Here is a 57,559-nt window from a genome sequence, read left to right as displayed (position 1 = left end):
TCAATGACTGGGGACACTTAAGCACTACTCCAGTATACCTAACAGCAATCAAGTGTGCAGTATCTGACCCAAAGGAACTGACACTGGGCTTTGAGGCATCACCATAATATACATACCATTTAATAACCCCCTACACTACTAACAGGTTAAGCCCCTACTTTATACCTCTCTTTCAGGCAAGCCAGCCTTTTTCAGTGACAGGCTGGGACAATGAACTGACTCACTCCTCCCTGCACCTCTTAAGGGGTCTTACCTTACCCGTCATGCCCAGGAGGGGCCAGGTAGGTGACACAAACAGGGCACGGCCTCCCCAGAGCCAGCTGCAGCAGGGCAGGCAGGCAGCCCCCGGGGGTGGGTGGACTCAGGGAAACCAGGTGCCCCTCAGCAGCTCTGAAACCAAGGGGAATTCTGGAATCTAAGTCCTAGCACCTTCCCTGCCTCACCAGAGCTCCCAGGGAACAGCCAAGCTAATAGAAGGAGGTAGATCTACCTATTTCATAGAGCTGGAAGGGACCTTGAGAGGTCAAGTCCAGCCCCCTGCACTCAGTGGGACATATCACCATCCCTGCAGATCTTTTCTCTTTGCCCCAGACCCTTAAGTAGCCCCCTGAAGGAGTGAACCTACAACCCTGAGTTTACAAGGCTTGAACCACCAAGCTCTCTCGCCCCATCAGTCCAGGGTCTTGGCTGTTTGGCACAAGGAGATGGGTCGCAGCTGATCTCAGCCCGGTTCAGCAGCGCCCTCCTTTTTACCTGCTGTGGGATGGTGGGGGGAGGAGTGAGTGTGAGGGGGCATTGGGAAAGGGGGGGTTCAGGGGCGGAGCCTCAGGGGAAGGGGCGGAGCCAGGATGGAGAATCAGGGAAGAGGCAGTAGAGGGGGAAGAGCCTCAAGGGAAAGGGCGTGGCCAAGGAAAGGATGATGCTGGGCGGAGCCTCAGGAGAAGGGGCAGTATGAGCCTGGGGCCTCAGAGGGAAATGAGTGGGAATCAGGGAACGGGGCAGAGTCCAGGAGGCAGGAGTGGGGTGAGGGCAAGTCCTCAGGAAAAGGGATGGGGCCAGGGCGGGAACCAGGGGAGGGGCAAAGCTGAGAGGAAGGGGCAGTACAGGGAAAGTGTGCTGTGGGGGTCGGGCTTCAGGAAAGGGGCGGGGCCTAGGGAAGGGGTGGTGTGAGGGTGGGGGCTCCCAGAGAAGGCGCAGGAGGGCATGGGTGGGGGCATGGTTGGAGCATCGGTGCCCATGCACACATTTCGGGAGCTTCCTCAACCCCTGATAAAATACCCCGCTGGCTCAGCTGCCCCGCTGCAGTGTTACCTACAGCCCAGGAGGGGCTCGCCCATTCGTGCAGGTAACCCACCTAGCCCACAGGCAATGTTCCCGCTAACCTTTTCCACCCATGTGCAGAATAAGTTTAGTCTGTGTGGATGTGCACCACCCAGAGAAACAAACCTTGCTCTGGGCGCTGCGCTGCGCAGCCGGGTGGCTCTGGGATCTCTTCTGGGAGGCTGCCCAGGTGCCCAGTGCGTGGGAATGCTGCCTCCGGCGGTAGCTAGGTTGACGGAAGAATTTTTTCTGCCAGCCCAGCGCTGCCCATGTGGCAGATCAGGCTGGCACAGCGCCACCTCTCGGACCAACGTCAGTGCCCAGGGCTGGTCCCCGGGGGCCCCACCAGGCCTGGGGAATCTATGTCATTGACCCACAAGGGTGGCAGTCACGGGAGAGCCCATCACCAGCCAGAGAGAGGGGACGTTCGTGACGGGGGAGACAGGAGACGGGAAGGTCTGGGGGGGGGGCGGCGGAAGGAGGATTCCGCCCCCCAGCGCGAGGGGGCACACGCCCGGAACACAGCGCGCACAGGGCGTGAGAGGCACACGCGGAGTGGCCTGAGCTCTGCTGCGAGGGGGGTTCGCTCCCGTGAGCCACATGAAGCAGCTGTGCGTCTGGCCATGGGCGCGTGCCAAGAGGAAATCCGGAGGTCAGAGAGACTGGGGTTGAGTTTCCCCGTCAGCGGGGTGAATTCCTCCCTTGCTATTCCTCCCCACGCCCCGGTGCAGCGCTAGGGGTGCTCTGCAGGGCAGGGGGCTCTGACGAGGGTCACTGTCCCCTCACCGTAGGTGTGGACACCAGGGTGGCAATAGGGGGCGCTGCGCTGCAGGGAGCGGTGTGGGGGACCCCGCGGGGGGCGCTCTCCCCTACCAGTCAGTGCTGAGTCCCAGTGCAACGCTAGGGGGCGCCTCCACAGCCCTGTGCCCCTTCCTCCCAGGCCCCAGTGACGAGTGGGATTTGGGGATCCCCCTGAGGCAGGGGGAGCTTCCTGCCCACTTGGTGCCCCCTGGGCAAGACCCTGTGGCATCCAGGGCCTGTGACAAGGACCCAAAGGGGGCGGGGTGGGGGGGCGTGTGTCCCTGGAGGCTGAGCAGTGGGGGAGGGGTGTGCGGAGCCCAGATGTGGCGGCCCTGGACAATAGCCGAGCGGGAAGGGACAGATGGGGCGGCGCACACAATGCGGGAGCCGTTTAGCATTCAGGAGCCGTGCTCGGCCGCCTTCCCTCCTCCCCTGGCGCTATTGAGCCCAGCCAAAGGCTGTAGCAACGCCTGGAGGGATGAAAGGGCCCATCTGCTCCCAGCTCTCCCCGATCCCAGTCTCTGTGCACCGCGGGGCTCAGTCACTGTGATCTGAGTCGCCCCCTCTCCCCTGCTCCTACACCCATTGCAGGGCAGACACAGGAATCCAGGGGGTTTTCCCTCGGAGGCCTTTCCAGAGAAGGACATGGATCTAGTCTGTCTTGTCTTCTCCTGGCCCCGCAGCCCTGCACCCCAAGGCCTATCCCCCAAGGAATCCAGGGCCACTTTGCCTCTCCGCAGCTTCCCTGGTGCTCCCTGGGAACTGGCATTCTTCTGCAGCGGGGCGCATGAGTGCTGGACAGGCCTTGCAGCTGGAGGGCTGGGCTTGTCACAGGTGAGGCACTGGCTTCCCACCAGTGAAAACACTGGGGACTGGAGCTGAGGCCCTTCCACAAGCCCTTGTGTAGCCACCTGCTAAAATGCAGGGCTCCCCCAGTCCTGCTAAGGAATTAACAGTCACCCCTTGCTTCCTCTTAGCTCTAGCCACCAGCCCAGGCTCCAGGTCATTGGTGGGAACAGAACCCAGGTATCTGGATTCCCAGCCTCCCCCCACAACTGGAGAAAGAACTAGGAGTCTTCCCCCTAAGCCCCACCACTTCAGCCATGAGAGAACCATGACCTTGCCAGGCTGGGTAGAGAACCCAGGAGTCCTGGCTGCCAGCCCCCCACCAACCACTAGAGCACCTTACTCCTCTCGCAGAGCTGGGGAGAGAACCCAGGAGTCCTGATCCTCGCTCTATCTACCCCAGGACCAGCAGAAGCCAGAGCCCCATGGCTCTGGATGGCTATCCGGATTGGTTGGGAGGAGCGGGATGGTAGTATTGTACACTCCATACAGCTCACAGAGCTGTGGGGGGCAGGCAGCGTGGCACACCCCTAGCAGCTCTCAGGGCTGCTGGCTCCAGCCCCACCCCTTCTTCCTGGGACCCTGCCCCTTCTGGGAGCACAGAGCCAGGCTCCCCCACCTTGCCCAAGCCCAGCAAGTCTATCGGGCCTCATACACCACCAGACTCTACTCCCTTCCTAGACCCAAAAACAAGAACCCAGGAGTTCTGGGCCTAAATAACCCAGATTCGTAGAATATTAGTGCTGGAAGGGACCTTGGGAGGTCATCAAGTCCAGTCCCCTGCAGTCACAGCAGCAAGAGGCACTATTACATCATCCCTGACAGGTGTTTGTCTAACCTGCTCTTAAATATCTCCAGGGCTCATTTTATATTGTTATTTGTGTTGGAAATATTTGTACTGTAAAAATGATAAGCAAAAGAAATGGTAGTTTTCAATTCACCTTTACAACGACTGTAATGTGATCTTTTTATTGTGAAGGTGCTGCTTACGAATGTAGATTTTTTGCTAAGTAGCTCCACTCAGAAATAATGTGAAACTTTCAAGCTCTCACATCCACTCAGTCCTACTTTCTGTTCAGCCAATTGGTTAAAGCAGTGGTTCTGAGCCTGGGGTGCAGGATGCCCTTTCTGGGGGTGCGAGACAGGCCAGATTTTTGTAGAAGGTAAATCATCGAAAACACAAGTTAAACACAGGGCCGTAAGTATAACTACTTTGTTTCATCAAACCTATGTATTTATTAACATTATACATTTTTAACAATTACTGTAATATACAAACAAAATTATTTTCAAGTTTTTAAGCTAATTCTAGAGAAATTATCTTGCTACACAATACAAGGCACCGCCACGTTGTGGGGTATTTCTTGATCAGATGATGACGTGGCAATGCAGCGGCTTTGTTTGAATTCAGTTAGCTGCTAACGGTTAGCTTGTCCGTTACCGTTTACTTCCACAGCAAAACTCCGCAACATCTCTGGGTAATTCTTGTGCGTTTTTGTGTGCCTACTGTACTATGATCTGTAGTGAGTAATAACATAAAACTATTCACATGTATTTAATATGCATTTAAAGTGTATAGCCCCCCCATCTCCATTCTTGGTTTTTTGATAAGAGGTGCAAGAACATATTTTGAGAACCAAAGGGGTGCAGTCTGCGGTAAAGGTTAAGGACCATTGGGTTAGAGAAATATGTGTGTTTACTTTTATGCCAGATCTTATTTACAAGATATTTATGTGCCAGGTATACTAAACTTTCAAATGCCCCTTCGAGCTTCAGCTGTCATTCCAGGGGACATGCTGCAAAGCTGATGATGGTCCTTACAAAAATAATGTGTTAACTAAATTTGTGCCTGAACTGCTTGAGGGAGAGCTGTATGTCTGCTGCTCTGTTTAACATATCTTTCATGTTATAGCCCCCTTGGCTGATGATCCAGCATGTTTAAGGGCATTTCCGTCACAGATTTGACAAAACACAATGTGAGAGTTCCAAGGATTGCTCCAGCTCTCAACCTCAGGGTTAGGAATCTGAAGGGCCACCCAAAAAACGGGGTGTGAAATATGCTGTCTGAAGTCGTAAAAGAGCGATGCTCCGACGCGGAAACTACCAATCCCGAACCAACAGAAAAGAAAATCAACCGTCTGCTGGTGGTATTTGACTCGGATGATGAAAACGAACATGCATCAGTTTGCTCTGCTTTGGACTGTCAATGTGCAGAACTTGTCATCAGCCTGGATGCATGTCCTCTGGAACGAAGGTCTAACCATGAAGAAACGTACGAATTCTTAGAGCATCTGGCACATAACAATCTTGCAACTCCGGCTACCATGGTGCGAGCAAATGCTTGTTCCCACTTTCAGGTGACACTGTAAATAAGAAATGAGCAGCATTATCTGTTGCAAATGTAAACAAAATTGTTTGTCCAAATAACTGGCTGTACAAGAAGTAGGACTGAGTGGACTTGTGAGCTCCAAATTTTTATATTGTTTTATTTTTTAATGAAATTATTTTTATGCGCAGTTTTACATTTGGAAATTCAACTTTCATGACTAGATTGCTCTACAGTACTTGTATTGGGGGACTTGACAGATACTAATTTTGTTGTTTACAGTGCAAATACTTGTAATCAAACATAAAAGTGAGCCGTATACCCTTTGTATTTTGTGTTCTGATTGAAATCCATGTATTTGAAAATGTCTGAAAACATCAAAAATATTTAAATAAATGGCATTCTATTATTGTTTAACAGAACGATGAATCACAATTCATGTTTCCATTGTTTGGCAGTCCTAACACAAACCTGGCCTTCTAAAATCTAGCAAGCCCTGGCAGACAGCTGTAAATTTTTTCCCCGTGGAAGGGGTCCCATATTTTATTTTTCCAAGCCTTTCATGGTGGAGGATCAGGCTTTTTCCAAAAAGTTGCTCTTACACATGTGGATGCTAGAAGGGAGTGATCACCTCATAAGTTATTTTGTTAGTCTTTAAAGTGCTGCTGTTTTGTTTTGTGAGGAAACAGGGAGGTAGAATTGCTCAGTGGGTTGATCATTAGCCTGCTAAACCCAGGGTTGTGAGCTCAATCCTTGAGGGGACTATTTAGGGGGCTGGGGCAAATAGATTTGCAAAAAAATCTGTCAGGGATGGTGCTTACCCCTACCAAGAGGGCAGGGGAGTGGATTCAATGACTCCTCAAGCTGCTTTCCAGTTCTATGACATATGTATCTGCACATATTATAGACTAACACAACTACCTCTCTGTTACTGGTATGGTAATCATCAGGGTCCTTATGAGAGCAAGGACAGGAGTCAGGCTTTGCAGGGGATGTATATTGGCCACTCCAGACAATGGATGGATGTTATTTCAGGGTGAGGTGTACCTGCCTTAAGATGTTGGCTTTCACTGTGGTGGGGTCCCTTGGCCTGCTTGTTTTGGTTTTGAATAGTGGAAACATTTCCACGATGGCTGCGTCTACACTGGCCCCTCCCTTTCGAGAGGAGCATCTTAATGAAGGAGTTCAGAAGATGCTAATGAGGTGCTGCCATGAATATGCAGTGCCTCATTAGCAGAATGGTGGCCAGAAACGATTGGAACTCTATTAGGTTTTAGAAAGAAGAGGCTTTCGGAGTCGGGGGGTCCTTTCGAAAGGCCCCATCTACACAGGCAGCGTGCGTTCTGAAAACGGCACTTTCGAATCACGCGCGGCCGCCATTATGCTAATGAGGCGCTGCATATTCACGGGAGCACCTCGTTAGCATCTTTTGAACTCCCTCATTAACATGCCCCTTTGGAGAGGAAGGGGCGGGTGTAGATGCAGCCGTCACCTTTGGTAGCCCAGATGATATCGGAGCCCCCACAGTGAAGAAAGAGCCATGGGAGGCAGTGGCTAGACACACAGACAGACACGCCCGAAGAAGAGCTCTGTGACACTTGGAAGCTTTTCTCTCTCTCCTGGGTAGAAGCTACTCCCATAGGTGGGGCGGATTGCTCCATACTTTGACAGACGGAGAGATAGGGATGTGTGTAAGGACAGGTGGGTGCGGGGCATAGATAGATAGATGTCGACAGGGATGGATAGATGGATTGAGGTGGATGGGGCGGACAGGTGAATAGGAAGAGAGAGAAGGCTAGATGGGGGTGTACTGGCGTGCACTGCTGGGGTGGACTGGGGTGCGAGCGCACAGATGGGGTGCAGGAAGTGATTGACTAATGGGTGGATGGAGAGATGGGCTGGATAGGGATGGAGAGGTGGGCGGGGGCTCTGGGGACACACACGGTGTAGGAGGGATGGATGGGGAGTGTGGGGAGGGTTGAATCGATGGGGTGTGTGGGGACAGGTGTTGTGTGGGGAGGGTTAGATGGGGGAACACAGTGTATAGAGGGCAGGGACCGATGGGGTGTGGGGAGGGATGGATGGAGGCACAGGGTGTGGGGGGCACAGATCTATGGGGGTGTGGGGTGGGATGGTTGGGTGGGGGTATGTGGAGACAGACGGGGTGTGGGGGACGGACCGTGGGGACGGGGGGCGGGCCCGTGGGAGGGCGTGTCCCGGACAGACAGGTGCGGGGGCGGGGCAGCCCACGCCGCCGTTCGCCCCTCTCCTGCCCCGCCCCGCCCCAGCGGCTCTGCCCCCCGCGGCCGGGCGGGGCGGGGCTCCCCCGACGTCAGGGCCGAGCCGAGCCGAGCCGGGCTGGGCTGCGATGCTGCTCCGGGGACCGGCCGCTCGCCGGAGGCTTTAGCGCTTCACCCCGCGGCTCCGGCCCCGCTCAGCCCGGGGTCCCCGGCCGCCCCGCTCCCTTGCGCTGCGCCCTCCGAGCCCGGCCGCCGGGGCCCCTCCTGCCCGGGGGGAGGGGGCTGGTATCGCCCCCCCGAGCCCGGCCGCTCCCGCTGCCCTCCTTTGTCAGCTGCAGAGGGCGCGCCTCCCCCGGGCCGACACCCCCCGCCCCCTCCCCGGTCCTCCTCCCCCCGGCCCCCCGCTTGGGCCCCCCCCTTTTGCCTCAGCCCCCCCGCACCCCTGCCGCTGCCCCAGTGCACCCCCCCACCCCGTCCATCCCTCCCCCCCGTGCTCCCGCCCCGGCACTCCCTCCCCCCGCCCCCGCTCGGCCACTCCCTGCCCCCCCCCCCGGGCCCCCCTCCGCCCCGTGCTCCCGCCCCGGCAACCCCTTCCCCCCTCCCGGGCACCCCCCTGCCCCTCCCCCCGCACCCCTGCCGCTGCCCCAGTGCACCCCCCACCCCGTGCATCCCTCCCCCCCCGCGCCCGTGCATCCTCCCCCCGCCCCCCCCCGCGAGGCGGCCGATCCGGGCAGGGCTGGGAGATCCGCCGGAGGATGAAGATGATGGCAGGCGGCTCGGTGCACCAGAACGGCATCTTCTCGGCCTCCCACCCGCAGCCCCAGCCGCCGCCGCCCCCCCACATGGACTCCGACCCCCCCGACTCCAGGAAGAGGCCCCTGGAGACCCCCACCGAGGCCATCAGCACCAAGCGGAGCAACACGGGAGGTGAGCTGGCGGGGGGGGGGTGCACCACCCTACTTCTCACTGCGGGGAGCCTGCCTGTGCTGCGGGGGGGGGGCTCCCCTGGAACGTCAACCTCCCATCCCCCACCTCGCAAGGCCGGGGGTTGTGTGCACCACCCCTTCCCCCCAGGGGTGTCCCATCTCCCTCCAACCAACGCTCCTGGACAGAGCCCCCTGATGGGGAACCCACTTCTCCATCCAGCCCCCCCATGGGGAACCTGCTTCTCCATCCTGCCCCTCCAAGCATGCCCATTTCCCCTGTATCCCACCCCCACACATAGGTGGGGAACCCTCCTTTCTCCATCCAGCACATCCAGATGAGGAGCCCACTTCTCCATCCTGCCCCCCAAGGATGCCCATTTCCCCTGTATCCTGCGCCCCACATATAGATGGGGAACCCCCTTTTCCATCCTGCTCCTCCAAGGATGCCTATTTCCCCTGTATCCCACCCCTACACACAGATGGGGAACCCCCTGTTCTCCCTCCAGCCCCCCCAGATGGGGAACCCCCTGTTCTCCATCCAACTCCCCCAAGGATGCTTATTTTCCCTGTATCCCGCCCCCACACACAGATGGGGAACCCCCTTCCCCATCCAGCCTCCCCAGATGGGGACCCCCCTTTTCCATTCTGCCCCCCCAAGGATAGAGATTTCCCCTGCATACCCCCACCCACCTAGCATGTCACCCCCATTGCCAGATTCCCCATGTGGGACTGACCCCCCCCAGAGTCCTAGCATTAAAACATAACCATCCAACTCCCCTGGCCATCAACCTGCGGGGGATGGGTGACAACTCCACCCTCCCCTCCCTCTTCCCTCTGCCCCCCCCCCCCACCAAAAAAAAAAATCGTAGGCGCTCTATCTCTATCCAGCTGCAGTGTCAAAATGGAGGCGAGCCGAACTGGCCATTTGATAGCAGCTCGGCGGGGGGAGGCGGGTGGGGGTGGCAGCGCTGAGGATGTGGAGGGGGCAGAGGGCAGGAAGGAACCAAAGTGGATGCAGGCCGAGGGACAGAGGCCGGGGCGGGGGGGGGGGCGTTGGAAAGATGCTGCTGACTGGGGGGTGGAAAGGGGGGAGTCTCAGCAAACAATGTGCATCCCTCCGGCCCCTCGCGCCTTGCAATGGGCCCAGATGCTGGAGCTGTGCCCAGCCCCCGCCCCCCAGCAGGGCCCAGCCCGAGCCCAACGGGCCCTTTCCCCAAAGCCGCCCGGATCCCGGGCCCACGAGTCACACGTTTCCCGCAAGCGGCTGGGCTTGAACAAGGGCCGGTGCTGATACGGCAGCTCTGGCTGGGAGCTGTGCGTGTCTTTGTTGCAGGGGCAGGTGTGCGGACGGGGGTGTATTCAGAGCCCCCCGCCCCTCCCCCGCGCCCATCGTAACCCTCATGAGGTAATTAACGTTTGGAGCCGTTTGCATTTGGCCTTTCGGCGAGGAGTGATAAATATTGCAGCTGAACGCAGATTCCTCGGGGGAATCGGCCCGGCGGATGATCATTGCTAGGCTGATGGGGCTAATGTACTGGCAGAGAGGAGATCCCCACAGATGGGGCTTGAAGGACAGTGATAAAAGGCCGGACAGCAGGACAGAAGGATCAGGGCTCTGTGGGAAGGGCTGGAAGGCCTGGCTGTGGGGCTGGGGGAGGAATGGGGCCCGGCCGTGGGGCTGAGGGAGAAGACAGCTGGGGGCTGGTACCCGGATATTTGCCCGTTGGGTTTTGGGTCCATTGTGGGCTGGTGGCTTTGTGGCGGCCCAGTTCTATAGCTGCGGGTGGGTGTGTGGGGTAAGGCGGGGGGCGGTTGGATCCCCACGGTGCCGAGGTTGGGAGGGGCTCTGTGATTGGGGGCTGTGATGGAGAGCGGGGTCGGGTTGTTGGAATCCGGCCTGCGTGGGCAAAAGGGGGCCGGTTGCCAAGGTAATGCGCAAGAGCGAAGCTGGGGGAGGGATCCCAGCCCAGCAGCCAGGGCAGCTCCGGCTTCAAGCCAGCTGGTGGGGCGGGAGGCTGTGTGGGGAGTCCTGGGCCTGAGGGGGAATAGATCGGGGAGTGGGTTGGGGTTTAGAGTGGTAGAGCCCTACCTGGTTTGGGGAGAGGGGTCTGCCACAAACCCAGGCTGGGAGCCTGGGCATTCGGGGGGGCAGGAGGCTGGGAGCAGGGGTAGGGTGGGGGGCTGGGAGCCCTGAGGGCTGAGGCTGGCCGCTGGGGGGCACAGGGATGGGGGCAGGGGACTGAGAGCCTGGGAGTTGGTTGGGCAGGAGGCTGTGAGTAGGGGTAGGGTGGGGGGGACTGTGGCTGAAGCTTGGGGTGGGCAGAGGCGCAGGACAGGGCAGGGGCCTGGGAGCCCCTTGTTGGAAAACCCCTTCCTGTCCACCGGGCTCCTCAAACTCCTGCTTGGGGGATCCCCTGCCTCCTGTGAGACCCAGGCGTCTAACTTGGGGGGTTGGGCAGCTATCTGCCAGGAAATGCCTGAGCTGGGACTGAGGCATGTGGGTTAGAGAGCCCTCAGCCCCCAGGCGGCACTATCAGCTGGTGGGGTCCTGTCCCCACCTCTTGGGAACACTAGTGTCAAGGATGGGGGCTGCCAGGGTTCAGGGGCTCCATGGCCCAGCTCTGAGCACCCCTCTGTGGAGCCTGCATGATCCCTTCCTTAAAGGGGCAGCAGCGAGTAATCTGCAGCCCCAGCCCTGGGACCCAGCCATAGCAAACTGGAGCTCACTGGAGCCTCCCTGGGGAACAAACTGGCAGGTGACCCTTCAGGCTGGGGGAGACCCTCCCACACAAACTTGTGTGCCCGACCCAGAGCGCAGGAGCTGAATCAGAGGTTGTGAGTGACCCTACAATAACAAACCAGGGCTTGTGCCACAGGACTGGGAGAGATCATCAGGTGGTAAATTGGAGTTTATGGGTGACCCTACAGTGACAAACCTGTGGGTGCTCCTCCAGGAACCCCACAATTGCAAGGCAGAGCCCAGCATGGCAGTGGGTGGGGGATAAAAGCCTTACTACTGCTGCAGCCAGTAGCAGAATCCTCCTAAGGACAGACCCCAGGGTGGGAGGGCAGTGTCTGCTGCAGAGTCTAACAGTTGGATGCTGTTTTGCTGTCCGTCCTGCACACAGCCAGGGACTGGTTACAAGGGGGTTCAGAAGGAGAGCTCCCTACAGGAACCCTACAGCAACACCCCAGTGTCTAGGAGCGACCCTACAATAACAAAAATGGGCTTAGGGGACATGGACTGTCACACTTCTGTCTGGACATGGATGTGGGGAACAGAAGAGCTAGAGGCTGCGGGTCAGGAGTGGGGGGCAGCAGCAGAGCTGGGGGGAGCCCGGGGCTGGGGCAGCAAGGGGCTGTGGGTTGGGAGTGGGGGGGGGCACTGACAAAGCTGGGGTGGGGGCAGGTTACATTGTGGAAGCTTTCGGGGACTCATTATAAACAATCAGCTCAAAGTCACAGGTTCCTGCAGCACCTGCAGTGGATAACACAGGACCACGGTGCTGCAGCTGGGGTCCCTGGCCCCATATGGGGGCCTTCTGCTGTTGACATGGGCACCCCAAGAGCCTGAGTGTCTCCTGGGCAGACCTGTCTGTTACTCTGCGAGGTGGTGAGCTGGCATCTGAGAATGGCACGTTTGTTTTACTCGTGACTCCAGCTTGGCATTCAGAGGTGGCTGGTTGATGCCCAGCCCTCAGGCTTTGCACCCCGGCTTTGCTCTCTTTACTGGGGCCCGCACCTCTGAGGAGGACCTGGCTGGCGGTCAAGAGGCTGTGTCTTTGTCGGTCTGTCCTAGTGGAGAGCAGGAAGGGAGGGGGACCTCCCAGTGAGGATTTGTGGGGCCCTGATCTCGGTCGCTGTGTGTCTGCGCGGCGCCCATCCTGACGGGGCCCTGATCTCAGTCACTGACCAGGCCTGAACTGTAGTCACTCCTGTATTAGACATAATTTTGTGCTGAAAGCCCACCCTGCCTCCCTGCGCTCGTGGAAGCAGAATGTGGTGTCTTTGCCTAAGACCTTTTGGGAGTGGGGCTGAAAAATATCTGGGGCAGTTGGTCAACAGCACAGGGAATAGGACCTTGGAGCCCTGAGCCCCAGACCTGCGGCTCTAGCCACTGGCTGCCACTCCCCTCTCAGCCCCGGGAACAGAACGCAGGGCAGTTCTGTCCTGGGATGTACCTCCTGCCCTCGGAGCACTGTGGGGCTGTGCCCTAAAGGGACATTGGCCTTAGTCTGTCTCCCCTGCCCCTATCCTGCCCCTGGGGCTAAGCATTAGCATTCTTCAAGCCTCTCTGCTGAGTGTTGGCCCTGAGACCCACTAGCGGCCCCCAGAGGCCAGAGATGGTGCGTTACCCTCCATGGCACAACCCCGACCAGGAGCAGGGTTCCCGGTCAGCTGAGCATTTGGGCGGCCGCCCAGGAGAGATTCAGGGGCCGCCCAGCTGATTAGCAGAGCGCCTGCGGCGTGGGTTTCTACTGGTGGTGCACATCCCCACATGCCTCGGTGTACACAGCAAAATTTATTCTGCCCATGGATGGGAAAAAGTTAAAGGGGACTTTGATTGGGGCCCCGAAGCCCTTGTGAAGGGGGGTCCCGGTTCAAATCTCCCAGGGATCCGGGTCCCCTGGAGGCAGAGGCGGGGCCAGGCCTGATCCTGGTCCATGGCTCGTGTTCTGGTGGAAGCAGTTGCTCCACGAGGATCAGCTTGGAATCCATTGCCTCCTGTAACGACTTAACTGGCTTAATCTACCTCGGAGGTGCCCCTTTAAGTGGATTGGGGCTGGGAAGCCTCTCGGCCAAGCCGGCTCTGCTGCAGCTCGGGGAGGCTGGAGCTGGAGAGGTGCCAGCGTCTCAGGGCGGGGCAGACACCTCGCTGGGCGTTGGGCAATACAGGCTTTGCACCTGCAGCCCCCTCCGTGGGCCCTCAAGTCCTAGCTCTGAGGGGTGTCCTGCAGAGAGGGTGGCATGCCACAGCAGGGGCAGGGCTGGAGGCTTGGAGCGTGAGGGCCAGTCACGACCCCGTGACTGTGTGGGGCTGCATGGGAGGGCCAGGCCATGCTCCTGCTACTTGCAAGCGGCAGGACTAGGAGGCCCCTCGTGGAGAAGGGGGTGAAATTGGGGCAGTGGAGCTGACAGCTAGCAAGGGCCCTGGAGAGGGCAGGGGAGGTGCTGTGCCCTGGAAGGGGCGGGGCCAGTGGCAGAAGGGGCGGGGCCTAGAGCAGTCCACACTCCCTCCTGCAGAGCCATGACTGAGCAGCGTTTCCAAGGGGCCCAGAGCGCTGCCTGCCATTGCTGCCCAAGTAGCAGCAGCAGAGGAGGGGGCTCCAGCCCCTTTGAAATGCCAGGTCCCTGTGCAGCTGCCCCCTGCCCCCTCTGCCCGTCAGTGGGCCTGAATGCAGGGTGACCTCACACTAGGGGTGTCTGTGATAGAGCCCAGCTCAGGAAGAGGAGGTGAACAGGGGAGTATCCGAAACACGACCCCTGCTAGTAACGAGGGACTTTAACTACCCAGCTTTCTTCTGGGAAAGGATTCGTGAAAAGATCGATTGCCTGATTGCCGGGAACCCAAGGCGCAAGAGCAGCAGCAGAAGGACCATCGCTGCCCCAAAAGCACGTTGGAAAGCATCATCCCAACACGACCTATAAAATGAAGGGGTCTAAGATAGCTTGGAGCCATGATGGTGACATCTCTGAAGCCAGCCGCTCAATGCACAGCGAGAGCCGAGAAAGCAAACAGAACGTTAGGAACTGTTGGCAAAAGGCTAGAGAAGAAGACAGAGAATATTTTAGTGCTGCTATAAAAATCTGCGGCACGCCCACACCTTGAACACCGCCTGCGGAGCTGGTCGCCCATCTCGGAAAGAACTGGAAATGATGCAGAGACGGGCCACAGAAATATGAAAGAGCTGGAACAGCTTCCCGGGGAGGAGAGCGTTGTAAGACTCAGACTGTGCAGGCTGGAAGAGAGATGCCTAAGAGGGGATAAAGCCGAGGTCTATAACATTGGAGACTGGAAATTCGAGAGGATCCGGAGAAGAGCCACAAGAATGATTAAGGGTCTAGAGAACATGAGCTGCGACTGAAAGAACTGGGCTTGTTTAGTTTAGAAAAGAGAAGGCTGAGGGGGACATGACGGCAGTCGACAAGTACCTAAAAGAGCATCACGAGGAGGAGGAGGGAATAAAATTGTTCCCCTTGGCCTCTGAGGACAGGACAAGGAGCAATGGGCTTAAACTGCAGCCAGGGAGGTTTAGGTTGGACATTAGGAAAAACTTCCTCACTGCCAGGGTGGTGAAGCACTGGAATAAATTGCCTGGGGAGGTTGTGGAATCTCCATCCCCGGTGATAAATATAAATATCGCCAGTGATGGAGATTCCACAACCTCCCTATAGGCGATGTTTAAGAGCAGGTTTGACAGACATCGATCAGGGACGGTGTAGACTGGGGGTTAGCAGTCTGTGGCTCCGGAGCCACGTGTGGCTCTTCAAGGAGTCATTTGCAGCTCTGGACGCTTACGCTGCTGACTCATTTTGCAGCTCCCTGCCCTGCCTCCACTGAAACAGTAGAACTAAATGTAACTGGTTTGACGGCCGGCAGGGCTGCGGGGAGAGGGGTTAAGCCTGGGGGTGGGGAACAGGTTTGTAGAATGGGGGTAAAGAGTGCGGATGGGGGGTGGGTTTGGGGGCTGAGGGGGGTGGTGCCTGGGAATTGGGGGTCTGGGGGGGGCAGGTGCATGGCAGGTTGATGCAAACGTTGCTCCTTCCTCCTGAAGAGCCTATCCCCAGGTGCAGCCTTTTCCTTGTCCCATTTGCTTTCCAGCCCGGGGGTGAAAGAAACTTAAACTTTCTAGTAAATCATTGCGCGCTGTTTGTAAAACAGGGGCGATGGAAAGTCCGGGTTGGCGTCCTTGACGAGGGGCCGCTCTTGTATTCGCCTGCATTGTGGCTCTGGAAGGGCTGATTTTGTAACTGTATTTGAAAGTCCGGCTCTTTGCACTATTTTGGGCGCAGACCCCTGGTCGAGACGGTGCTTGGTCCTGCCGTGAGGGCAGGAGACTGGACTCCAGGACCTCTCGTGTTTTGATGGCTCTACTGGCCTGGCCAAACCGTGGGTATCCCCCCCTGCTATTGTCGGGGGAGCAATCTGCTACTCAGTCTCTGTGGTGGGGAGAGAGGCCTGGGTGGCCTTGTGGCCATGCCTCCCCTCCCACTGGTGATCAGCTTCACGCCGTGGATTTAACCGCAGCAGTGGCACATATAACCAGCGTCCACGCTTGTCCCGTGCTTCCTGTGCTAGGGGGTGAGCTAGATAACAACCTGCTACTGCCGCCAGTTACGGAGCGACTCTCTCAACCCAAGGGGCAGAGGGCTGTGTGTTGTGGTCCCTGAATCTGAATCCAACTGAGGGCTTGGAGAGGGAGCAGCGGGCATTGTGCTAGCTGGGTAAGGAGGAAATCGTTTAACGAGGAGCTGGGGTGACGGGTTTGCAGGCAGCGCCGTGGGAGCAGCCCGTTCTGTATGGAACATCAGAACCGGGAGCTGCGGCACTGGACAACGGCTGTAGCTGTGTGATGGGACTGACAGGCCTCATTAATGAGCAGCGCACTGGGCTGGCCACTCTGGGACTTCCTATTGTCCTAGGCTTTGGAGCTCAGCAAGGTGGGGCCCTGGGACGGTGCTAGCCAATTGGGTTGTGTGGGCAGATAGCTGCGCCCTCATTGGGTCCTGAGCAGCCAATTGTAGCGTTCTGTGATGTCAAGTAGCAGAAGTGGCAGATCTCTGCGTACTGATTGGCTGTTCAGATGCCTCATACAAAACTGCACCCATCTAATGTACAAGATATCACACTCAGCGTGCACATATGCAATATACTCAACGCACACCGTAAGTATTCAGTACACACCCAGACAGTCACACACTCAATACACACAACACACACAGGCCATCATGTGCAATTTACACTCAATGCACAGTGTGCTTTCAACAAACACATACACAACCACGTACACAACACACAGTGTACATTCAACACATGTATATACAACCACGTACACAACACACGCACACGCACTTCCACGCAATACAGACTCAAGACACGCAGCACGTGTTCAACATGCATGCATGTAAAATCACACGCCCCACACGTACATGACACGCACGTGCCTCCCCATGCAAGGTACTCCATACACACAATGCGTTCGCCTGCAATGTACGCTCAGTACGCACGCAGTACACGCGCATACAATCATGTGCAATATGCACACGGCACTCATGCAGTGAGGCCCACAGGTGGCAGGTCAGTTGTACCAGGTCCTGTAGTTTTAAAGGGGCCTGGAGCACTGGCCTCTTCGAAGTGCTGCAGCACTGTGATCCGGGCAGCATTAAGGGCTGACTGCCCCAGGCCCCTCCGCTTCCGCCCTTGGATCTGCCCCTTCCAGGGCACAGAGCTGGGCTGTCCTCCCACCTTGCCCCAGGGCCCATTGCTGTGAGCTCCTGCTGCGTGCAATATACACTCACATGCCGTGTGCACTCACAACACCAACATACGCACGGCGCACACAGACAGCATCCACTCAATACCTACACACACCCCTGTACTGAAGACACACACCTAATATCCACACGGGCTGTAATTTTCCTTTGGGATTTTGATGGCCGGATCCCAGCACCATTAACCTTGAGCTAGGAGACGAAGGCTGCTGCGGAGACTGGGGATGGGAGCTCAAATCCCTAAGCTGCTTTGCAGAACTTGACTGCTGGCTTCAGTGATGCCCTGTGCCCCAGTGCGGGGGGGATGGGTTTCAGTCTATGTCAGAAGTGACAACCAGAAGGGAGCTCATGTCCAGAGCAGGATCAAGGGACATTCAGACTGGAGATAAGATGCACGCTTCTGCCAGGCAGGGAACTAACTGGTGTAACAGCAGAACCAGAGCCAGTGGGGTTTCTGCATTGCTTGGAGGTCGGGCGTCTTTCTAAAATCTCTGTGCAAACTTGACCACCAGACGTGGGCTCAGTGCAGGGTTCGCTGGCAGGTTTTCTGGCCTCCTTAGTGCCGGAGGGTGGATGAGATGATTTAAATCAGAGGAAAGGAGAGAACTGAGAAGGGACATGATAACAGTTTTCAAGTACCTAAAAGGTTGTTACGGTAAAACTCATTCATATCCGGCATTCTATCATCCAGAACTCTCAAAGAACCGACGTTTTAACCATATGTTAAAATTTAGTTACATTTTCCTTAAGTACAGTACAGTGAAAGTAAATAGAAATAAATACAGTGTATGTTTACAGTGTTCAATACGACTGCTCTTGGTAAATGAAGTACTCTGCCTACGTTTTTGTTTGTTCCTTAATATCTAATCTTGTTTTTCTTTAGTGTTTTACATTGCTAGGTCTACCTCTCTACTATTTAAATATCCAGCAACCTCCCAGTCGCAGGGCTGCTGGGTATGAAAGAGTTTACTGTAAAAGGAGTGGGGAGGAAAATGTATTCTCCTTAACCTCTGAGGATAGGACAAGAAACAATGGGCTTAAACTGCAGCAAGGGAGGTTTAGGTTGGACACTAGGAAAAAACTTCCTCGCTGTCAAGGTGGCAAAGTACTGGAATAAATTGCCTGGGGAGATTGTAGAATCTCTGTCGTTGGAGATATTTAAGAGCTGGTTAGACAAACACCTGTCAGGGATGGGATAGAGGGTGCTTGGTCCTGCCGTGAATGCAGGGGACTGGGCTTGATGACCTCTTGAGGTCCCTTCCGGTCCTGTGAGTCTCTGATTCGCAGCCAGGGGCACGTGTACCCTGAGGGGTACACAGAGGCCTTCTAGGTGACACACGAACTCCTCTAGACCTTGGTCTGGTTTTACAACAGGCAACATAAAAACATTAGTGAAATCAGTGCTAAAATTTCAGCTTGACAATGGCTGATGTATACTGCTCTGTGTACTGGCCACTGAAATGTGGGTACACTATTTATATTCCAATCAATGGGTTTTATAAAGATATGGGAAAAGGGAGAAAGTCAGCACTTTTCAGTAACAGTGGCCTGTGACACGTCGGTATTTTTATGTCTGATTTTTGTAAGCCCGTCGTTTGTAAGTATCTGGGGGATACACAGAACAAACCAGACACCTGAAAGGGGTACAGCTGTCTGGAAAGGCTGAGAGCCACTAATCAGGATAGTCCCCGATGGCCTTCAAACCTGTAATTACAGCACCAGCAGCCATGTGGGCACCAATGCATCGTTCGTACCCACATGCTGACGCGGTGAGTGTACAGCTGTGTGCGTAAACACATCCCACCACATGCACGTGCATAGCACACGCAAGCTGCCCGGGGTTGCCAAGAACAGAGTCATTTCCGTGCGTGGCCCCTCGGTCATTCAGCCCAGCCCAGCTGCCTCATGGAGGCTGGCTCTGCTGCTATTTTGGAGAGGAACATGTGGGGTGGAGTTTAAAAAAAAAAGCCACAAATGGAGCTGCTCCAGCAGAAATGTTGCTGAGCGCGGTGTCAAGGCTGGGGCTGTGCCCAGCGCTGTTTGGGAGAGAGGCGTTCCCGCGGGAGCAGGTGCAGGGCAGGGCTGCTGGGCCAATCAGGGGACTGGCCTAGCCTACAGCACAGCCACAGCGGGGGTCTGATTGCTCTCTAGAAATATACTGGGGGAAGAGGGGAGTTGGTCTTGTTGACGTAAAAGGTCCCTTTCTGTCTGGTGTCCGAAGGTCCTAGTAGCTAAGAGTCTGGGGTAGCGCGTGCCCAGGTGCTAGGGTGATGGGCGTCAAGGAAAGAACTGAGTGGTGGCTGAAGTGGTGGCTGCCGGATGCGGGGAGCAACACAGACCCCGACCGCTGACCTTGCTGGGGTCAGGGACTCTCGTTCTTTCTCCCATCCTGGAGCGGACAAGATCAGAGCGGAAGCATAGTGCTTAGCGAGACAGTGCGACCTGTTGGGCTGGCGTGTGGGTGACCTGGGTTCTCCTTGCAAGCTGGCTGGGAGACCTTAGACAAGCTCCTGCTCCGTCCGGGCCTCAGGTTCCCCGTCTGTACAAAGATGGTGCCGAGCTCCTCTGTAGAGCACTTTGAGGTCGCCTGATGGAGGCGCCTCGGATCTTTGCTCCATCGCTGGGAGCATCCCCACGGCCACCCTCCTGCTTGTGATGTGTTTCTACCGCCCTGGTTGCAATGGCTGCTCTCTGGCCCAAACGCAACGTGCTGGCTGATTGCAGGGGCATCGTGTCTGGCAGGAATGGCCGGGTGCTGCAACGGCCCATTGCCAGCTCCGTTAACATCAGTTCTAACCCCGGGTCCGCCACTGTGAGCCGTGTTGAGCGGTGTGATTGACAGCTGTCATGTCTAGCGCATTCTTTCTGCTGGGGGGGCGGGGAGGGAGGGGGATCCTGGGATAAGGCCCTGTAGTGGTTTGATTGCACCTGTCTACGCAACGCCCCAGCTATGTTTTTTCTTCTTAGCAGGGCAAGAGGCCCCAGGAGACCTCTTCTTGGGCCAGGACCCAACAAGGCTGAGCACTTTACAAACCCTAAAGAGGGCTGGGAGGCGAGACTCACAGGTTCAGGCCTCAGCTCTGGGAGGAAAGTGGGTCTAATGGTTAGAGCAGGGGGGCTGGGGCTCAGGACTCCTGGCTTCTCTCCCCAGCCCTGGGAGGAGAGGGGAGTCTTGTGGCTGGAGCGGGGAGTAGGGGCATCTGGGGCCTCCGCTCTGCTCTGACAGGACAGGTACTGCCCTGTGCCTCAGCTTTCATTGCTGTGAAATGGGGGTGGTGGCACTGTTGCTTCTTGGGAGAGTATTTCAAAGTGGACAGATGAAAAGGCAGGTTAAGACCTAAGCACTGCAGCATTATTACTCTGTTACACCCCAGCATTATTACTCCAGTACTCCCCAGCAACGGCCTGCGACCTTTCAGGAGCTCTTCAGTGGGCAGGTTGGGAAAAGTGTGGGGGAGCCCCAGAGAAGGTGTCTAGCCCCACAGAGCTTCAGCTGAGGCCGGATCTCTCCCCCACCCGGCCATTGCTAATGGGCTGCTTCTCTCTCCCTTCCCCTCCAGAAGAGGGTGAATATTTCCTCAAGGTCCTGATCCCCAGCTATGCGGCCGGCTCCATCATTGGGAAAGGGGGCCAGACCATCGTGCAGCTGCAGAAGGAGACGGGTGCTACCATCAAGCTCTCCAAGTCGAAGGACTTCTACCCAGGTGAGGCTGGGCGAGGGGGTCTCGGGAAGCCCTGCAGATCCGCGGTGAGGGAGCAGAGGCCCATGACTTTCCCATGCTGGGGTGGCTGGACAGGAGGCTGGATAGGAGGAGTTGCGGTTCTCTTTGATGCCTGGGCTCCGGACCCCTGAGATGCAACATGGAGGAGACAGGCCTGGGGGCTGGGGTAGGTCTATGCCATTGGGGCACTGAGCCCATGCGTGGCTTTGAGAGGCCCAGGGGAAATGCCCCTTTGTGCATAACAGCCCGTTGCAGGTCGTACCTCTCGGAGACAAAGCTGCCGGTGCCACTAGCGAGGCAAGAGCTGCGTCCGGCCAAGCAGCAGCTCTGGAAAGGCCTCGGGGTGCCGGGGGGATGAGCTGTGCGTGAGCTCACAAACAGCCATTGTCCGACTGCAGAGGTCACGGCTCTGGCTCGAGAAGGGGGAAGCTCAGCCCTCTTGTAGCAATGGGCTCAGGCACTGGGCAGGCCCTGGCGGTGTCCCTGGGGCAGCTCAACCGTCTCAGGCAGCATGGATGTTGGGTGTGCAAGTGGGAGGTGTGGTGGGGAAGCAGGGTGCTGTCCTGGCTGAGGCTGGACACCGGTTCTGGTGTCTGCCCTTCACCAAGGATCAGTGGGGCCGACAGCCACCACACACCCTGGGGCAGGATGGGAGGTGGGCCCAGATCCTTGCCTAGAAGCAGCGGGGCCTAGGTCAGTCAGTCCTCAGCACAGCTCCAGTTGCGGTACTGGGTTACCCGCCACTGCCCAGAGCCGGGTGGAGCTGCGCTGCCATGCACTTCAAAGGGGCCCTGATCCCTGGGCCTGTGCCACAGTAACAGGGACAATGGCTGGAGCTCTGGGCCCCTGGAAAATGCTGGGCGCTGGGGCAAGCGCCCCTTCCCCATGCTGGTTGGCTCATCTGTCAAGGATACTGAGGTCTGAGCCGGGGTCAAAAGAGAGGGACAGGCCCTAGCAGGGTGCTGGAAACTTGCCTTAGCGCCAGAGACTGAGCGATCTGGCTCTAGTTCCTTTACCCCAGGGAAGGGGTGGAGGTGGCCGGATTCGGGGCAGCTGTTGCCACTCTGAGGAGGTGGTTTCTGAAAGCGAGGTGAAGAGGAAGGGCAGAGAGAGAGCCAAAGGCTGGAGCTGAGATGAGAAATTCAGACCGGGGTAAGGCACCAGTGTTCGCCAGGGGCAGGAGAGGAGGGATTAACCATTGGAACAGCTGATCCAGGGACGGAGGTGGATTTGCCATCGCGTGGAGTCTTTATGCTGAGGTTGGACGGCTCCGCTTTAGCTCGACTGTCGGATCTGGGCTGGAAGTTGAAAAGCCTCGGAGGCGGGGCGGGGTTGCTCTGGCCTGTGCCACGCGGGAGGCAGGGTTAGTCTTGTCTGGCCTTACCCTCACCAGCTCTTTGACCCAGTGTTTCCCGAATGACGTTCCGCGGAAGGAACCCTGGGGTTCCGCCAAGTGGAAAGAAGGGTTCCGCAAGGAACAAGTCCATGACGATAACATTGTAAGATTTCAAAAAGGAACAATTCCGATTTAAGCGTTTGTGAATGTTATTAAAGACGATCGTCACTTGTGTTTGCCAAGGTAAGTGGCCCCGTGTAGTTCCAGCTTAGCCAGAGAGTGGGGCCGATGATGTTACTTGCTCAGCGCCGTGCGATGCTCAGTGGTGCGTTCGCCTCTGAGGGGCTCTGCAAAATTCTTCCACGTTTCAACAGGTTCCATGGGCAAACAGAACTGGGAAACAAACGCTGCTCTAACCGTTCAGCCCCTCTCCCTCACAGCGCTGAAGGGAGATGCCCCTTGTGCAGCCCTCCTCCATCTCTGACTCTGCAGGGGAGCTTCTCTGGGAGTGGTCCCACCCTGTGCTTCTGCCCAGGCAGGACTGAGACCCACTGGCGGAGGGCAGGGTTCTCCCTGCAGCCCCCCTGTGGGATACATGGAGGGTGTTTGGCAAGAGGCTGGAGAGAGCTGGACCGGGGCCAGCACAGGACCACTGACCCACAGTCAAGCCACATTTGGGGATACCTCCCCCACACCTGGCTGGGTTATAGCAGGCTGCTCCGCCTGCCTTGCCCCACTTCCCAGCTTAGCTAAGAGAGGCGAATTCTGGCAGAACTAGGGCTCCTGGGCGCTCTCGGTGCTGGGAGGGCAGTGGTGTGTCTCATTAGCTGTGTCTACATGTGCACGCTACTTCGAAGTAGCGGCACTAACTTCGAAATAGCGCCCGTCGCGGCTACACGCGTCGGGCGCTATTTCGAAGTTAACTTCGACGTTAGGCGGCGAGACGTCGAAGTCGCTAACCTCATGAGGGGATCGGAATAGCGCCCTACTTCGACGTTGAACGTCGAAGTAGGGACCGTGTAGACGATCCGCGTCCCGCAACGTCGAAATTGCCGGGTCCTCCATGGCGGCCATCAGCCGGGGGGTTGAGAGATGCTCTCTCTCCAGCCCCTGCGGGGCTCTATGGTCACCGTGGGCAGCAGCCCTTAGCCCAGGGCTTCTGGCTGCTGCTGCGGCAGCTGGGGATCCATGCTGCAGGCACAGGGTCTGCAACCAGTTGTAGGCTCTGTGTATCTTGTGTTGTATAGTGCAACTGTGTCTGGGAGGGGCCCTTTAAGGGAGCGGCTTGCTGTTGAGTCCGCCCTGTGACCCTGTCTGCAGCTGTGCCTGGCACCCTTATTTCGATGTGTGCTACTTTGGCATGTAGACGTTCCCTCGCAGCGCCTATTTCGATGTGGTGCCGCGCAACGTCGAAGTTGAACATCGACATTGCCAGCCCTGGAGGACGTGTAGACGTTATTCATCGAAATAAGCTATTTCGATGTAGGCTTCACGTGTAGACGTAGCCATTGTGTGCTGTAGGGCTGCTGCTGTTCTGGGCTGCTTCAGCAGGGGACTCTTTGTAGGAGCAGGGAGGTGATTTGGCCTGGGTGTGAGCGCTGCTGGGATCCTCAGATTGCTGAGAGGTGCCATAAGTGACTCTGGGGTCAGAAAGCTGGGTTATTGCAGGGGGTCTGGTGAAAACGTAAAAGAGAAATAAAAATGATCATAGAAATAAGTTTTAAACAAATGGCCAAGTTACTATCCACTATGGTTTTTAAATTAAATGTCTTCCAATCGTGTTGTTAACCACTGTCCGAAAATCTATGCTGTGGTTTCCTTTCTCATGTAATGAAGTGTACAGCGCAGCCGGGACTGGCTTTGATGGGGGTCCATGAATGGTTGCGGGCATGATTGGAGGTCTGTACTAGAGAAAGGGTTGGGAACCACTGCCTTGGAGGGAGAGAAACCAGTAGCACTGTGTATTTAGCCTGACAAAGAGAAGGGTTGGGGCTAAGGGTTGCTTTGGGCAGGGGGCTGGATTTGATGACCTCCTGAAGGCCCTTCCAGCCCTAGGATTCTATGCTTCTAAGGGACTTGGTCCCTGTCTAGCCATACTGACACGGGGAACGCATGTTTCCTCATGCCTCTGGAGTCTAGCGAATCTCAGACAGCGGCTGGGAGCTGAGGCTGGACAAATTCAGACCACAAATGAGGCAGAGGGAGAGCGATGAACCCGCAGAGCAAGGTACCATGGGTCATGGAGGCTTCTCCATCACTGGAAATGTTTGAATCAGCGTCAGATCTTCAGTAAAGATCAGCTCTTGCCCAAAAAGGTCTCATGTCTTGGCAGTTTCCTGGCTTGCGTTAGCCAGGAGGTCAGACCGGATGATGCCGGTGATTCCTTCTGGCCTTGTAATCTATAACTCTGTGAGGAGAGTCGTGTATAGTGGTTTGGGGTGGGGGAGTTAGTGAGCTATGGCTCCTGGATTCTAGTCAGTGTTCCAGCTAGTTTTTTCAATCCATGGGCAGAAGAAATTTTGTTATGTGCACTGAGTCATGTCTGGATGTGCACCACCAATAGAAACACACGTTGCTGGCTGTAGGCATGCTGCTAAATAGGTTGGCAGCACCTGAACCTTTGCTGGGTGGACACCCTAGCATTTAGCTTACAGAGACCAATGGTTCTAGTCCCAGCTCTGAGATGACAGTCGGGAAGGGGAACACGATTTGTTGGGGAGGAACCAATGTGGCTTTTGTAAAGAGAAATCATACCTCACCAATCTACTAGAATTCTTTGAGGGGATCAACAAGCATGTGGCCAAGGGAGATCCAGGTGCATATGGCGTGCTTAGGTTTTCAGAAAAAGCATTTGACAAGGTCCTTCACTAAAAGGCTCTTGAGCAAACTGAGCTGTAATGGGATAAGAGGGAGAGGCCTCACGTAACTGCTTATAAGGCAAAAGGGCAGGAAGAAACGGTCAGTTTTCAGCATCTGTAGAGACAAATCTGGGTGCCCCAAGGGGTCTGTACTGCGACTGGTGCTGTTCACATATATGATGTGGGTAAGCAGTGATGTGGCAAAATCTGCAGATGATGCAAAATAACTCAAGATAGTGAAGTCCAGAGCAGATCTGATTTAAAAGAACAAAGGAACAAAAGCAGGGTTCAAACAACGGAAAGGAAGCGTTTCCTCGCACAACGCAAATAGGCAGCCCTGGGAACTCCTTACCAGAGGATGTTGTGAAGGTCAAGACTATAACGGGCTTCGAAAAGCAACTAGGTAGGCTCATGGAGGTTAGGTCCATCGAAAGGTATTAGCCAGGATGGGCAGAGCTGGTGTCCCTAGCCTCAGTTTTCAGGGCTGGGAATGGGCCACAGGGGAGTGATCGCTGGATGATTCCATGTTCCCTCTGGGGCACCTGGCATTTGCCACTGTTCATAGAGAGGATCCTGGGCTAGACGGAGCTTTGGTGTGACCCAGGATGGCTATTCTTAGGTTTTTATGGGCAGACGTGGTTCCAGCAGCACCGTGGGAAGCCAGGATGCCTGGGTTTTCTTCCCAGGACTGGGAGGTCAGTGGGGTGTAGTGATTTCGGCAGGAGGATCTGGGCAGCCAGGACTGCTGGGTACCGTCCTGCAGCCCTGATTCGCAGCTCTGGTGCATGCACTGTGCCAGCCCCATCAGGTTTCACTTTCAGGTGAAGCAGGGAAGATTAGGGGGTGGCGCTGGGTGGCGGGGGAAGCTGGCAGCCCTGTCCCGGCTGTAATCTGTGCCCTGATTGCGGGGGACACAAAGTCAGGCCATCACGGCTAAGCTGCTTTTCTCTGCATCCCTCGCCCTTGACTGGGGGATTAATGGGCGGCAAATCCCAGGAGATGGAGGGCTGTTGCCGAAGGGCTGCGGAGAGAAGAGGGGGCAAAAGGAAAGCACCTCACTCCCGCCCCCCATGTTGTGGAGAGAGGGGAAGTCTGGGGCATTTGCTAACCCCCAGGGCTTAATCAATATGGCATGTAGGGGGCGGGGGTCCATGGGACGGTGGGAAGGCATCCCGAGTGGTTAGAGCAGGGGCGTAACAGGCGCCAGGATTGCTGGCTTTTCTCCCCAGCTCTGGGAGGCGAGTGGGATCTAGTGGTTGGAGCAGCAGGGGCTGGGAGCCAGGACTCTGGGGTTCTGCTCTCTCCCGGTGAGCAATCGCCTCCTGCAAGTCCCACCCAGCGGTGAAGCTGAGCTCCAGGCCGCACAGCTCCTGGAGACGAGTGGCCCTGATGCCCCCAGCCTGCTCCTAGGGAGGGAGAGATTCCATAACCCCCTGGGCAAGGGCTGGCCTGGCAGATTCCAGGGGCCTGGAGAGGGAGGAGGGAGCGACCCGGGGACACCACAGATGTTCTCCGCAGCCCTCAGGGCCTCAGGCACCTCTCTGGTCCCCAGCTGCAGGCCTGGGGAGGAAGCAGGAAGCTGGCCAGGGCTGGGCCAGGCAGGGAGGGAAGCAGTTTCAATGGCAGGAAATGCTCCCCTTGATAAGCCAGGCCAAAGCTGTGCAGGCCAATCTCCCTGCCCCCACCTCCAGCTCTGTCCTGGGGCCCCTTCCCCTGGCTCTCTTCTGGCACCCTCCTACCCCTTCCCCACCTCTGTCCTGGAGTCCTCCCACCATCTACTACCCCCTGACTCTGTCTGGCCCCTCCACCCCTAATGCTCTGTGTCCTGGGACCTTCTGGCCTTTACCCCCCGGTTCTGTCCTGGGACTGCCCTTTCCCCAGCTCCCTGACCCCGTCCTGGGACAACCCCCAAACTTCCCCCGCCCATCCATTTAACAGGCGCAGCCGCTACGCACGCACACTTGTGCCCTGCTCACACTCAGCGTCATGGGCCGTCCTGTGGGACAGTCATGGCCCCTCGCACATCTGCCCCCACACCTCCCCTGCCTCATACCCTGCCCCCCTTGTGCTCTCCCCTACCCCATTTCCATTGTGCAACTAGCAGCAGCATCCACCCCGCCTGGAAATTGTCTGCTGTTCTTCCCATCACATCCCCTTCCGAGGAGGGGAGCATCGGGTACCAGGTGAGGTGGACCAACAGCCCCCTGGGGTCGAATGAGTCCCCTGAGCAATCCCCCACCCCACCCCACACTCCTCTCAGCCCCATTTGGCAGCCTGTCAGCTCTCCCCCAGCCCATGGCCAGGGGCCAGGTCTCTCCACGCCCTTTCCTATTTATCCAGCCTTGGCTGGGACTGCCCTATTGTTTTCAGGGAAACCAGTGGAGCTTTGCCACAGCAGGGGAAGCCTGGTCCTGGAGTGCCAGGGAAAGAGTAGAGGGGGGAGGGAACCTTCCCCAACCCCTTCCTTCCTGGTGGACGGAGTGTGTTGGCTGCTCCCAACCACTCATAAAGCTCCCTCCTCCCCTGGAGTTCCACAATGTCCCCTTTTCCCTTCATTCCCCTATCATAAAGCAGGGAAAGAGGCGGCAACTGCAGCTGCTTCTGGGGTGGAACACAGCAGGTGTTTAACAACCTACAGCAACGCTGCACTTCAGGATGGGAAATGAGGAAGGACACAGTGCCTACATGAAATTGGGAACAGAGCCCAGGTGTCCTGACTCCCAGCCGCTCCTTCTCCCAGAAGTAAGAATGTCCGATGCCTCGGGGAGTGAACAGACGGATCCTGTGATCCATCCGCTGTCACCCAGTCCTACCCTCTGGGATCTTGTTCTTTTTTGAGCTTATCGTGTTGGCGGTCACACATCCCCTAGCAATGAGTTCCACAGGTTGACAGGGCTGCCTATTTGATAGGGTGACCCTCCTTCTTGTGTTATGTGAAGAGGTAAATGACATGTCCCTGTCACGCTGTCCCCTGCCAGTCATGATTTTATAGCCCTTGAACCAGCAGGGCCGACAGCCACCACAGGCCTCGGGGCAAGGTGGGAGGGGGACTGGCTCCTTGCCCCCTAGAAAGGGGTGGAGCCAAGGACAGAAGGGGCGGGGCTTCAGGCAGTCAGCCCTTCGCGCCACTCAGACCACGGTGCTGCCTCCCACAGAGCAGCGCTGCTGTACTATTTCAAAGAGGCCCTGGGAACTTTTGAAACAGCAGGCCCCTGTGCAGCTGCCCCCTTTATTCTCCCCCTGCATCCAGGCCAACTGCTTATGTATCTCCCCTTAGGGCAAATCTAGACCACAGGTGAGCAAAGTTGGGGGGGGTAAAATTTTGTAAGGGGGAGCGCAGCGTGATAAGCGGTTGGGTCTCAGGCTTATCCAGCTCATTAAAAAGTGGTGAATTATGTTCCTGTTTTTATGTCGGTGTATTCATGTTTACAGCCCGATAATCACGTTTTAAATTCCACAGACTTGTTTTCTGACCTGCGCCATGAAGGTTTTCTTCATATGGACGTAACCGACATCTCTGTCTGTTTGATGACATTAGATAAGTTGGGGGGGTGCTGCCAATACGGGGACAAAACATGGAGCCCAACCAGCAGTTCTGAAACTATGGTCTGGTGTCCCATGAACAACTCGCAGGTGTGCTACGAGCATCTGCCACTGTTCTGCTATCATACCCTGATGCTGTATATTGTGTGTTATTAAACCCAGGTACAATGTTACTTCTCCATTGCTAGGGTACCTGATTCAATTACTTCATTTTGCTTTTGCTGTATATGTTGCTGCTTCTTTGTTTTTTGTTTTGGTGTGACTTTTTTTTAAAGAAAATTTTCATGGGTGTTCCACGTTAGAAATATTATTGTTTGGTGGTCTGGGCTCTCAAAGAGTTTGAGAAACATCTGTCTGCACTACAGCGGAAGGTCGAGTTAAGGGACACAATTCCAGCTATGGGGATTATGTAGCTGGAGTCAACTAACCTTAATTCAGATGTCTGTGCTGCCTCCGCTAAGGAAGGTCGCCTTCCCTTACTCCTAACAAGAGGCAGGAGTAGTGGTGTGGGTGCAGGTGCCCTGTAAGTTTGATTTAGCCCCTACTAGATGCACTAAACTGAAACCTCAGTCATCTCTTTTCCATGTTGAATAGTCCTCCTGCCTGGTCCTGGAGTACTGGGGGAAAGAGTGGAGGGGGAGGGGACCTTCCCAAACCACTGTCTGATGGACAGTGTGTTGGCTGCTCCCAACCACTCATAAAGCTCCCTCCTGCCCCTGGAGTTCCACAATGTCCCCTTCTCTCTCCAATCCCCTACCATAAAGCAGGGAAAGAGGTGGTGATGGCAGCTGCTTCTGGGGTGAAACAAACAGCAGCTGTTTAACAGCCTACAGCAACACTACATTTTAGGATAGGAAATGGGGAAGGATACAATCTCTAAGGCTATGTCTGCGTTAGGGAGTTTGTAAACAAAACTGGCAGAGCATACACACGCGAAATGTGTTTTGTTAACAGAAACTGTCGACCAAAAAGCCATGTAGACGCTCCGGGGGCCCTTTTGTCAATGGAGCACATCAAAAGATCAATCCGCTTTTATGTATAGACGCGATCGGGTGACAGAAGTTTTGTTGGAACATCTCTTCCAACAGTAACTTCTGCAGACAGATTCTTTTAGTGTAGACTTAGTTTAGATGAAAATAGGAACAGAGCCCAGGAGACCTGAGTCCCACCCACACCTGTCTTGTTAATCTCTCCTCACGAGGAATCCAGCCCATGCCTTGAATCAATGTTGTTACCCATCTCTGCATCCTTTACAACTCTAATGTATCTTTTTTTAGGACGGGGTGACCATAGCTGTAAACAGTACTCAAGGTTTTATAGATTTGTATGGAGACAGTATAATATTTTCTGCCTTGTTCTCTATCTCTTTCTTAGTGGTTCCTCACATTCTGGTTGCTTTTTTGACGTCTGTTGCGCATGGAGTGGATGTTTTCAGAGAACTGTCCCCAACAACTCCAAGATCTCTCTTTTGAGCAGTAAACGCTACTTCAGACCCCATCATTGGCATGTATAGTTGAGATTACATCTTCCCGCATACCTTACTTTGCATTTATCAGCACCGAACTTCATCGCCCTTTTTGTTGCTAGGCCACCTAGTTGAGAGAGAGCCCTTTGTAAAGCTATGCAATCAGTTTTGGACTAACCTTGCTTAAGCAGGCTATATAAAATCATAGAATCCTAGGACTAGAAGGGACCTCAGGAGGTCATCTAGTCCAGCCCCCTGCTTCAAGCAGGATCAACCCCATATAAGTCATCCCAGCCAGGACTTTGGCAAAGCCGGGACTTAAAAACCTCCAGGGATGGAGAATCCCCCACCTCTCTCTGTAACACATTCCAGTGCTTCACCACCCTCCTGGGGAAATAGTTTTTCATAATATCCTACTCCCCTCATTCTATAACTTCAGACCTTTGCTCCTTGTTGTGCCATCTGTCACCACAGAGAACAATTTCTCTCCATCCTCGTTAGTGCTCCTCTTCAGGAAGTTGAAGGCTGCTATTAAATCACCCCTTAGTCTTCTCTTCTGCTAACTAAATAAGCCCAAATCCCTCAGCTTCTCCTCAGAGGTCATGTGCTCCAGACTCTTAATCATTCTTGCTGCCCTCCGCTGAACCTGGTCCAGCACAGCCACATATTTTTTATACTGGGGGGCCCAAAACTGGACACACTATTCCAGGTGTGGTAACTGGCACAGTGGCAACTGAACAACAAAACTTTTGTCATTCTATGGTGTTTAAATGACAGCCCGTGGGAAAAAACCAAAACAACAGTCATGCAGCAGTTTCATATAACTGATGGACTAACACAGCTACCTCTCTGTTACCCGTGTGAAAGACAAAAGTTTTGCTGACAACCAGTGCCAGTGTGAACAGCCTTTTCCCAGCAGGAGCGCTCTCCTGTTGACAAAGTTAACACTGCTTATTGAGGGTGGAAGTACAGGTTGAACCTTTCTTCTCTGGCACCCCCGGGGACCTGACCGGTGCTGAACGAGAGAATTAGCCAGACCACAGGAGGTCAATATTATGTAGCACATTATCAACCCTTCCACTGCTGACTGGGCTCTTAGAAGAAGTTTGGGGTAAATTCCAGCAAAATAACAGCCCAGAACACTGAGAGCCAGGACTGGTGGCTGGAAACAAATTTTATGGGACCATGGGAAACTTGGCCACACCCAGTTGCCTGGCTAACTAAAATCATGTCAGAATGGGGACGTTACTGGACCAGAGAGCTTCAGATTAGAGAAGTTCAACCTGTATTTTTTTTTGTCAAAAGAGCCAACAAACAGCAGCTACCAACTGTTAGTGATGCGGCTGTAGTGACACAGCGAGTGTGTTGCTAAAAGCTGCCAAGTGTAGGCAAAGTCTAATTTAGTATTGTCTGCAGGTGTGGTTACCTCATTGTGTCACCGAGTGTGAGGGAATTACTGATCTGCAGTCAGATGGGGCTCTTGGCCTGCAGGTAGAACAGAAGGCTTGTTAGTTGGCAGGGAAGCAGCATAGAACAGACTTGGCAGCACAGAAACCAGAAGCAGTTGGTACACTCCATCTTGGGGCCAGATTTTCCAAAAGAATTTGCTAGTGTAGATACGGCCACGGTGGTGTTTTGTTGGTCATATTGTTTTTTTTTCTTTCTTGTCATACTTGAGATCTACTTGAGACTTTAGTGGGGCACGGTAGCTCAGTTATTTTCTGGACAAATTGGAGAAATCATCTGAGGCAAACAGGATGAAGTTTAATAAAGACAAATGCAAAGTGCTCCACTTGGGAAGGAGCAATCAGTTTCACACATACAGACTGGGAAGCGACGGTCTAGGAAGCAGTATGGCAGAAAGGGACTTAGGGGTAATAGTGGACCACAAGCTGTATGAGTCAACAGTGTGATGCTGTTGCAAAAAAAAAGCAAAGGTGATCCTGGGATGCATTAACAAGTGTGTTGTGAGCAAGACAAGAGAAGTCATTCTTCTGCTCTACTCTGCTCTGGTTAGGCCCCAGTTGGAGTATTGTGTCCAGTTCTGGGCACCGCATTTCAAGAAAGATGTGGAGAAATTGGAAAGGGTCCAGAAAAGAGCAACAAGAATGATTAAAGGTCTAGAGAACATGACCTATGAAGAAAGGCTGAAAGAATTGGGCTTGTTTAGTTTGGAAAAAAGAAGATTGAGGGGGGACATGATAGCGGTTTTCAGGTATCTAAAAGGGTGTCATAAGGAGGAGGGAGAAAATTTGTTCTTCTTGGCCTCTGAGGATAGAACAAGAAGCAATGAGCTTAAACTGCAGCAAGGGAGGTTTAGGTTGGACAGTTGGAAAAAGTTCCTAACTGTCAGGGTGGTCAAACACTGGAATAAATTGCCTAGGGAGGTTGTGGAATCTCCGTCTCTGGAAATATTTAAGAAGAGGTTAGATAAATGTCTATCAGGGATGATCTAGACAGTACTTGGTCCTGCTATGAGGGCAGGGGGCTGAACTCGATGACCTCGCAAGGTCCCTTCCAGTCCTAGCATTCTATGATCCTTCAGAACTTCAGGTGAATGCCCTTAGCTCTGGGTGACTTATTACTTTAAAATGTATCAATTTGTTCCTACACCTCTTCTCTTGACATCTCAATCTGGGAAAGATGAAATGGGTTTTGCATTTAGTTTGAGCCTCTAGGATGTTTTAAAATAGTTTCCATGCAGTTTGCAGGCATTTCCCTGTTGTGACTGTTTTAATCCTGTTAATGGTCTTCCTTATTTTTGTGTAGTCCTTTTTGAAGTCAAATGCTACTGTGATATGTTTCTTTGGTGTTTTCCCTCTACAAAGGTGTTAAATTACACTATGGTCACTGTGTTCGAGTGGGTCAGCTGTGTTCACCTCTTGTCCCAGGTCTTGTGTGCCACTTAGGACTAAGTCAAGAATTGCCTCATCTGTTGTCTTCTCCAGGACTAGCTGCTCCAAGGAACAGTCTAATGGTACATAGAAATTTTATCTCTGTATCTCATCCGGTGGTGACGTACTCAGACACTATGGGGAGAGCTGAAATCTCCCATTAATACTGGGATTTCTGGTTTTGTAGCTGCTCTAATCTCCCTGAATATTTCTCAGTTTCTATCAGAGTCCTGGGTAAGTGGTTGGTAGTATATTTCTACTGCTGTGCACTTACTATAGGTAGGTTTTCACAGCACAGTTATTTTGAAATAACAGCTGTTATTTCAAAATAACTATCCTAGCATCTCCATGGTGCAACCGCTATTTCAAAATAAATTTGAAATTTAAAAATGAGTTATTTCAAAATTGGCCAACCTTATTCTATGAGGAATAGCGCCTGTTTCGAAATAGGTGTTTCAAAATAGGCACTCTTAAGACAGGGAATAACACTTATTTAGAAGTAAGCCAGAATGCATCCAGTGGCTCTATGTCAAAATAGGCCCCCTGTATGCAGATGATGTATTTCGAAATAGCTAAAGTGCAGCGTAATTTCGTGTGTAGCGTTATTTGTGTGTAGCAGCGTTATTTTGAAATAACTTTCGCAATAAGGCTGCTGTATAGACATGCCCTATCAGAGCATTGAATTTCTATCCATAGAAATTTGATGGTTCGGTTTAATTCATTTAGGACTTTTACTGTGTTTGACTCTATACTTTCTTTCACATATAGGGTCAAACTCCCACCAGCATGACTTATTCCATCATTCCTGGATGTTTTCTACCCACATAATGGTATTAATGCTTCCCACTGATGGTTTGAGCATTGGCCAGCTAAACCCAGGGTTGTGAGTTCAGTCCTTTATGGGTCTGGGGCAAATTGTCTTTTTTTTAAATCTGTCTGTCAGGGCTGGTGCTTGGTCCTGCCAAGAGGGCAGGGGACTGGACTCCATGACCTCCTGAGGTCCTTTACATCTCGATGAGATGTGTATCACTGCTTTTCACTGTGCCATCAAGTTTCTGTGATGCCTCTTTTAGCAGTACCCTTGCTTAATACCAGGCACTCTGGTTCACCACTCTTAGCATGTAAACTTCTTACACTTGTTGAATAGTAACAGAGAGGGAGCCGTGCTAGTCTATACGCTATCAAAACAAAAAGCAGTCAAGTAGCACTTTAAAGACTAGCAAAATAGTTTATTAGGTGAGCTGTCGTGGGACAGACCCACTTCTTCAGACCATCACCAGACCAGAACAGACTCAATATATTGAGTCCACGACAGCTCACCTAATAAACTATTTTGCTAGTCTTTAAACTGCTACTTGACTGCTTTTTCTTACACTTGTGTACGAGCACTTATCAAATGTGTCGGTATTCAGTTGTTTGCCTCCCTCTGATGATACTGAATGGGGCACTCTTTCTCTAAGGCTGTGTCCAGATGGCCGAGAAGAGGTTGGCAAAAGATACGCAAATGGCGCAGCGCATTTGTGTAGCTTTTGCCTACAGTTCTGTCAGGAGAGGCTCTTCTGACATTTGGCCCATCCACGTAGGGCCAAATGTCCGGGGCGGGGCGGGGGCGGGGAGAACCCACTGTCGAGACAGCCCTTCCTCCTCGTAGAACGTTCCCACCTGGCAGATTGCTGACAGATCTGCAGTCTGGTCGTGTGCTCTGCTGACCTGCAGTCTAGACATAGCCTAGGTTCCAGTCTGAAGTTGACCAGCTTCTCCCCTCTCCTTTTTACCAGGACATAGAGTACCCTCTTTTCCCCTAAGGGATGTCTCTGATCACCTGTCAGCTTTCCCACAGTCCTTAATGTTAAAATGCCCCTATGACCTTTCTGGCTGTACCTGCCAGCATCTGGTTCCATTTTGATTTGGTGCAGACCAGTGCTATATTTTTTCTAGAAAAAAAGGTGCAGGTGCTCAAGTCTGATGATGACTCATAGGGGTTAGGGTGTGCAATTTTAATGTTGCGGTCCTGTGCTACTGTGGGGCAGTGGGGGCTCCTGTCTCAGTACCCCTGCTGCTGCAGGACCGGTGGGGACTCCTGCCCTGGTCCCCCCTCTGCTGCAGGACTAGTGGGGACTCCTGCCCTGGTCCCCTCACTGCTGTGGGACTGGCAGGGGCTCCTGTCCAGTCCCCCTGCTGCTGCAGGACCGGTGGGGACTCCTGCCCTGGTCCCCCCTCTGCTGCAGGACCAGTGGGGACTCCTGCCCCAGTCCCCCCATTGCTGCGAGACCAGCAGGGGCTCCTGTCCTGGTCCCCATGCTGCTGCAGAACCGGTGGTGAACATTTTTCTGATGTACTAATGGGAAAAAAAGTACCATTCCACCAGAAGAAAAACCCTGGTGCAGACCTTCCTTCCTTTATAGGCTCTTCTTTTCCCAAAAGCTTCTTCCCTGGTCCGAAAACACCTAAACCCTTTCTCCCTACACCAGGTGGGTGGTAAGGGTGGACCATTCCATTGGTGATTTGGTGAGGGTTGGCCGTGGCATTGATGGTAGGTGAGGATGTGAGGGTTTGTGGTGGGTGAGAGTGGGATGTGGCGTCAGTGGCTGAGGAGGGTTTGGTGTCGGTAATTTGTCGAGGACTGGCTCTGGCGCTGGTGATTTGGCGAGGCTTCGCCATGGTGTTGGCTGAGGCTGGTCTGTGACATAAGTGGCATCGTTGGTTTGACATGGGTGGGCTGTGATGTCTGTGATTTGGTGAAGCTGGGCCATGGTGTCAGTGGCTTGCGAGGCTGGACCATAACATCAGTAGCTGGCAAGCATGAGCCACGGTGTTGGTGGCCAGGGGCAAGGGCGAGTTGTGGCATCCGTGGTAGGTGAGGCTGGGCTGGGCTGTGGTGTTGGTGGTTAGAAGGGGGTGGGCTGTGGCAGCTGCGGCTGGCGCTGGTGACTATGGTGATGGTGATTTGGTGAGGGTGGGCCGTGACGTCGGTGGCCGGCGAGGATGGACTGTGGCGTCGGCGATGTGGGCACTCGCCCATTTGTCCCCTGTCCAGTCAGAGCCTCCCGACTGTGTGTGGGGCTGCGGGGATGCAGGGAGCTTGGGCTGTGCCCGCTGTGGCAGTATCCTGGACCCCTCATAGCTCCTGATGCCAGGCCATGGGGGGAGGGGATATCTGGCCTGCACTGGGCCCTGCCCCTCGCCGTGGGGCAATCTGGGCCCCCTTGCCAGCTCTCCCCCTCCTCCTTTCCCTCCTGCCTGGTGGCCTTCGCCTACTCCAGCTGGGGGAGCTCATTGCTGGGGACAAAGGGTCCCTCATCGCCCAGGTAACCGCCGGATGGCAGATGAGGGGGTGCCGGTTGCCGTGGCAACAGGCCCTTGAGCCTCTGGCTCCATCAGGGCTGCTGGGGGAGGGGGGTTTTGAAACGCTGCAGGTTGCCAGGGTAACCTGGCTTTGCCTGTTTTGTTGAGGCAGCAGCGGAGGGGGGAGGCGGGGGGGGGCAACGAAGGGGTGGGGGGATGTGGGGAAGGAGGGGATGGGGGAAGGGGACCAGGCGTCACCGGCAAATGGGGAGGGGCAGGGGCAAGGGTCTGCAGGCTGCGGTTCTGGACGCTCTAATGGCAAAGTGACAAAATCCCCTCCTGACCGCCGGTGAGCGTCGGAAAGCCCAACCACGAGCAACTCGTACCTCAGTCGCAAACCGTACGTGGTCCTGCAACATTGGCAAACGCCCCCTTTAATGTGGGCAGTGCATTGTGGGGTATGATCCTGCAGCTGTGGCTCGATCGTGCGGCAAATACGGTCTTGGTTTTGAACAGGCAAAGGAGGCTGGTGGCGCCCTAGCCAGGAAGGGCACCGTGCCTTTCAAGAGAGAACACTGAAATTAAACCCCAAGTAAAACTGGCAGAATTAAAATGGGTTCGGGAGCGCAAGTCGGGAAGACGGTGGTACAAATACCCGCACGTAGCGTGTGAGGCAGTGGAGTATGAAAAAACTTTGTGTACGTCCCACAGCAAACATTTATCATGCTGCGAATTGTTGGGCACGCGCAGTTCTCAAGATAGGGGTTACGAAATGTCTGGCTTGAGGTTATTTGCTAGGGACCGTCTCGTATTCGCAGGCCTTGCGGCTCTTGAATTATTGAGTTTTTGCCAAATTTGGAAAAAAAGTGTGGTTCTTGCTATTTTGGTTGCCGACCCCTGGGCAGAGGAATATGGTGGGATCGGGGACGTGGGCCAAGGAGATGGGGAAGAGAGCTTGGGCTGTCTGGAGAGGGGACAAAATAGGGGGAGGGAGCTGTGGGGTGGGGGGTTGGGATGTGAGGATGGGGGGGTTTGGGATGTGGGGGGCAGGGGAGAGCAGTGTGGGAAGGGGACGGGAGAAGTAGAGAGGGGACATAAGAAAGGAGACATTACGGGGAAGTCCTTGTTTCCTTCCCTGTGCCCCCACAGGCGTCCCAGCAACGGCTCCGCCACCAGCTGGTGGCGCTTGCCCCACAGGCCCGTTCCCCTTGCCTCTGGGGCTGAAGGTCCCTGCCATGGGGAAGCCTCTCAACCCACAGCCCCAAAGCCTTGGTCAGTGGCTGTCCAGTGGTGACCCAGGGGCGGATTAGCCACACGCCGCTGTGGCCCGTGTGACATACAGAGGGGCCGTACAGGCAGTATAGATATTGTGAGTGGACGTGGCCCATGTCGCACAGAGAGCTACATCTGCAGACCCTTTATAGTAAACAGGTTGACAACCACCCTGCTAGACCCTGAGCTCTGGGGGAATGCCCTGGCTCTGGGAGAGGAGGGGAGGGGGCTGGGCCTCAGGACTCCTGGGTTCAGCTCCACAGACTCCATGTGTGTCCTTGGGGAGGACCAGTCCCAACCTGCCCCACTGTCCCAGAGTGGAGGTCCAAGGCTGGTGGTTGAGGAAGATGCAGGGCGGGGTGCTAAGGGTTCCCCTCCCTAGGTGAGGGGCTGACACCAACCCCATTCCATAGCTAGAGTCTCAGGGGAGCAGAGAAGGTGTGTGGAGCCCTCTGGAGCCCGAGGTGGTCCTGCACACTCACCACCTGCTCATTCCTTTGCTATCATTTGCACACTCACTCATGCTCCTTCCACACCCACTCATGCCCCTCTGGTAAATATTGTTCCTCTCTTAAGCACTCCCACCCCTCGTACACACTCACCTCCCTCCTTCACCCTCCATGTATTTGGTACCAGTTCTCTTGCACGACTGACTGCACATTTGCACACTCACCCCTTTTGTCTCAGTTGTTCTCTGGCACTCTCGTTTCCCCTTTGCACACTCCCCAGTGCTGCCCGTTGCTCCCCTCGTGGGCACGTACTCCCCTTTTAAACACTCCCTCCCTCCCCGCCCAGCTCAGTGTCCATCCATGCCTTGCGCTCCGAGGGGCTAACCTGCCAATGCTCTCTTCCCTCTCAGGCACCACAGAGCGGGTGTGCCTCGTGCAGGGCACGGCCGAGGCCCTCAACGCTGTGCACAACTTCATTGCCGAGAAAGTACGCGAGATCCCCCAGTCCGTGGGGAAGCCGGAGTCTGTCAACATCCTACAGCCGCAGACCACCATGAACCCAGATCGTGCCAAGCAGGTGAGATCCAGGGGAGGAGCGGGGCCTTACCCCAGGGGGCAGCCAGGCATTTGTGGGGGTGGCTGGAGGAGGACAGACCCTGGGATTGTCTTGAGCTCTGCAGCTGCCGGCTTGCGCTGTCTGGTGTCGCCACCCAGGGGCTGTCTGCAGCATGCACTGCCCTCAGCAGCCAGGGCAGGAGGAGGGTTGCACGCCCACTGTAACGTGCAGGAGCTGGCATGCACTCCGCCACCATTAGCAACTCCAGCCTGGCAATCTGGGCCACAGCAGTGGAGTCCAGGGCAATGTTGTCCGTGGGTCTGTGCAGAGGTTGCTGGGGATGCAAGGGGTCTGTCCCTGCCCCAACCCCCAGAGCTGGGGTTCTGAGGTCAGCTCCTGCCTCCAGTGCCGCAGGCAGTGAGGTGGCAGGGTCGCCTTTTGTAGCGGGGAATTTGCTGCCAGCTGGGATGACTGGGGGCTGCCGGCATGGGCAGGGCTGGGCTAGCAGGGGGGCTGTGGGACAGGATTGGGAGGCACACGCAGAGCTGTGGGGGGAGCTGGGCCAGCAGGGAGCTGCGGGTCAGGCATGAGCAGCACCAGCAGAGCTCTGGGGGAAGCCGAGGCTGGGTTAGCAGTGGGGCTGCACTTAGAAGTGCGAGGCACTGGCGGAGCTGCAGGAGGGGAGGAGCCAGGGTGGGGGCTGTGGGTCAGGATCAGGTCCGGGCGTGTGGCGTTAGGATGTTGTTGGTCACTAAGGCCCTGGAACAGATGCTCCTCAGGCCCCTCCCCGCCCTCAGGTCCAGGTGCACATGGCATCACCCAGCCTGGGGGAGAGCCACATCTAGGCAGGGGCCGCCGGGTGGTGGGGCACCAGGGTCCCCTTAGGACAGCGCCTGTCACTTCCTGGAAGGACACAGAGCTGCCATCACATCTCACTCGGTATCATGCAGAGACACCCCCTCCCCCATCCGGGCCGATGGGGCTAGGAAGGGAACCTTCCCCTCGGCCTGTTCTCGCTGTGTGGGGGGGGAATCATCCCTCCAGGTCCTTCCCCCCAGGGCAATACAAATTCTGCCCAGTTTCACCAGATATACAAGTCCAGCCCCTGGGTGCACGGGACTGTAGCAAGATAGGGGGGCCAAGGACACCTGGGCTTAATCCTCAGGTCTGCGAGTGGAGGGGAGCCCTTGGGTTAGAGCAGCAGGGCTGGGGGCCCGGACTCCTGGGTTCTAATCCTGACCCTTGGTATTCACTCCCCTCCCCCAGGGAAAGGGGCTTGGCACCACCCCGTGTCCTCTGTAGTTCTCCGCAGGCTGCCAGGTTCCCCTTTCCCCCACCTCATCCCCAGGCCCCTTTGCCCTCCTTTCTCACACCTGCATCCTGTTGTGTGGCCCAATCTGCAGGGGACTAGGCCAGGTCCCAGATGACAACCATCTCCTCCCCCAGCACAGGCCAGCCCTGATGGTCCCTTGGCAGGGAGGGAGCTGTGGGGGCACAGAGCCTGCACCTCCCATCCAGGGGCGGGGGGCTGCTTGCAGAGTAAGAAGGACTCACTTGATCTTCCCAGCTGTCAGTGAAACAGGGGAGGAATGAGTCTGAAACCCCCTCCTGCCCAGCATGCTCCTGCCCTGCTCCCCACAGCACCCCCTACTGGGTGATGCTGGGGCTGGTGATGGTGGGAGCTGCCCCCACAGCTTTCTGCCCCATGCCCCACAGCGCCCCCTGCTGGGTGAGGCTGGGGCTGTGGCTGCAGTAGCTGGGAGCTCTGCCCACAGCCAGCTTCTGCCCCCACAGCACCCCCTGCTGGGTGAGGCTGGGGTTTGCTAAACTCTCCGGAGAAATCTCCCACTGACCAGGAAGCAGTGTGGGTCCCAGGTCCATATCTCGCCCTGTGCTGGGAGGATGGAGCACCAAGGGCCAGGCCCGGGATGGTCCCTCTCCTGTGCAGCCAAGCGCGGCTGGGCATGCCCTGGTGGGCTGTATTTTAGTTTCCCTCCATCTGCCCCATTCCTGGCTGCCCCCAAAGGACCCTGGCTCCCAGCTCAGGCAGGGGAGAGCAGGGAATGGTCTCTGAGCTGAGGAACAGTGGGGTGGGAGCAGCTGGGAGCCAGTGGCAAAGCTGGGACCATGGGGCCCTCTGCTCCCCTCCTGGCTCCCCAACCTAGGGGGGACAGCAAGCTGGGGTATGGCGACAGGCTCTGGAAAGTCCCTGGAGCACATCAGGAGGAGGAAATGGGTGATCCAAAGTTCTGGGTGGGAGTGGAGTGGGGTCTAGTGGTTAGAGCTGAGGGTCTGGGAGCCAGAACTCCTGGATAATACTCCCAGCTCTGGGGGGGAAGTGGGGTCTGGTGGTTAGAGCTGTGGGGGGCGGGTTGCCAGCCAGGGCTCCAGTACTCTGTTTTCTGGCCCTTGGCTTCCAGCTCATATAGAGGCAGCTGAGACCAGCCTGTGCGCAGCCCAGGAAAGGGGCTAGATGCTGGGGTGGGGGAGGGTAACCTTGGGATGGAACTGGGGGGGCGGGTGTTGCCAGATGGGATGCGTTGAATGCTGGGGACTTGGCAGGGGGTGGGGGGTCTATACCAGGATCCAGGGGATGCCCAGAAACTGGTCTGACATAGAGGAATGGCTCTCTCCCTGCAGGGTCCCTTAGGCATGCGGGTGGGGGCCAGGCTCTGGGATGTGTGAGGCTGCCTGGCCTGGCAGGGCCTCACGCCCTCTGTGTTGAGGGCTTGGAGCTGGGTGGGGTAGCCAGGGCTCTGTCCTGGTGGGTGGCCCTGAGCAGATTGTGTGAGGGGCAGGTCAGCTTCCCCCCCAGCCAGTTCCTAGCACACACCTCACACCCCCCCATGCTGTAACCACTGGACGCCCCTGCCCTTCCATGCAGGTGGGTGAGGGGTGTGCAGAGGAGGGAGCTGTTAGAATGAACTAGTGATATGCCTCCTCTGCTTCCTAGTGTTCAGGTCCAAACCCACCGCCCCCTGCTAGCTCAGCCCTGGGCTTTCCCCACAGGTCTCCCGGTGCCCCCCTCCACTCTAACTCACAGCCCCCTGTTACCCCACCCCCTGCTCCCCAATGGCTGCTCTGCCAGTGCCCCTCCATACAACCCACAGCCCCATTGTCCCAGCCCTGGGCTCTCCCCACAGCTCTGCCGGTGCCCCTCACCCACAGCCCCGTTATCCCAGCCCTGGGCTCCCACCCTGGGCCTGAGGGGCATGGCAGAGCCAAACTGCTGCCCTCTCCTGAGGCTGAGTCTGTTTGGGGCCTGCAGCCGCTTGTTATGCAGGAGATCGGCTTGGCTCAGCTGCTGTGGCGTTGCCCTTTGCTTCCAGGCTAGGCTTGTACAGTGGGTGGGGGGGGGTACACCTGCCTCTCTCCCCAGGCAGAGCCCGGTTCTGCCCCTAGCCCCACGCTGGATCAGTGTGAGTGGCCAGGCTGGGGAGATCCCATTGGGCTCCTGATTGAGGCCCTGCAGCCCTGGATCATCCCACAGCCCTTCTCTGACTCCCTCTTAAGTCTGGGATATACCTAGGGCCGGGCACGCTGCACTCTGGGTGTGCCCAGGGCTGGGGGCAGGGGTCGGTGCCAAGGACTGGAGGTGTCTTGGGCTGGGTGTGCCACGTGCTGGGTGTGCTGAGAGCTGGATGTGCCAGGCTCTGGTTGAGCTGGGTGCTGGGTACAGTGAGCTCTGGGGGTGCTGAGGGCTGGGTGCTGGATACACTGAACTCTGGGTGAGCCAAGGGCTGGGTGAGCCGGATCTGGGGTGCTGAGGGCTGGGTGAGCTCTGGGGGTGCTGAGGGCTGGGCGAGCCAGATGCTGGATGCACTGAGCTCTGGGGGAGACGGGGGAGCTGGGTGCTGGGCGTGCTGTAGCTTGCCTTGCAGGGTGCTGCTGCTGCTCTCCATGGTGCTGAAGGGGACCCTGCTCCAGCTAGCAGCATCTGGGCAGCGCCCAGGAGTCACAGATCTCTGGTGGGCCCAGCACCCCTGCTAGGCTGTCCATGCAGCCGGGCAGGAGGGATGGGTAATCCTTGTATGACAAAGATCTCACTATTGAGAGGCCCTGTATAAACTGCCTTGCGCCCTATCCCACAGCAGCTGCCGCACAGTGCTGGGGGTCCCTGTATAAACAGCCCTACAGAGGGGCTGCCGCCTTCCCTGCTAACTCCCCTCCATCTCTACCCCTCGGCAGGCCAAGCTGATTGTGCCCAACAGCACGGCTGGGCTAATCATCGGCAAAGGGGGTGCCACGGTGAAGGCCATCATGGAGCAGTCGGGGGCCTGGGTGCAGCTGAGCCAGAAGCCGGAGGGCATCAACCTGCAGGAGCGGGTGGTGACGGTCAGCGGGGAGCCCGAGCAGATCCGCAAGGCAGTGGACATCATCGTGCAGAAAATCCAGGAGGATCCGCAGAGCAGCAGCTGCCTCAACATCAGCTACGCCAACATCACCGGCCCCGTGGCCAACTCCAACCCCACCGGCTCGCCCTACGCCAACTCCACGGACGTGCTGCCAGCCGCTGCCGCCGCTGCTACCGCCTCGGGTCTGCTGGGACACACCAGCCTGGCCAGCGTTGGGGCCTTCCCGGCCGCCCTGCCGGGCTTCTCCGGCAGCGACCTGCTGGCCATCAGCACGGCCCTCAACACCTTGGCCAGTTACGGATACAACACCAACTCGCTGGGGCTGGGGCTAAATTCTGCTGCCGCCTCCGGTGTGCTGGCCGCTGTGGCAGCCGGTGCTAATCCGGCTGCGGCTGCCGCCGCCAACCTCCTGGCCTCCTACGCCAGCGACGCCTCTGCCAGCACCAGCACGCCAGCCGGCGCCGTGGGGGCCTTCACCCTGGGCTCCCTGGCAGCCGCCACCGGGGCGGCCAACGGCTACCTGGGCACGGCCTCCCCGCTGGTAGCCAGCTCCTTCCTGGCCACGGAGAAGCTGGTGGAGAGCGCCAAGGATATGGTGGAGATTGCGGTGCCGGAGAATCTGGTGGGGGCCATCTTGGGCAAGGGGGGCAAAACGTTGGTGGAGTATCAGGAGCTGACAGGCGCTCGGATCCAGATCTCCAAAAAGGGAGAATTTATTCCGGGCACCAGGAACCGTAAAGTCACCATCACCGGCACGCCGGCAGCCACGCAGGCCGCCCAGTACCTCATCAGCCAGCGAGTGACGTACGAGCAGGGGGTGCGAGCCACCAATCCGCAGAAAGTAGGGTAGGGCTGGAGGGCGCCGCCAAAGGGAACACCCCATTTTAAAGTTCAAACCGACCGACCGACCGACCGACAGGTACCCCTCCCCCACCCTGCCCATCCCCCGCACGCCCCCTCCCAGACACGCATCCCCTCTGATAGGGAGCGGTTCCCCCCAATCTAATGACCAGCTCCGATCCAGATGCCGTCTCCGGATCGGCCCGCGGACCTTGCTGTGCGTTCTGTCTGATATGTATATATTGCACTTTTTTTTTTTAATAGAAAAAGAAAATGGGTCAAATTATCTCTTTATTTCCTTTCTTTACAAATTTGCTTTCTGCCCCACCCCTCTGGACAAAATCCCCTGCCCCTCACCCCACCGCCTGCTCTCTCAATCCGGGGAGCAGGCTGCTCCTTGGGGAGCGAATCTATTTAAAACGGGGGCGGGGAATGGATTTTGACCCACAACGGGGGGATGGCAGGCTGGATGGATCAGTCCATGCTGAGACTGCCGGGGGTGGGGCATGAGCCGAAGCTGCCATGCATAACTCCCCCCCCCGGGACCTCTTCTTAGCTGGGTCCTATTGAACTTAAGCTGCGACGTGGCATTTTGCTGATGCGTTTTATTTTCTGTGTGTAGATAGACCAATTGTGTTAAACTCCAGGGTGCGGGGAGGGGGGTGTTAAGTTAGAACTGGGGTTGTTTTATGTGGGCTGTGGGAGTAGTTCTTCATATCTTCAGCAAAAGTGAGGGGACCCACCTCCCCTCTTCCTCCAGACCTAGAGCAACAGGTTTTGACAATATCTTTCGGTGTGTAGCTGGAAAGGGGCAGTGCCGTCCGTGTGGGAAGTGAGGGTCTATCTGTGGAGTAGCCCCTGGGCTGGGTGTTTTTTGTCTTGCTTGGCAGTGTCTGCTGGAGGGTGGGAGGATGAGGAGCAGCACGTGAAACTGTGATAACGTGCATGGTGTGATGGTCTGTGATGTAATGTGGCGTGTGGGCTATTTCTTGTGATGTCATAGGCTACATCCTCTGACATCACCAAAGTCCGCCAGTGATACAGTACGCTACTTCTTGTGGTATAGGAGGTTACTTCCTGTGATGTCCTAAGCTACTTCCTGTGACATCATAAATGTCTATCAGTAATGTTGTATGTTACTTCCTATGGTGCCGGAGGCGGCTACTTGTTGTGTAAACGCTGACCTGGGGCATGTCAACCTCCATCCTGTGACATCATAGGCTGCTTCCTATGATGTCATAGGCTGCTGGACAAGGACAAGCCATCCAGGTGCGGTTTTATTTTCCTTCTGGGCTGTTGTGTTCATGCTGGTGTTCCATGTGCCTAGGATGGAACATGTCCCCGTGTTCCCTGGGAATGCGAGCACCCGAGCCCCTCTCAGCAGGGCAGCGACAGGGTAGGGCACCCAGCCATCCCTGCTGCTTGCACAGGTATGTTCGGGGGGTATAGCATTAGGGAAGCTGCCTCCCTGCCATTACCACACAGTGTTAAATCCTGGCTGGAGCGGAGGCGGGGGAGTGGATAATGCACCTTCTCAAGCTTTGGATGTCACCACTCCCCTTATTGCTTCAGGGAAGGGACACTGATCCTGTCCCTCTTCCACAGACCCCCAGCCCGCACCCCCAGGATCTCCTTGCAGGATCGTGCAGTGTTATCCCCCTGAGCCGGTTGGTTTGGGGGCATTTCAAGGGCTCCCCCTGCTGGCTGTATGGCAGCGAGACAAGGACCTTGCTTCACATATCAGTGACTCAGGGCAGTTCCCTGAGAGCCAGCTGCCCAGTAGCCCCAGGCTGATGTGGCGATGTCCCTTAGCCCCTGGGCTAGCACTGGCATCCAGCCCAGGAGCCCTTGGGCTAGTGCCGGCGTATTGGGTAGCTAGTCTGTGATCAAATCAGTGCCAGTGGGGGAGGAGAGGGTCATTCTCCCCACTATGTTTACAACAGCCCCCTTTTTTGATGCACCACTTTTGCCAGGGTCCCCCAGGGCTTCTGGAAACGGGGGTATTTCCCTTTCGATCAGCTCCCACACCTGTCCGCACGGGAGCGCCCAGCTGCAGGCTGGCTTGTTATTGTAGGGTCTTTCAGAAACATTGGGCCTAACAGGTGGGATTGTTATTGTAACGTTGCTTGTGTGTCAGTTTTCTGACACTGATGCGTTATTGGAGCTCTGGGTCGTATACACTGGCTTGCTATTGTAGGGTTGCTCAGGAGCTGTGGGCTAAACATGCTGGTTTGTTTCACGCGGGTTGCTTGTGACCCCAAGACTGAGTCGGCTGGTTGGTAACTGAAGAGTTGCTTGTGAGCATTTGGGACAGCAACCTTCTTCACTTGAGAGAGGCGGGCATGAAGTAACCATATCACTGGGGGAAGGGTGTGTGTGTGTGTGTGTGTGCGCGTGTGTGTGCGCGCACGAGCCAGTGCTGTGTTCAGAGAGAGCCCCCCTCCCCCGGCTCCCACAGCCCAAATGCTGTGCCCAGAGGGACAGGCTGTTGTCTTGAGACCCAAACACAATCACAGAAGAGCCCTACCTCCATCTGACCCCTGCATGAACCCCATTGCCTCCCAACCGTAGGGCCCCCCTTCCCATCTGACCCTGCAACGCCCTCCCCGCCAGCCTGAGGGAGCCCCATTAGCATTGGCACTTATCCCATTATCTTCCCCCCCACGACACTGGCACTTACCCCATAATGCTCCCCTCCCCAGAGGGTGGAAAAAGGATCCAAAAAGTTACTTGAGTAAATGTACAGCTGCTTTGGGGGGAATGTAATTAAGTACATGTCACTGGTGCCCCTCTGGAAAAGTACTTGAGTAAAAGTACACGCGAGCATGCGAGCCACATCTTGATTGTACTCAAGTATGCAGCTGCACTTTTACTCAAGTAACTTTCTGGGTCCTTCCCCCCCACCCCTCCCCAAAGGAGCCTCCTCCCCAGGTGACACCAGCCCCTCCCCTCGCCCAGCGTCCAGCTGTGGATTTGTGCAATATTTTACCCGGACCCCCAGCTGGCCGTCAGCCCTGGCACAGATGGGTTTGCGTCGCATGGCACTTTGCAGGCTCCAGAGCTCACCAGGAAGGTGCAGAAGGGGCACAGAGGGGCCCAGCATCTCCACATTGCTCCGCAGATGGACTGTTGGCCAAGAAGTGGGGACAGACTCGGGGGACGGGGCTAGTGGTGGGTCTGGGATCTGGGAGGGACCCTTCTGTGCGCGCTGGCAGAGATCAATCATTTTCCATTCATTAGCCGGGGTGGGGGGGGGCGGGGAGTCGGGGGGGGGATTTGTAACCTTTTAAACTAGGGAACAAAACAAATGTGAAAATATTTACTACTTAAAAGGAAGCAATATTTAAGTAGCATCTTGCACTGAATCTTGGAGCTGGCCTGTGGGGCAAAAGAGCAGAGCCAGGATGGCAGGGTCTGGGCCCGATCCTGTGCTGGGGTCAATCAGCCTTGCTCCACCCACGTGGGGAGCTCCGCCCATTCCTGCCAACCGTGGGAGCGGCCTGCCCGGTCCTGGGAACTTTTGTGTCGAACAAAGCGTGCTGCTGTAGCCTCTGACGGGGGTCTTGCATATCAGACTTGGCAAAGGGAGGCGGGAGGAGGGGGAGGGAGCTGGTTTTTGTGCCAAACTATTTGTCTGTCTTTTTCAATACATGCCTGCAGAGGGAGGGATCATCCGATTTAACACCAAAACGATTCTGGGGGTTGTGCTATAGACACCTACCTTACCTCTGGGTGTAACATGGGCTGGCTTTAACATGACTCCCTCACTGAAAATACTGCAACCCTATCTGAAAATACAGCAGTATCTGAAAACACCACAATCATCTGTCCTGTTTTCCTAAAGACACCTGGATAAAAGCACTACAGTGATGTCCTAAACCCCTACCATGACACCCCAAAATCCTGTAGTATGATAAATCAGGAGGTTGTCTTCAAGACACCCTTTTAAAATCACCAGACCCGTATCTTCTAATACCACACCCCAAAACATTTCAGTAACATTACGATAACTTGGGGTGTTTTCAGAAATGCTACAGTTACACCCTAAAATACTGCAGTAGCATTAACCGGAGCTGTTGAGCTTTCAGTCACTGGTGTCGCAGGACGTAAGGATATGTGTATAAAGTGAAATGTTCCACCATTCTCCTGTTCAGTCCCAAGTAGTGTAGTAAGTAGAATCACTCACAGATGTCAGAGCCAATAATCTGAGTTCTTCTTGAACTCTTCACATGCTGGTTTTGGTGACCTGTCTAATTTTGGGCGGGGGAAGGGATTTCCTAAAAATGCTTTTCACGGGGGGGGGAAAAAAAGAGTCACTTTGGCATGCAAGGTTTCCAGCCAGTTACGTGGGCAAGGAATCTGAACCTGACACTGGCCATTTAAACTCCCACTAAATTATTAGCTGAAGTGTGGAGAAAGACATATTCCTTAAACCTGGAAGAGATCCAGTCCAGCCCCCTGCATCCGCTATTACCATCCCTGACATATTTTACCATATTACAGCTATGTGGGGGAGGGATAGCTCAGTGGTTTGAGCATTAGCCTGCTAAAACCCAGGGTTGTGAGCTCAATCTTTGAGGAGGCCATTTAGGGATTGGGGCAAATAGATGCCAGGGATGGTGTTTGGCTCTGCTAAGAGGACAGGGGACTGGACTAGATGACCTCCCAAAGTCCCTTTCAGTTCTAGGAGACAATTACATTTTATTTTTATTAAATCTAACCTGCCCTGGGCACTTGAAAAGCCCCCTCAAGGATTGAGCTTACAACTGTGGGTTTACCAGGCCAGTGCTCTAACCCTGAGTTCTCTCTCCCCCCATAGCTGTAATATGGTAGTAACTGAGATCCCCAATCATGACCCAGAGCACCTTAGTGTCAGGTGCTGTACATTAGATGTATGACTGCAGCTCCTGAGAGTCCGTCATGGACCAGATCTGCTTTGTCCCAGGTGCTGTCCAGACACAGAGCCAGAAGACACTGGCTGCCCCTATTTAAAAAACTACCTGGGCAAATAGGAAGAGGAAAACCCGCATCAATTTCCAAGAGCGTCAGGACAAAAATAGCTTCCAAGTTTCCAGATCCCAAGGCCATGACTGTGACTTTTTTTACCCCACTGTCGGAGCTAACCCTGTTGCGAGATGGAGCAGTAGCAGCTGACAGTCCCTAGTACTGTGGTGTTTTGGATGATCCTTGCAGGAGGAGGCCCGAATAAAATACAGGACAACGTCCTTCACAAACTCTCCCCTAACAGAGCAGTAATGTTACAGCCAAGGGCCGCCCCATGACTCTACCATGCTGGAGTATTTTGCATCCTCCTTGTGGAGTGCTAGGCGGCCCGTGTAACAATACCATAGCATCGTTCCTTAACCTGGCAAAAGGCTGCAGTGAGAGTACTCTCAATTGTAGCATGTTAGAATTAGTACCCGGCCGTGCTGTCGAGCTTTGGCTTATCAGCAGAATATGGTGAGTCTACTTAACCCCCTGCGTTAGGCAGCGTTTGGCGGTTGTTAACCATAGCGCTGCCCTTTCGGGTCACTCCTGCAGAATGTGATAAGAGTTGCTTGTAAGAGATTCCTATAGTCCATATTTGTACAGCACTCTCCAGTCAGACCAGCGGGAGAGGGATAGCTCGGTGTTTTGAGCATTGCCCTGCTAAACCCAGGGTTGTGAGTTTTATCCTTGAGGGAGTCAGTAAGGGGCAAACAGATTTTTTTTTTTTTTTTTTTAAAAAAGGCTATTTAAGCTGCCATGGGGTCCTGCCTCAAATAGCAGAATTTTTGTGGCCCCTTGTGAGAAGCAGCATGCTCTAATGGGTAGAGAATTGCAGTCGAACTGGATTCTGTGCCCAGCTCAGCCACTGGCCTCCTGGGGAGACCATGAGCTGGCCTGCTCCGTGCCTCAGTTTACCCATTTGTATATAGGAAGTGGCCCCTTTTCCAAAAGCATTTTGAGCTCCGGAGAAGAAATGAGCTATACAAAATCTAGGTAAATCTCAGCACGAATGCTTAGAAAATGTTAGCCTTCGCTGAGACAGCCCCCAAATACTACAGCAAGTTGGAGCATTTTTGGGAGTGGGGGGGGCGCTCAGTGGGATTATTCCAGGCCATTCCTCGGAGGATCTGTTCCCTTTGCAGCATCTATCTGAAAAAGATCAGGCTTTTCTTTTGAAGTGCCAAACTTTTTATTTCTAGAGAACATGCAGCTACTGAAAAGGGGACGGGGCGGGGGGAGAAAGACATTTTTAGATGTTCTACAAGATTTAAAAGAAAAAAAAACTTAAAAAGGGAAAAAAAAAATAACATAGCGTCGTAGGTCGCCGATAGCGCGTTAGCGGATCTGACCCCTGGGTCCTTTCTTAGCAGCTTTTAAAGAATAGTCAATAAAAGAATTTTAAAAAGCAAAATTAATTGAGAGAGAGAGAGAGAGTCATAGGGCCAGGCTGTCCAAGGGCTTTAGGCACCAGCTGCACCACGGGGGCCTAAGCCCCTTGGGTGGCCTGGCCTCAGCTCTCCAGGCTTTCATCTCAGCGACGAGGGAGTCGGCCCACTCCGGTTGGCTAGCGCTGTGTGTGTCCCGCCTGGCGGTTCTTGTGGGGGGTGGGTAACACGGTGGTGTCTCGCATTCCCCTGCCGCTGCTGCCTCGTGGCCCGGAGTGGGGGGCCGGGACTGGCATTCTGCAGCCTGCACCTTCACCCTGGGTGTCTGAGATGCTGGAGGGGAGCGGGTGCCACTCCAGCTGCTCCATGCCAGGGGGTGGCTCAAGGGGCGAGCGCAGGAGGAGGGAGGCGAAGGGGGCAAGTCACAGGAGCGGGGGGCCAGGCTGCTGTCAGTGCTGGGGGGGCAGCACTGTGTGGAAGGGGGCGAGCTGGCTGTCCTGCCCACTCATGGGGCGCCCATGGGCCAGCCGGGCTCTCCAGGCATGATGCAAGCCACGGGCAGCCGCTCCGGTGCGGGCTTTGCCTAGGCCCGGTGCCTCTGGGCATCAAAGCCGGGGCTGTGAGGTCGGGGCTGGGGGGCAGGCCCCCCGCTCCCCATTGGCATCACGCGATGCCAGCCTGGGGCCCCTCCAATCAGCCGCGGTTTTTGAATGGGAGAGTTCCTGGCCCAGGCTCTCCCCATCCCCCCTCCGGCTCTGGGGGCCGAGCGGAGCGTCCGCACCAGTGGCAGAGGTAGAGCCAGACTGGTCTCGCCCCCCTCCCCCCGGCCTCTGCCCTCAGCCGGGAGGGTGAATCTGATTGGCTGAGCCCTGCCCCCCAGCCACCCCCCCCGTATTTAAAGGCAATAAAGGCTGAGACTCAACAGGCGGGGGGGCAGTTGGACAGCTCGTGGGGGGTTTGCTCAGAGCCCCCCAGTGCGGCGCGGCACCTCCTGAAGACACGCTGGCTCTGTCTGGGGTGTCCCTGTCAGCCCCGGGGCCCAGGACCTCAGCGGGGAGGGGAGGACAGACCCCCCTGTCTTGTTTCCATTCGCTCACCAGTTCCTGTCTTCTTGCATTCACCATGTCACCGTTTGACCTCCCAGGACCTGATCTGGAGGACAGCAGAAAGAGGCAGCTCCCCACCCTGTCCCCGACCCCCGTGTTTGTCTCTCGTGCCTCCTCTTCAGTGCCAAGTAGCTCCTTTGTCATCCTAACTCGCTTTTACTTTCCGGACCACCCCTCCATCCACATCGATGAGCGCAGACCCACGCGCAACACACACATCGCTATAAATATATATAGCCCCCCTATATATATCTATATCTCCACAAGCTAATCAGCGAGGGACTAAAGACACAGTAGCCGGCTACCTCGGGACTGCTTTTCTAACTCCACACTCATCTCCTCCGCATCGAGAACATTTCTAAGCTGGTTGCTTTTTCAGAGACAACCTGTCACCAAACTCTGCCTCATCCGAGCGGGATTCATCTTGAATTTTTGTCGCTGCTGCGGAGAGCCATCCTGTTTCCAACCACCGTCTCCTGAACTTATGACCTCCACCCCACCCTCATCTTGAACTTTTTAACGCCCCGCTCCCCCACCCCCCTTTTCTGTGTCCATCAAATCTGTTTTCTGGGTTCCCCCCTCCTCCCACCATCTTCCATGTTAAAAGAAAGACCAACCAAGCAAGTCTATGGCTGATCATTCCCTTGCCAGAGCTATAGATGTAGAAAGGAAGCAAACCAAACTCTGTTGGATGGTCACACATAGGCTATTAAGGTGGACTATCAGAAGTCATCTCATTGTTTTTTCCCCAGGGATGAGGGGTGGGGAATCTTTTTTTTTTTCCTCCCTCTTCCCTTTAATCTCATTGCTTCATTGTAAATACTCAGTTGTGTTCAATTGTCAGAGGGAGAAACCTTTTGTGTTCGGTGACCAAGAGGAACTGATGCATAAAAATGTTGGGCTGTGGATGGAGAACATAGGATGAAGCTGTTGCAGAGAGAGAGGCACCTGAGAGGAGGGAAACTTGGCCTGCAGCCCTAACCGCCTGCCAGCCATGCCCTCAAGCTATTGGAAAGGGAACAACACCTGTTGACACTGGCTGGCTCTCCAGCCAGGAGGCGCTCTCTCTCTAAGAGATGAGATTCCTGAGCTCCCTGGTGTGACCCCCAGCAGGTCAACGACCCAGCTTCTCAGCTCGTGTAAATCCAGGGGGGTCTGCTGCTGCTCCAGAAGTTGTACTGATGGCCCCCAGCCAACCAGGACGTATTGCCAGATGATGATGTGAAGGCCAAGACTTATAACAGGGTTCAGAAAAGGACTAGATACATTCACAGAGGTTAGGTCCATCGATGGCTGTCAGGCAGGATGGGCAGGGGTGGCATCCCCAGGCTTCGTTTGTCAGAGGCTGGGAAGGGCTGAAAGGGGAAGGATCACTTGATATCCGTTGTGTTCATTTCTCGGGGACACCTGGCACTGGCCACTCTCCGCAGACAGGATCTGGGCTAGATGGACCTCTGCTGTGACCCAGTCTGGCCGTTCTTATGTTATCGTGGTGGTCCATTTCTTCCTAGGAGGACAGTGTGTGGTTGGGAAGTGAGGGGCTCAGACAGCTCAACTGGGCCGGCCTTGCTGACCCACTTCCCACATTTCAAGGGGCCAGTTTGAAGTGAGGGGGCAGGGAGTCAGGGCTTGGGGGTTCTGTTCCCAGCTCCAGGAGTGAAGCTCATCGAAGTGCTTGAAGATGGAGCACAGGAAGCTGGGCGTCGGGGGGGCCCTGCTGCTTATGGGAGGGTAGTGGGGTTTAGTGGGTGGAGCAGGGGGGCTGAGAATCAGGTTGTGCCACTGGGTCAGCACCCCACTAGCCATTTCAGCACTCACTGGCCAGATTTAGATGCTTAAAGTCACTGGTCTCCGTAGCAGGCCGCAAGGGACGAGCCTGTGCCATGGAGTGCGAATGGCCTTCAAGTCCTGGAATTGTTCTTGGCCAAGGCTACAGCTGGTCCCTTCTAGCAGCAGTAGGAAATGCTGGACATATCCAAGCCCAACATGTTTTATGAAGCAGCCTCTGGTCATTTTTTTTTCTCCCTCCCCATTGACTCTCTCTTTAATGACCTATTTATTTCAATCATTCTTTATAATTTTTTTCTGGGGTTGGGCGGGGGGGAGCGGGCGGGGGGTGGGTGCTCTGTGAAAGGGAAGGGGCAAGCCTGTGTGTCATTGTTTTAAAGAGCCAAGACCTCCATTACCATGGCTAAGTAGCGAACTCTGAGTGTTCCGGTAGGTTTGTGTGTGTGTAAAGTTGTGTATTAACTTGTGCTTAGTAGAGTCAGCATTTTTAGTGCTTAATACTATTAACTCATTTCTGTCATGATAAATGTTCATTCACGGCATCACTTCCGTCTTCCGTTGTCGTTTTTTCTTTGCATTTCACGACACTTTTAACCCATTACTAATGGAGCAAACCTGGCGGGAGGTGGGGGGGAGCCCTGTTCCATGTCAGGATTCCCCAGGGAGGGGCAGCGGGGGCCGACGTAGGCGTTGGGAATTTGGCAACGCTCTGAGACGGAATGATCAGCGTGTTTTGGGCTGCTGTGTGGTGCTGCATTTTCCATGGGTGTGAATCCGCAGAGTGCCAGGGAAGTAGATGAATGGATGACATCACCTGGTATGTGGCCCCATTGACTTCAAGGGATCTATGGCCCATTGACCCCAGCTGGGATCTGGCCCATTGACCCCAATGGGGCTATGGCTGATTGACAGTGGCTGGTACCCCCCCACCATCCCAGCAATGAGAGATCCCAGACACCAATAGGTCAATAGTTCCCCACAGGACACACACCCACAGAGTCCAAGCCACGGCGCTATGAACCCCTGGTGACAGCTGCCTGTTCGGAGGCTGGGCTTTGCTGCCTGTAGTCTTGGCTGAGAGACACTCCCCGCCCCAGCTGATTTCATCTAGCCAGGTTGATTTTTCAGCTGCAGGGCTGGGCTCTGGGACGGCAGAGAGAGGCTGTGTGTTTTGGTGCCACCCCTTGGCTTTCACTACAGCACAGCCTGGGCCTTTGTATCACCTACATCCCTCTCCTTCCCCGCAGGCCACGTTCTGCTGGAAACCCAGGGCACCAGTGCCCCCTGGGACAGAGCAGAGAGGGAGTTATATGCCAAGCTGACTCAGCAGCTTCCCCTGCAGGTGCCCAGAAGGAGGGGCAACCCTGTGGTTAAAACACAGAACAGGGAGGCAGGGAAGTGATGTCTACTGGTTAGAGCAAGGGAGTGGAGTTTAATGGCTAGAGCTGGGGAGCAGGGAGCCAGGAGCCCTGGGTTCTCTCCCCAGCACTGGCAGGGATGTGGGGTCTAGTGGCTAGAGCTGGGGGCTGGGAGCCAGGGCTCTGGGGTTCTTGCCCCAGTGCTGGGGGGAGTGCAGTCCAGTGGTTAGAGCAGCTGCTTTGGGAGCCAGGACATCTGGGTTCTTGCCCAGCTTCACCACTGACTTCCTGTATACTGGTACCAAGTCACTTCCTTTCTCTGGGCCAATGCCATGAGCAATGGGACTGTGCAGGGGGGAGGCTAAGGCTGGCATTACATGTAAGGGGTTGGGGTCAGCTGGTGCTAATCTCCAGAGGGATGGGCTCTGGGTGTCTGGCACAGCTGCCCCCAAGCTGGAGCAAGGACTTGTGGCCTTTCAAGCCTCCCAGGGTCATTAGGAGCTGATCTGACAGACAAGAGGGAGCCAGGGCCTGGGCTTCTGAGAGGTGCCACGGGCAACCTCAGGGGAAGGGGGCACATGCTGAAGCAAGGGGTTCAGGGGTTCTGCTCATTGCTGCTGCCACCCGAGGGCCCACCCCAGAGCTCTGCTCTCTCCCCAGCAGCACCCCAGGGGGTTGCGCGAGGCCTGTGGACAGGTGCTCCTTGCCCTATGCGTCTGTCCCTTGTGCCAGCCTCAGAGACGGGAAGGGGGTGAACACACCCCTTAGTGCCCAGCAGGGACAGAGGATCCTTCTCTGTCAGGGGGACAGTTGGGTGGGGGGCTGCTGGCTGTGGGAACTCAGAGAAGGCAGCAGAGTCCAGTGCCCCACACCCTCTGTTCACAGGGGGCAGAGGGGGGGCTCCTGATCAGTGTCAGGCAGTTGGAAGGTGTAAGGAGAGACACCCTGCGGGAGGCAGGCCCATTCCCTCACTCCTTTGTTCATCCTCATGCGTACAACCCTGACTGAGCCCCTCCCCACCCCGGTTTCTCCATCCAGCATGCGGGGCTGCTCCATCGGCACCTCCCACCCCCACCTCCGCTGCCTGTGGGCTGTCCCCTCTCCCAGGGCCATCTTCTGTGGGGTGCTTATATCTCACCTGAAACATCTGGGCTCCCCACCCCACCCATGGACTGTGTTGCAGAGCTGAACTGAGACCAGCTGGCTCCGCACCACCCCCTGCAGGGCAGAAGGGGAACGGACCCACCATGGGGTCAGTAAAGGGGGCAGGTTATAACGCTCCCCAGCCAATGTGTGACTGGAGCGACCTGGGCAGCAGGGGGTTAGCCTGCAGGTGCCATGAAGGTGGGCACTTTAGATGCCACGATGCCAGTAGGGCTGTGGGGAAGGGTGGAGATGCTGGCACCAGCAGCTGATGGACCTGGGGCTGCAGCCTCCAGCCGCAGGGGTCCCAGGGCATGTGCAGGGTTCTGTGGTGTCAAAGCACCTGCCCAACTGCCACTGGAGGAGAGCCCAGGCAGAGCGACGTGGCCAAAATTTGCCCTCAGGTACCGTATGGAGCTCCGAAAGGCAGTGCTGGGCCAGAGGGTGCTGCGGGGGCGGGGGGGGGGTTCTCCGTACCCTTTTCAGCCAGAGACACAGGCCCTTCAAAAGAAAGCGACCCAGGCGCTCATCTGGTGAAACAGCGTCCGATCCACTGACTGCCATGGGCCATAGACTTCAGCTGGGAGCTGTCATCTGTCCCACTGACACCAGCTGCGCTCTGCCCCATTGACTTCAATGGAGTTGCAACCCATTGACACCAGATGGGGGTCCAGGCCCAATGATCCCAACAATTAGGCTCAGCGCTGTCAGGTTGGAGCCTCCTCCCTGCCATTGGGAGAAATCCCCTCCCGCTTGCCCTTGCTGCACAAATCAATGGTGCGGATGGGGTGCTGACCATGGCAGGATGGGCCCATTTGGCGGCAAGGTGCTGCCCTCTAGTGGTTTGGCTGCTCATGGCTACAGCCCAAGTGTTTTGGGGCCACTTCCTCCCTGTCTGGGGGGTGTGGCTGTGCTGCCAAGGGGGTCGCACCCTGTTGGGGGGGGGCAGGAGGGCAGCCAACCCCCAGAGCTGGGCGAGCCCGGCTGGCAAGGCAGAGGCCTGGGAATGGGAAAGCCCCAGTGGCCTTGCTCATGACTGCAGGGCTGCCTTTGTATAGTGAGGTGGGGATGGCTGCCTCCCCCGCCATGGGACGCGCTCTCCGGCCATTGCAGTGAGGCTGGCAGGGTTCCCCCCCCCCCCCGCAGGCCTTGGGGCTGGATTGAGAGGCCTGGAGATGCTCTGTGTCTGCCTCCATTCTCCCCTGCTCTGGAGCACCCTCCCAGGCTGGGGTAGGGGACACCCAGCCTCTGCGGAGCTCTCAGGGGTGGGGGGAACCCCAAAGCCACTTTGTACATGGGACACCAAGCCCCTGCTCCCCAGAGCCCCCTCCTCTTTATTGCCTCTTCTGGGCTGCTTCCGCAACTCCCCCCACCCACTTCCACCCCCCTCCCCTGTCCCCATCCCTTGCCCCCCCCATCCTCCCTCAGCTGCTCCTGCCTGTCTTCTTTTCCTCCTGCCCCCCCCTTTTCATATGAGCCACCCTCATTGCCAATGTCATCCCGCCAAAGTGGGGCAGCCCCCCCATCTCATTCCTGCCAGCCATGCCCCCCCTTGCCACAATAACATGGGGTGTAAGTGTGTGCAGGGGTTGGGGGGGTGGAGGGAGGCAGCAGAAGATCCCAGGGAGAAGGGGATTAAATAAGGAGGAAGCTGAGCTGGGGGGATGTGGGCTGAGGGAGACCAGGCTGGATTCTGCACTGACTTTGACTTGAATTGCTCTGAGGCAATGCGTACTGGGGGAGGGGTGGTTCTGCCCCCTCCCTGGAGCCCCCTCCCCCCCCAATGACACCCTGGGGTCCAACATCCCCACCCTGCTGGGAAAGAGCGGTCACAGGAAATGGGACAACACGGCTGGGGTTGGCCAAAGGGTTGGGAACTGGCCCTCCTGCCCTGCAGGGTTCAGGCTGCAGCCCAGCCATGTGGGTCACACACATCCTTCCAGCCAGGCTGTGCGGTGGAAGGTGGGTTCTCAGCCCAGAGGGCAGCAACGTTCATTGTCCCCAGATCTGGCAGAGGCGCCCATCTCCACCCGAGGGAGGCCAGTGGGTGGGTGGGCAGCGTCTCCTGTAAGTCACATGTGTGGCCGCTCAGGTGAGATCCTAATGCCACCAGCTGATTAGCAGAGTGTCCAGGGCTAGGTTTTGTGTGTGTGTGTCTGCTGGTGGTGCGCATTGGTACGTGCACCTAACGAAGTTTATTCTGCACAGGGATGGAAAAGACTAGAGGGAGCATTGGGTGGGGGGGGGGGGGGGTGGAAGGATG

At 55.9% G+C, this 57,559-nt stretch overlaps 1 protein-coding gene across 2 annotated transcripts; it reads left to right on the top strand.

The window, feature by feature from the left end:
- The first annotated feature begins 8,355 nt into the window (after positions 1 to 8,355).
- On the top strand, positions 8,356 to 50,378 carry NOVA2 (NOVA alternative splicing regulator 2). Of its 2 annotated transcripts, none has more exons than XM_075016581.1 (4): positions 8,356 to 8,460; positions 20,513 to 20,656; positions 38,187 to 38,353; positions 42,521 to 50,378. In XM_075016581.1, the coding sequence occupies exons 1-4, from the start codon at positions 8,376 to 8,378 to the stop codon at positions 43,535 to 43,537; spliced, it is 1,413 nt and encodes a 470-aa protein (XP_074872682.1). In that variant the 5' UTR covers positions 8,356 to 8,375; the 3' UTR covers positions 43,538 to 50,378. The 2 variants fall into 2 exon arrangements, with proteins under 2 accessions (XP_074872682.1, XP_074872683.1); XM_075016582.1 differs by having other exon boundaries at positions 8,376 to 8,460; positions 20,516 to 20,656.
- Positions 50,379 to 57,559: the final 7,181 nt, after the last annotated feature.

The sequence above is a fragment of the Carettochelys insculpta genome, chromosome 22 (assembly GCF_033958435.1).
Source record: "Carettochelys insculpta isolate YL-2023 chromosome 22, ASM3395843v1, whole genome shotgun sequence".
Taxonomy (NCBI): domain Eukaryota; kingdom Metazoa; phylum Chordata; order Testudines; family Carettochelyidae; genus Carettochelys; species Carettochelys insculpta.
Note: the sequence above shows the minus strand (reverse complement) of the source record. Positions and strands in the feature narration are given on the sequence as shown.

Coding starts and splice junctions, on each gene's coding strand:
- NOVA2 (XM_075016581.1), top strand. CDS start 8,376: ATGGACTCCGACCCCCCCGACTCCAGGAAGAGGCCCCTGGAGACCCCC. Junction 8,461..20,512: donor CAAGCGGAGCAACACGGGAG/GTGAGCTGGCGG, acceptor CTTCCCCTCCAG/AAGAGGGTGAATATTTCCTC. Junction 20,657..38,186: donor GTCGAAGGACTTCTACCCAG/GTGAGGCTGGGC, acceptor CTTCCCTCTCAG/GCACCACAGAGCGGGTGTGC.